Source organism: Platichthys flesus, chromosome 1 (genome assembly GCF_949316205.1).
Source record: "Platichthys flesus chromosome 1, fPlaFle2.1, whole genome shotgun sequence".
NCBI classification, from domain to species: Eukaryota; Metazoa; Chordata; class Actinopteri; order Pleuronectiformes; family Pleuronectidae; genus Platichthys; species Platichthys flesus.
Genome location: NC_084945.1, coordinates 30425374 through 30497462, shown reverse-complemented (window position 1 = coordinate 30497462; position 72089 = coordinate 30425374). Strand labels below are relative to the sequence as shown.

General features: G+C 40.0%; 4 protein-coding genes across 4 annotated transcripts; all 4 read left to right on the top strand.

Annotated features, from left to right (window-relative positions):
* Positions 1 to 6171: 6171 nt before the first annotated feature.
* On the top strand, positions 6172 to 8790 carry fgf3 (fibroblast growth factor 3). The gene is made up of 3 exons (XM_062394164.1): positions 6172 to 6415; positions 7363 to 7466; positions 7752 to 8790. Exons 1-3 carry the CDS (start codon positions 6172 to 6174, stop codon positions 8115 to 8117), a joined length of 714 nt encoding a protein of 237 aa, XP_062250148.1. The 3' UTR covers positions 8118 to 8790.
* A 4926-nt stretch (positions 8791 to 13716) lies between these two features.
* fgf4 (fibroblast growth factor 4) lies at positions 13717 to 17608 on the top strand. Its single transcript, XM_062394151.1, has 3 exons — positions 13717 to 14104; positions 15429 to 15532; positions 17432 to 17608. The coding sequence occupies exons 1-3, from the start codon at positions 13717 to 13719 to the stop codon at positions 17606 to 17608; spliced, it is 669 nt and encodes a 222-aa protein (XP_062250135.1).
* A 20373-nt stretch (positions 17609 to 37981) lies between these two features.
* Positions 37982 to 43865, top strand: fgf19 (fibroblast growth factor 19). Its single transcript, XM_062391191.1, has 3 exons — positions 37982 to 38261; positions 38394 to 38497; positions 41881 to 43865. The coding sequence occupies exons 1-3, from the start codon at positions 38051 to 38053 to the stop codon at positions 42199 to 42201; spliced, it is 636 nt and encodes a 211-aa protein (XP_062247175.1). The 5' UTR covers positions 37982 to 38050; the 3' UTR covers positions 42202 to 43865.
* A 2157-nt stretch (positions 43866 to 46022) lies between these two features.
* Positions 46023 to 70952, top strand: plekho2 (pleckstrin homology domain containing, family O member 2). The gene is made up of 7 exons (XM_062391179.1): positions 46023 to 46320; positions 58981 to 59109; positions 59254 to 59376; positions 66922 to 67026; positions 67145 to 67243; positions 67702 to 68013; positions 68112 to 70952. The coding sequence occupies exons 1-7, from the start codon at positions 46312 to 46314 to the stop codon at positions 69411 to 69413; spliced, it is 2079 nt and encodes a 692-aa protein (XP_062247163.1). The 5' UTR covers positions 46023 to 46311; the 3' UTR covers positions 69414 to 70952.
* The last annotated feature ends 1137 nt before the right edge of the window (positions 70953 to 72089 follow it).

Genomic DNA, 72089 nt, shown 5'->3' with positions numbered 1-72089 from the left:
AAAAATGATATAAATTATTGTGTCCTCAGTTTGTCTCATAGGGCTTTAACATGGTGAGACATCCTCTTACCCTCAGCAAGAGTAAGGAAAAACTACTAAAAACACTTTTAACAGGGTAAAAATACATAGAAACCTCAGAGAGAGCCACATGGATCCCTCTCCAAGGAAGGACAGACGAGCAATAGATGTCAAGTGTAGGAAACATCATCAAGATTAAAGTTGTTAGCAGCATTGACGAGGGTAAACATTAAGGGTAGCTTCAATACTATATATCAAGCAGTCCTGCTGTGATAAGGCACAGGGACTCTGGGGAATGGGTCAAGTCAGAAACATGTATTGATGTGATATGAATTACTTTGATGTGATAAGGATGGAGAAGAGGAAGGAGAAGCTGGAAAGAGAAGCTCTGTGTCATAAATTCCCTCTGCACCATCAAGTGTTTTTGCCTTGTAATCAATGATGCAATGATACAGGCCAAACTTGCGGGTACATTGAGGCTCAAGGTAAATCTGACTGGCTACTGGTTTGTATAGTAGTACGATGAAAACCATATGGCCCACTCAGTAGATCAGACATCAATACTTCTATACATTTCTAAACTAAACGCCTCCTATTTTAGAACACAAGACAAGTTAAGTTCTGCTAATTAATGCATAGCGCCAGTTGATGTTATCAACCTTCTAGACCTATAGCAGCATACCTAAGAGCAGGTCTAAGACTGGCCAGCTCTAACTATAAGCTTTATTAAAAAGGAAGGTTTTAAGCCTCCTCTTAAACCTACAAATTGTGTCTGCCTCCTGAACTGAAAGTGGTAGAGTATTCCACAGGAGTGGGGCTTGATGGCTGAAAGCTCTGGCTCCTACTCTACTTTTAGAGACTTTAGGGACGACAAAGAACAGAGTGCTCTAGTGGGTTGATAGGGTACTAACAGCTCTTTAAGGTAAAATGGCGCCTGTGGCAGGGTTGCATGTCACAGGGCTCTCCAACACACGTGATCCAAACATAAACTTTAACACGAACAAAGTCACTCGCTTTTCAGCCGAGTCCGGCTCCTCTCAGGTCTCTAGTCTCTGAGACGCTGAGTCGCCATGAGGCAGCGAAGTGTGAGGACCAATCAGCTAACAGCTCTCACCTGCGCTGATTGGTCCTCTGTGGTGCTCTTCCAGCCCCCTCACCTCAACATGCCCCCATCACAAATTTCAGGCCGGGGATTTACCCAGCCTGCCCTACTCCCCACGGAACCAGGAGAGGGAGCCAGCCCACCCCCCGAGACCGGGAAGGTTGGTGACGCTGCCCTGGCGTCCTGGCTACCGGACCAAGGCCTGTACACAGGGGCTGCAGGTGTCGGCCTCTCTGCCACCAGGGGACACGGGACAGGTGCTGCAGGCGGCGGACGCGACGGGGGACACGGGACTGGGGCTGAAGGCAGCGGCCTCTCCGCCGACAGGGGACACAGGACAGGGGCTGCAGGCAACGAGGGACAGAGGACAGGTGCTGCAGGCATCGGCCTCTCTGCCGACAGGTGACATGGGACAGGGGCTGCAGGGGACGGTGGCTTCACCGCCCTCCTTGGTGCCGGAACAGGGTGTCTGGGGACAGGAACCGGAGGAGCCGCGCCCTCCACCAGCCTCAGCGCTGCGCAATGGCGCGGAATCGGCGGGGCGCCGGCCGCTGGCTTCTCCGGAGCGGGGCAGGGATGAGGATCGCCAAATCGGGGCTGCGCTCATGGTGTGACAGGTTGGACGCTCCGCCAGCATTACCTCCTGCGCCACACGCGAAATTGGGGCCGCACTCACCTTCTCCTTTGGCGCGATTTGGCAGGATGGAGAAGGAGCGGGTCCCGCCTGGGCCAGCTGACATCCCGCCAGCATCGCCTCCCTCTCCACCTGCCTGAGGATCGCCTACAGCTCCCGTCTGTAGGCTGCTCCCTCCTACCGGTACGCGGCCACCACGTCCTCTATCCTCCGCACCAGCTCCCACTTTGCCTTCTGGTCCTCGTTTCTAATTGTGTAGAGCCCCACGTTGGGCTCCTGTGTGACAGTGGTGCCTGCCACAGGGCTCTCCAACACACAGCCAGAGACGGAATTTGTCTTTCCAAACATATTTATTTAACACCACACAAACATAAACAAAACATAAACTTTAACATGAACAAAGTTATTATTCAGGGCCTTGAAGGTGAACTGGAGAATTTTAAATTCTATTCTGGATTTAACCGGAAGCCATTGTAGCAATGCTAATCCTGGAGAAATGTGCTCTCTTTTCTTGGTTCTCGTCAGGACACGTGCTGCGGCATTTTGGACAAGCTGTAGAGTCTTTACGACTTACTGCTGGAGCCTGATAGTAATGAATTACAATAGTCCAGTCTTGATGTAACAAAGGCGTGGACTAGTTTTTCTGCACCTTTGAGCGAAAGTTGAAAAAGGCTGTCCTAGAAATTTGTTTTAGGTGTGAATTAAAGGACAAATCAAAATCATAGACATCAAAGATCACTCCCAAGTTCCTGACTGTTTCATTGGAAGCAAGGGCAATGTCGTGTAGCGCAGCTATATCATTAGATAATGTATCTCTAAGGTGTTTATGGCCAAGTATTATAACCTCTGTTTTATCTAAGTTTAATAAGAGAAAATTGCGGGTGCTGTGATTGGCTCTGAGCCCAGACTGAAAGTCTACACATATATTATTTTCCTGGAGAAACTCACTCACTTTTGGATTTGGTATTTTTTAATAAAAAATAATTGATGCTTATCCTTAGGTCTAACATTAAAGACCAATAAAGGTCTTAACACCAATGTGACCAGACATATATCCTTGTAACCATTGGGGCGGCTGTGACTGAGGGGTAGAGTGGTTGTTCTCCTACCTGAAGGTCGGTAGTTCGATCCCCAGTCTGACCCATCTGCATGCCGAGGTGTCCTACGGCAAGATGCTGAACCCTGTATGGCCCCCCCTAGAATAACAAAGTGCTGTGAATAGATGCATGTAAAACTTACTGTAAAGCGCTTTGAGTGGTCTTCAAGACTAGAAAAGCGCTATATAAATATAAAACCATTTACACAGCTGATTGGCTACAACTTTTTCTAAGATTTTAGACATGAAGCGGAGATTAGATATTGGTCTGTAATTGGCTAAAACCTCCGGCTCTAGGGTGGGTTTTATGAGAAGGGGTTTGATTACAGCTATTTTAAAAGACTATGGTACATAACCTGATGATAATGAAAGATTGATTGTATTAAGTGACGAACCATCAATTAGGGGAAGAATTTCTTTAAGTAATTTTGTCGGATACGGATCTAAGATACAATTTGTTGGTTTAGAACCTGAAATTATTTTGGTAAACTGATCACGGGTGATCAGAGAGAAACTGTCATAATAATGGATAGGATTCTCAGCTGTTTCTGAGATTCTGTTGTTGGTAGGGTATTGGTGCCAATTGAGGGCAGGAGATGGTTGATTTTATTTCTAATAAGTTAGAATTTTATTATTGAAAAAGGTCATAAAGATATTTCTATTTAGGGATCGAGGAATACTGGCTTCAGTGGAGGTGTGACTCTCTGTCAGCCTGGCTACAGTGCTGAAGACAAACCTGGAGTTGTGGTTGTTTTCTTCTATTAGTTTTGAATTGTAGGCAGCTCTTGCTTTGTGGAGAGCCTTTTTATATTCTTTAACACTATTCTTTTCAACACAGTTGCTGGAGCGACACTTCCTTTCTAGTTTTCTTGATAATTGTTTTAACTAATTTGTCTGGAAGATATACCACGGAGCTAATTTACTATGTTTGACATTTTTCTTTTTTCGAGGCGCTATTGAGTATAATGTTAATCGTAATGAGTCTGCAGAGCTATAGACGAGATGATCGATTTCAATAGCTAAGGTTTTCAATAGAAAACCATTAATAGGCTATATAACTACTCATTTTGACCCTGGCTGCTTGTTAATTAATGGATCATAATGCTGCTACCAGGGGTGCTGTTCTCTCGATTTCAGGATCTATTTATTTAAAAAAAAAAATCCTATGGTAACTTTTAGATTTGCTATTTTTTAATGAAGAATAATTTATGCATCTCCCCGAGAATGTTTGAGATTAGGTCTAACATTAAAAACACGTAAAGCTCTTCACACCAATGTGACCACATATATCCTTGTAGCCCGGAAATTTAAAATGCTTTTCTACCGTATCCACAAACTGTTGACACTGTGGTGACTATAAGTTTTGTAAAGAACAAGCAGAGCAGCAAAGTCTGTGTAATGTAGGATTTGTTGGTCTTAGCCCAGCAGAAATAAGACATCTGTTAGACCATGAAAATACATTTGAAGATGAAACCCACTGCTGAAAATATAGTTTGGACATTTCTGCTAATTTTTATGTTGGGTGCATAATGTGAGTGAATTATAGAGTTTAGTATGAATTGGGGTATAGTGTACTAATTTGTGTGTGTGTATGCATGTGTGTGTGTGTGTGTGTGTGTGTGTGTCTAAATCGTTTGCCCTGCTTATTGCTAGGATGCTATGTGGGCGGCATGGAGGGAACATAATTAAAATAGTTTCTGAGAGAAACAGCACACCGCATCTGAGGTTCCACCCTCTTCCAGCATTTAACCACATCAAGAGTGTCTCACTTAGAAATGGCCACCAGAACAACCTCAGATACACACGACCCGGCTGATTTTTTGGTGCTTTTTTTCTTTTTTTTAGGGTTTATGAGGCGCAATGTGCACACATTTGTCATTAAAAGAGCAGCCTTTTTCTCATAATCGAATTAAATAAACTGACAATGGCAAAAAGCTGGTTGATGTATGGCAGGGGAAGAAAAATTAACCATTGACTCTCTGGGGGATTCTCAGCAGAGGCCTCCATAGCAGCAGTGAAACAGCGGCAAAGGGCAGAAAGATTTGTAGATGATGGTGCTAATTACCAGAATGCAAACCATAATGTGACCAACATGGAAGCAATTTAGGCAGTAGTCATTTAGCCTGCTGCTCTTCCGCCCACCGGCTGCTGCTTAGCCAGAGCCCTGGCCTTAGGATGGGAAAAGTCTGGGATAATCCATTGCTCGGGTGAAAAATATAGAATAATGCATTGAAGAGGGGTTCTGTGTCGAAAGGAGCACATGGAGAGAGCACTGAGACTGATCATTTTTTTAATTTATGTTCTTAATCTTAGTTCAACAGAAATGAAGTATAGAACAAGCAGTCAGTGCTTACAGTTCAGAGGGAGGAAGCAGTTGTAAATATTTTAGAAAAAAAGATGGCTGTGAAAAGACCTGTGCATCTGAGTGTATGACTGCGCTAAGGCAAGAAACCCTGAATCAAGGCAAATTACAGATTAAACATACATGATTTACTGACCTTTCTGATGTTAGTTGTTCTGGGTACCCTTGACAAGCACCTATTTGTTTGGGGTGAAGCTATGCCTATTTATCCATTATCTATTATGTGGACTACCCAAAAGTTAAAAGTCTTAAGTAATTTTTTTATTACTTCAGTATGCTCAAATAATCAATACATCTGAATGAGAAAGTTTGGTGTAAGCAGCCAGACTAAACCATCCAGTTGGAGAGAGTTTGGTGGAAAGGTGCCAGATTATTAAACATAAATATGAGAATCAACAGTGAAATTAGGTTGGTCTAAAAAAAAATATGTTTTGGTTGTGGTAGGTTGATTATGTATGACAACATCAAACACTTTATTTCTCACCTGTTATACACGCTAACTCAGTCTCAGTCCGGCTGTATAGAATACTTTGGCAAGTCTAATTGCTCTTTCAGCAGAAGCGATCAAGGGAGAGAGCTGTTCCACACTCAGCCACTGTGTAATTTCATCCACGCCGCCGTCTCTCGCTTAATAGAGGGATGATACCTTTGCCTCCCCCTTTCCTTTGTATCAGTTGGTCGGAGTTCAGCCTATTGTCGCCACAAGCTTCTTTTATATCTGCGCTCTGATGTGCTGCGACTCTCAGTCAGATCCACAGGAGGGACTTCTAGCATCAGCAGAGCCTTGGAGCGGATCCCACCGCGGGGACGGCTGTGCTGTCTGCGGTATCTCTTGGACTCGTATGTGCTCAGTGCTGGAGTTCTCCAGCTTTTAGGCCCTGACACTTTGATGGGACCCCGGGAGCTGGGCAGGACTTCTCCGTTTTTTGCCACAGTCGTCTCTCCCCGGCCATGCCACAATGCTGATTATACATCTGCTGGTGTTGCTGAGCCTGTTGGATCCCGTTAGTCCCCGGGGCCGTTGCGACCGTGGCCAGGCTTGCGACCCCCGACAACGGAGGGACGCTGGGGGCCGCGGTGGAGTATATGAACACCTCGGAGGAGCGCCGCGAAGAAGGAAACTCTACTGCGCCACTAAATATCATTTACAAATCCATTCTCATGGGAAGATAGATGGCTCATTGGAGGAAATGAATCCATTAAGTGAGTATTGACACATTTTTCACATACAAGCTGTCATTGATTAATATGAAGTAATTCATTTTATATGACACAAGCTCATGTGTTTTGTAAATAATCAGTGCCTCTGTAAAAAATATAGAAGTTGATAGGAAGTTTTTGAATGTAAATTGATGGCATGAAAAATAAGTTTCACCTCAGGTACTTGTACCTGTAGGATATACTTGTAGGATACACTTCTTTAGCCTCTATTAAAATGTACAGTATTCAGCACATTTTTGTGTCCTAAATTCTAATCTGATTGATAAAAAAATCGTATCGACTTTCACCGTCACTTACTCAGTGATGTGGACCTTTTCTTGTCGGGACCAGTAGTCTTCAGAAGGACCAAAACTCAGTTCTAATCAAGCAAAACGTAATCTGTGACTTCTGCGAGGGATAGGTGTGAAATGTGGTTGGGTGACATTCATCTTATGACATTGAGTGCATGGTCACGGTTAAAGTTAGTAGTGTTTGGCTTTCTGCAGAATGGAAGTTAATGTAGCTGCGCAAATGTGTGTGTGTGTGTGTGACAGCGAGACATGCAGTTTGATCTCTATTCAATAGAGATTAAACTGCATGTCTATTGGAAGTATCGGCAAGCATTAACCGTCGGGGCAAATGCGCTCTCCTGACGGATGTTTATCTAATTAGAGAACATTAGAGCTTTTCTCTAAAAGCCATTGTTTAATCAAACACTGATTAAATACCAATAAACTCACAAGTTAGGTGCTATGAGGTGGCCCATAGAAGCAGAAATTAATCCATTTAAACGTTCATTTATTTTAGGGATTTAGGCTTATATGTTATTTCCCCCTCGAAGACGGATTGCTGAATCTATAGAGATAAATGGAAATATATGATCATATTGACTCTAACAGCAAACACACTAAACTGTTGTCTCATCTAACAGTTGTCTGTTTCTTTTTCAGGCATCATGGAAATTACAGCGGTGGATGTGGGAGTTGTGGCCATAAAAGGGCTCTTCTCTGGCAGATATTTGGCCATGAATGATAAAGGGCGACTGTATGCATCGGTGGGTACAAATTTAATTTCATCATCTTATGTATCACCATGTCTTCAACACAAACAGCTCCTGGCTTAGAGGGAGAGAAAGATATAGGGCAGAAAGATTTATATGAACTGACTGAATTTCTGCTGGAAATGCTGTTACTTTGTGTATAATATGCAGTCACACAGAGTCCATACAGAGCTGCGTAGAGTACTCAGTGTCTTTAAGAATTTGCCCTGTAAATCAAAAACATTCTGCAAGCTGTATGAAAAATGTGGCTCACTGTTTCTCTCCTTCTCATATCCCCAGGAAGTATTTAACAAAGATTGTGAGTTTGTGGAGCGGATCCATGAGTTGGGGTACAACACCTATGCCTCTCGCCTCCACTCAACCGAACAGCCACTGCCAACAGGGGGCATTAGCAACAAGCGAAGAGCAAGCGCCAAACGCCAGTGGTATGTTTCTATTAACGGCAAAGGCAGGCCGCGGAGGGGCTTTAAAACGCGAAGCACAGACAAAGCCTCACTATTTCTGCCTCGGGTTCTGGGCAACAAGGATCATGAGATGGTGAGACGGTTAAGAGACAGTCAGAGCGCACACCACCACACGCATCACCTCAGCAGCCGTGGTGAATGCCGAAGACGCCGGCATCGTGCCAGGAAAGGCCGGGGCTGACTGAGCAGACATTCAGAGGAGGGAGCTGACCCTGTAGTCCTGATAGTCTTCAGAACCCTGACATTGTTACACAGTGTAGCTTGATTTCAATGGAGGATGTGGAAAAACAGTCTTGATGCTGCCTTCTGGATTAGCAGAAATAATTTTCATTGATGCACAGAGAAAGAAATCCATAGAAGATGAAGAAAAGACCTGAAGTGTCGCCACCTGAAGTGGGCATGCACTTCATGCATGCACACACAAACACACACACTGTACAAACAGGCACGCACGCACACACACACACACACACACACACATACACACACACAAACTGTGTAATCTTCTATTTACTGATGTCTGATTTCTTCAAAAATGCTACTGTCGTAGTAGTTGCTTCTGTAGACAAGTGCATTAGTATAGATAGATCACTTCTAGTTTTACAAAAAGTTCAAATTTAGAACAAGAGAACAATTTATTTTCATTTTTTCACAGAGCTACAGACCTTTGGACAGGGATTATTGTAAATGCAGTATACAGGGATTCTGTAGGTTTTCATTTTACTGAAATGATTAACAGAATATAATATTTTGCTACACTAAAGTGCTAACGAAAATGATGGATATTGAACAGCGGATGTAATAAATCAAAGCACTTTTTGTCAGATTTTCATTAAGACACAAATGTAAAATCAGAATGGGATGTGATATAGTGGAATATTTTTACAATGTGATAGTCTACTGTCTGCAAACTGAAAGAAGTACTTTGTATATTTTACTAATGATATGAATATTTTACTAATGATATGAGTATTTATTTGGTGCCTGTGTTGTAAGTTATTGATAAGATTATTTCTGCATTTTGCCTATTGCTAATGTTTCATAGTTATCACTTATCACCTGCTTCCAACATAAATGAATATTGACACAAGAAAATAAGTGGCCAATTTGTCCTCTTTAAATTTTTAATTTTCCTTCCTAGATATCTGATTGTTTTCCCTTTAAAATGCAAAGTGTTTTGGTTTCCTCAAGGGGTAAATGCAAGTGTATGAACCAGATGTGAAGACAGTTAGACAGCTGTGCCTGTATTTGTCTGTAACTTCCTGAGGATCTCTGTGTCATTATGAAGTTCAATGTTTCCATTCTGCGATTGATAGCTAAATCTTACCAGCAAAAGTATACAAATCACATCATTGAGGATTTACAGAGAGTAGTTTTCTGTGCCATAGTCCTGCTCTGGAGGGTGGAACAGTAGGTTAGCTTAGTTTTATTACAACATGCAGCCCACCCCTCCCAACTATCTACATGTGACATTACCTCTCTCTCTCTCTGTGCTGCTCATTTGTGAAAGTGCCCACCTGTTGCTGCAATACAGCTGAGCAGAAACTGCAAAAACGCAAAATTCATTACAAGAAGCATTCTTTTGGATGTTCAGGTTTTGCTTAGCCTCACTCTCATCTATAGGTAGCTGCTATAAAGCCTTGTCATTCTATACCTGCGGGCTGGGGAGGCTTCCTGGCTTGGACAATTGCTCCTCCCAAGGGGGGCCTGGGAAGCAATGCCGCCTGAGACTATTGGGCTTTTTTTTAAACACTGAGCAAAAGCCGCAGTCAATAAACAAGACAAGTCCTCTTGTAAGCAGAAACTGTGTCATACAAAATGTAACACCTTGTTATGAAGGCAAAACTCTAATATTACTCAACAGGAATGCAGGACTTTAGAGGGGCTAGGGCCTTTTTTCACCCTCTGTCTGCTTTATCTAATAACATTTATCATCCCAACGTCTTACTACATGTCCTTTCTATCAATGACATCCCACTGAAGGCTTCGTCAAACTTAGGCTTGGCAGCTGAGCAATAAATACAACATTCCTCTGCAATATCAATTGTGCTGATGGAATAAGGAACACTTACAGAGCTTTTTCTTGTGAATTCCTTCTTTAAAACATAACATTACATCACATGTCATTTGGCAGACGCTTTTATACAAAGCGACCTACAATTAGTGCATTCAACATCTATGAGGGGCCATTTTTAGGGATTCAGTATCTAGCCCAAGGAAACTTCGGCATGCAGATGGGGAAGAGTGAGGATCTATTAAATCATGGCTACACAGTTGAAAAAAAAGTGTAAAGAAATTTACTGAACCAGCTTTGTTTGTATTAGTAATGTGGTGGGTTGACAGCGACATTCAGGAGTAGAACTGAACACTATAAAGTGGAATGGTATTTTAAACTCTGAACTTAGCTCATACCAGGTGACCACAGCACATGACGTTTCACTTGTAAACATTGACCCCTGGAGGCCGATAGCTGTCTCCCTTTCAGACACCAGGAGACTTGTTACTATGGTGAATGTGCCTTTTAATTTTCATTGAGCTCAGTCAAGACCTGCCAACAAACACAGTAACAATCCAATTTGATTTACAAAAAAGAATGCGCAGTCATGTTTCAGTCCACATTCATAAATGTGTCATCTTCTCACCAATGGAATGAACATATTTTGTTAAAAAATGAAGTTGAAGAATATCAATAAATAAAATGATCGTATATGTACATGTAAAATGAGTAGAATATATTGTCTGAAAAGACAAATTCACCAGTACAAATCAATTAGTGCATCCAGTATGGGAGAAGTTCAGTCACAGCTGTCTAGCTGGCCAGCATCCAACTTTACCGTGCCAACAATATCATAGGAAATATTCCTCCCCTGTTTGGATAAACAGGTCACGACACCTGATATACAAACTCACAAACAGGTCGGACACCTTTTCACATGTTACAGATGGATTGTTTGACACTAAAAGAGGTCGATATTGGAACATAATAATATTTAACTGTGATTATATTATATGCTAGGTGAGTCTAAACAAAATCGACATAAGGTCTTCATCAACTCAACCCTCTGAAAAATTGTCCAACTTGTATGTATTTCTTTTTTTATATAAAAAAACTATAAAAATATAAAGTTACACCATGTAAACTGTTACTGGTTAGTGCTTTTTGATTACAATTATATTTTTTAAGCCCAATCATTGCTTTCTGGTAACGAATTATAAGAATATGCATTATGTAGGATTGGAAATGATGATAAATTGATAAAGCAACCAATACTTGTGTTTTATGATTCGACATTTTAGGCTCAGAATTGCAGCTGTCGCCCAGTGAAATCTTATGCCGGGTTCAAACCGGACGCAGAAGCGACATGGAATGACGGGGAAGCGCAGAGCCAAGCCTTAATAGCCTATTTTAAGTCTATTTTGAATCTATTCTTTCCACTCGCCGCAAGCTTATCAAGCCAGGAAACACACTGAAAAATTATTTTAGAGGATATTGGTCCCATATTTCATATTATATAAATTATCAAATATGCATCCCATACTTTGTATAACACTTTGTTTGTCCTGGAGTTTAAATTTTACCTATTTTCACAAGCAGTCATAAAGATAAACAGAGAGGGGGACGCTGTTGCAGTTAATGTTTGAGCGACAAGTAAGTAAGTATATACAGCCAAAGTATGTGATATTATCAGTAATGCGCAGCACTTTGGCTTCGCTACCGCGTCCGGTCTGAACAGCCAAGCGCCGGCGCGCAAGGGATTAGCGCTTATGCGTCGCTTCGGCGTAGCATCCACATCTGGTGTGAACCTGGCATACCTCTTTCACTCAGCATAATTCATTGCGAACATGAAACCTAAAACTTCAATCACTTCAGTACAACAAAACCAAAATCTAAATATGAACACAACATAAAAATGTCAGCATAACTGAAGAGACACAGCTTTATACTTTTTTATTTAAAAGTGGTAAGAGGAGATTACAGAACCATGGACAGCGCCAGCCAAGGGCCTGCTGGTCTGTGTGGCTTGCAAAAAATAAATGATCTGTTTTTTAAAAGCGCTTTTCTAGTCTTGATTACATTTCAAAGCACTTTATGGTACCGTTTTTTGTCATTCACTCATACACACACATTAATACAGTGCATCTATGTTTAGCAATTTCTCTTTGAGAAGAGGCAGTTTGTGGTCCGTATCTTGGCCGGATTCAAAATTCATCAACTGTCATGCAGGCCTTCATAAAGATGTAAAGGTATGTCAGCAATTTTACTTTTGGAATGTGATTCCCGACCTGAAGGTCTGGTGGCCAAACATTGTGGTGGAGATCAAGTTGTCCATCAATTATTCTGGAGAGGTCTCCTGAGGGTTCCGCCGTCTTTCAGTTGTTCCTGAGTTAAGCTTTCTACCAGCCCACTGGTTGTTCAGAATGCCATCAATGCCTTGAGGTTTCCTGAGACTCCATTGATTTAATGATACTTTGATGCTGAACTTTCTGATCCTGATAGCCTGGTAGACTACTAGTTTCTATTTTGGCTCATAGATTATGAGTGTCTTATGGGCCCCCAGACTGGGTCTTATTGGTTAGCTGGTATGTCATACTCAACACCACAGGACTGTCTCTGAGAAGTATGCATTCATGTAGCCATTTTGCAGCAAACAAAGAAACAATGTTTTTGTACATTGAGGGTCAGCCAAATGTAAAACTGAGAAAACATTTAATGCGTAGTTAGTGAGGAGCAGGACAGAGCCTCCCTAGAGATCTCTGGGACTCTGTTGCACGGCTGATAGACAGTGAAGACCCTTAGTCCTCAAACATATATAATGAAATACTTAGCATAGGGGGTAAATATTAGTACTAATTTGGATTTGGATATCAAATGCAATCTACCACAGCATAATAAAGACTGTCCTGGATGACACATCAAAGACCCACTGCCATGACACCAGTAAGTTATTATCATTCAACCAAAGCATATCCACAAAAATTCAGAGAAGAGGAAGAAAGTTTTGTTGTTTTAAACACATTTGTTTGATATTGGCCTTACTTTGATGAAGACAAACTATGGTATGCAGGTATCTGCAATATTATTTAATATTTAGAATATGTTACATAAACAGAAGAGCCACACTTTTAGAACTGAAAGGGGAAACCAGATCAAATAATGAAAATGTTCAAATAAAACAAACTTGTATTGTAAAGTGAAGACTTCAAATAAAGCTCCTCCAACTTTTTTTCAGTCATAGCTCTTTAAAGTTTACGCCAAAAATGATAACATTTGATCATGCTGGAAACTCTCTATTTAGTCTTACTGTTGTTTTCTTTAAGGGCCTGGGATATGATTTGACAGCTTTTTTCATTCGGTTGAATTCTGTGTTTTTTCCTGTTATTGTTAATTTATAGAACTGTCTCCTGTCTCGACATCAGGGTCTGTAAACTAGGCCGTTTCCTATTTTACATCCTCCCATACATATAGTATGATATTCTGCTGCTGATAATGAAAACCTCACACAATGAAGTTTTTTTTCAGTATAACAACGCCTTCATTCATTTATTTTCTACAAACTTCTGCTTTGCTCTCAGATAAGACCGCTATTATTTGGTTTGAATGAAGCCCCCAGCTCTGTTTGCTGCGCCTGAATGTGAAAAATGTCGTTTGTAAGTTTATTCTAAGTGTGGAACTGTGATGTCATGTCTGTGCAGGTATAAATATAGAGGCATGGCTGAACAGCGCTCATGCAGATCAATGTCGCTCCGACGCTGAAGCCAGTGCGCATGTCGGTCTGGGAATGAGTGCAAATTACAAACCATCCTCTCTGCTGCACTGCTTCTTCTTTTTATTCTCGCTTCATTGGAGAGGCAAACGCCGGGCGGCTGTTTTCAGAGCCAGACCCAAGATGGGCTCTTTGGCGGCTCTACGGACTGTCCTGGTCCTGGTGACTGGACTGGCGGGATGCGCCCCCAGCCTGAACCGAACAGCGGACCGCTGGGAGGCCCTCTACTCCCGGTCTTTGGCACGGATCCCGGGAGAGAAGCGGGAGGAGATCAGCCGGGACAGCGACTACCTCTTGGGCATTAAAAGGTTGCGGCGCCTCTATTGCAACGTGGGGATTGGCTTTCACATTCAGGTGTTATTGGACGGTAGAATAACGGGGATACATAATGAGAATGGTTACAGTAAGTTGGGTCAATTATTTATTGATAAGAAACTGATAATTGGTTTATCCACCTTTGGCAGTTATTGGTTTTAGAGCGAAGAAACTCACTGTTAATTTGGTTAGTTTGTTGGAAAAGCTAATACCAATTCGATAATTTATTTTTAATGAGTTTTGAAGAAATGAAATGTCTTCAGGAGCTAAATTAGTTCAGTGACATTGTTCTGATCTGGTTTCCTGTTAGTAACTGAACGTTTAAACTCTCAGAGATCATAGGCTTCTTAAGGAGATGATGCTCATCCTTGTCAGTGAACAGCTCACTTATTGATCCATGCTAAGGTGCGAACATCTGGAATTCATCAAGAGGGCCACATGAGCACATACTCTATGTACTGGTCCTTTCTGCCTTGTGTGTAAGCAGAGCTCGCTGTGATACAGGCCAGCGCTCAGCCAGCACCTAAGGTTAGGACAAAGAGCATGGACCCATCTGTTAGGATAGATTAACCCCATCGGTCCGGCACAGGCAAAGTAATAGTCACATGCGCAGACATGAAGATAACAAACAGTTATTCGGCTTACATGTCAAATCTAATCCCTGTCATGCCCTGTTTGTGAATTGTGGTCCTATCAAAGTGACTCAATGTGAGCTGTGGAACTTACATTTTATTTTTATTTTTTTTGCGGCCTGTGTAGGCTACTATTTTGAGACAAGGCATACAAATTCAGGGAGATACATTACAGAACGTCTCTGCAAGGAATTCACGCCACTGTAAAGCATTTTCACATTAGAGCAGGAACAAAGAATACCTAGTGAAGGCCAAGTGAGAATAGCCTATAGGGTTCAGTCAACAGTCAAATATTTCTGCAATAATATAATTTAGCTTAAATCCACAGAACTACTACAGGATATAATTGTTATTTGGTCAGCTGATTGAAGAATTTGCTTCTTTGACTTCAAAATCAACAAATGTTAAAAACACAAAAAATAACTAAACTGATTTTCATACTTTTTTTTTAAGATTTGAATCCCAGTGTGGAGGTTCGCACAATATTCTTGATTAAGCCTAGTTTGATCAGGATTTCTTCTACTTTCATGTAAAAAAAATTCTAGTTTGAATCAGCACTTTGATACTAGGTGTAGACATAATTAGTTTCACAAATGAATTAGCCTGACACATATTTAGACAGGTGATTTGTTATTGCCAGAATCTCAGATAAAGAAGGAATTATTTTGCTTTCTGTTGAGCTCCAAACTGTCCAGCTCGTCATCTACGACACAGAGCAATGTCAGAGTCACTGAGAATCAGATCCAGCATATTTCTGTGTGTGGTCTGTTTCTCCTGAAGGTCTTCTGCAGATCTCACCAGTTGAGAGGGGAGTTGTAACTCTGCTGGGTGTACTCAGTGAATTATTTGTGGCCATGAACCGACAAGGAAAACTCTATGGATCTGTGAGTGTATAAAGACTGTCACATCACTGTATCAAACACCCATAAACAAACACACACACACACACAACTTTTTTTTAGAAAACCAAAACTTTTACTTGCAATTTCACCAATTTTGCTCTGTTTCACAGATCCAACAAAAAGTGTCAGTTGATTTAATTTCTATAACAATTTTTTTGCTGGTGTGTCCCTTGGTAACACTTAAAAACTTTGAATAAGAGAGTAAATGTGGAGCAGCATCAGAAGCACTAAGCAGGATCTCTGGACCTGAAGATCAGTAAGGAGACTTAACACAGGGAACACTTTACATAAATACTGCATATTAAAACACATAAACTCCAGTTCATATACAATACAGCATATAATTACCCCTAAAATAATAAATGAAATAATAAAGTGTGCACATAAGAGTCCCTGACAAAAGTCCTTGACTCCAGTCTTTAAGTGTCAAATTGGTGGAATGATCGTTGGATCCCAATCTGTATTTGTACAGTGTCTGTCCTACCAGACCATTGAGCGAAGACGAAAATGGAATGCCTCTCAAAGATCTAAATGTTGGCTTGCCATCCAGTTAACTTGAATCTTGATTATTCGGTGCATATCCTCTCTGGCACCGCTCTGAAGATTCGACTCTTACCTAAAAACCTGACTGCTGAATGGTTAGAATCCCTGTATCTTCTAACAGGTCAGCAGAGTTACACAACCATGAAAGATTTCAGGTAACAAAATCTGAGCGAAGCAGGTGGTATAATTGTAGGGTGGGCAGCTAGATCGCAGACAGGTAAAAAAAACTCACCAGAATAGATTGCCCAGGGAGGACATCCCTCCCCCTTCTGGCTGGGTAGTGTCACAGCAGTTCGCTCAGTTAGCCCAGTACAGTGTCATTCAAGGATACAATCTCACTCTATAGCACTTTCACAATATACAATATTGCAGCCTCAAGAATTTATTTTCTTTGCTGTTCTAGCATGGCAAAGAATGCCATGCTTTTGACATACATGGTGTCAAAATTCCAAAATATAAAACCGACCCAATTGTTCACACAGTGTTGTCAATATGAACTATAGTCTTGGTCTTGAGAGACTTCACTTAATGTTATTCAAGTCACTCTTAATTTCTACTTAAAAATAAATTTACCAATTTCTCTAACAAAACTTTCTCACAATTTTTGAAAATCGAGGTGGGGTTCAAGCCCAGGTTTCAGAAAATGCACAAAAATAACTGATCAGTAACTGATGAAACAGATAAACAAAGTCACATTTTTTTAACAATAATGAAAACTGATAAAATGAACTACACAAATAAACCAACATATTTCAAAAGGCAAAAATGCCAGTAATGTTCCATGGAACTGCATGAAAACCATCAACTCTGAAACACACATTTCTCCATGTGTAAACCTAAATGAAAAAAAGTTATTCCTCTATAAAGTAGTAGCAGTTAAGGTTTATACTAATTCATTTTTTTACTCTGATAACTGATGTTGCTATTGGTTGCTATCAAGTTATTTACACATTATTTAAGCTTGTACTCCTTCAGACATTTTAGTCATTCTCTAGTTTGAACTTAGGTAGATGACTCTCAAAGTTGGTTAATAACTAAAATCAGTGGGAAAAAGGCCATTAATTGTTAGTCCTCTCAGTGAGAGAAAAGAGCACAGTCAGAGAACATGATGTCCAACTGCACACACATCATTTGCCCGGTTCATACAATCTCTGACAGAAACAACTGCTGTACAATAGTCCTGCACTGAGAAATAAAGTTATTGTTTGATAATTATCACATTGAACAATAAAGACTTAACATTTCCCCAAAAAATGTCCCCAGAATCTTTGTCTTCTCTTTGCCTTGAAACAATTAACATTTTAAATAATCCCTATATCTGCCTCTTTCCTCTTCCAGTTACACTACAACAATGAGTGCAAGTTCAGAGAAAAACTCCTCGCCAACAACTACAACGCCTACGAGTCGGTGGCCTACGCAGGAATGTACATCGGCCTGAGTAAGAACGGCAATACAAAAAGAGGAAACCGAGTGTCCCCCGCCATGACGGTGACACATTTCTTACCAAGAATATAATCATAAATAGACTTCACCTCAATGTGGAGGCAGCAGGAGGGAGGGAACTCCAAACTTTCACTCCAAGCTTTATGCAAGTGTATGATATTTGATCTTTTTATTTGTATATATTCCTTTTTCTAATTTATGTTTAACAACAGTTTTGTATTTTTAGGAGGAGTTCTAATTTTACTGTGGGGGATCAGACTTATTTGTAATTTTTTTTTTAATTTATCAGATATTTGCTGTTACTAAATGAAATCATATTTCAGAATTTTGTTTTTTTCCGCACTGATGTCAATATGCAACATTGCACGGGAAACTTTTACCACTTAACTATGTTTTTTTTATTTGCAACCAAACAGGACCTGTTGAGTCTCAGCCTTCAAAGAAATTAAGTTACAAATCTGGTGTCAATGATTGCCGCAGGTCTTTTGTATGGCACTGGATCCTAATGGAGACCCTATCATCTTTCTGACAGAGAGAGAGAGAGAAGGAGCGATAAAAAGGGAGAGACAATGTGTGTCAGTGTGCTTGTCTGTGTGTGTGTGTGTGTGTGTGTGTGTATGTATGTGTGTTTTTTGGGGGTTGTTGAAGAAACCCCACCACCTCCGCTAGTCTATTTATAGCTTTGCCAAGGCTGGTGAACTCTGAACTTTTCTTCCGTCAATCTCAGTCAGATCTATAAGACTGCCAATAGAGAGAGGCATCCTCCTTGACTTTATGTAAGGGGGAAGTTTGGGGATTTTAAAAGCAATTTCAAAGCGCTCAAATGCAAGCGAGAAACCATAGCCCCGACTGAGGAATGGAAATATTCTTTATGTCAGGTTATTTCTGATTGTTCCGTAGTTATGGAAGTGGAAGAAATCAGTCTACCATCAATTACTCAGGATATGGTTACGTACGTAGATTGCAGAGATATGTCCTTTATTGCTGAGTTGTTGTGCCATAGTTTGTCTCCACATGACATTATTATTTCTAGTCATCTTTGCCTTCACATAAAGTAATATGATTGAAATTTTGATAGAATAAGTGAAAAATATTAATCTTACAAATGGAAAGTTGAATATATATAATCAATAAAGCAGCCCAGACTATCATCTATGCTGCTGTTCTGCAAAAGTTACATAGTCTTTGATTTAAAAACACAAAGTCTGGTTGTCAATGTGAGGTGTGACAGAAAACAACAGTTCAGCAAAAAATGGCACAATATTTCCATAAAAAAGTTAAAAAACATTTTAACAACAGTAAGTTTAAGTGGGGTGCAATCGATATATTTATCTAAAATTGTTAACAGGGCCCGGCTATCAGTTTCTCCCTGGTTTTAAGTCTGTTTGCTAAGCTAGTATAACTGCCACTAGTACATGAGAGTCAAATCTGTTTTAATTGATTAACACAATTATTTCCCAAAATATTGTCCGGCCCCTTCGTTCATATTAGTTGAATCATGGTCTTACTTGAGTTTTTAAAGGAATTTCTGAGGCTTAGTGCATTTACCCTCCACTCGTTTCTATGTTCTGTAGTGATAAACAACAACAAAGGATAAAATAAGCTCACATTTATATTGTTGTGAGGATAGAAACTTTGATGCAGTTCCTGTACGACCAATTTCCACTTCCTCTTTGTTATTCTTCTCTTTTAATAAACCATCATTTATTTTCAGATATTACTTCAACCCCCTACAGCACAAAAATCCTTCCCCTACACTAGCTCAGTTTACATATTCCAAGATCCCCTTTTTCTTGTATCTGTTTCCTTTCTGTCTTTCTGAGTCCCTGCAGTTGACGGCAGCTCAGCTCTGGTGGCCATATTGTCCTAGTTGCCCCTTGTCACGTTCCAGCTATCTTTACCCTGTGACTTACTTTTAGAAAGTATAATCATGGGAGAAATATTTACGGACAGCTGTACTATATGCTAGGGCCAGTAACCCTATATTTTTCTTTATATATTTTGTAAATATAACCTCTAAGTAACTGAAGGTGCTGGTATTTCTTTTGGAGCCAGGGGTAGGGTGGTAAGGGGTGACAGTTTTAAACCAACAGAGCTGTTGGAAGGTTCTGTCTCAAAGCATGAAGTGCATTTGATTGGTTCACTTTGGTTCAATCAGTGAACAGGTAAACCAATCCTCCACAACAAAGGTAAAAAAAGTACTGGTGAGAAATAGATGACTATATTTAACCTCTTTCTTCTTTTTTCTTTGCTATGCTCTCACGTTGCCTTATTCAGTCTTCATCTTAGAGGTTTGAAATCTCAGTTTCAACATTCCACATACAATTGCATACATTGTAAATAGCCCAACTTTTTGGGACAGATTTATCTTGTCTCTGCTGAGAAACAGTACACAAATTGGTAAAGCAAATACCATGCAAACCTTTGCTGTGGTTGCTTAAGGATATAATTCCTGCAAGAGTATAGATGTAAAGAATGATCTGAACTCTGCAGGTTCAGTAATGTAAAAAAAAAATTAAGACTTTCAGATCAGGTGCTTAAGCAACTGTCTGCTGGCCCTCAAAAACCTATTTTTACAATGCATTTAAAGGGGACATATTATGCCAATTTTACCACAGTTGATATGGTTCCTTGGGGTCTTAATGAAATGTCTGTAACATATTTTGGTCAAAATACCACAAGGATTATTTAAAACAGCACCGTTTTACCCTGTCTAAAACAGTCCTCCTCAGATTGACCTGTTTTGAGTTATTTATTTAGTTACCAAGCAAGACCAGGGAGGGTCAGAAGTCTGTCACTGGTGTAGCAGTGACAGACATGTGTACACATGTGTGTATTACTCACACACATTATGGATGAAGAGGTAAACAGTCGGTTGACTGTCATAGCTGACCACATGGTCTTTAGCAGTCTCACCGAATGTCCATAAAAAGTGTTTGAGGGCTTGTTGTTTTTTGTGACCCATCTGCCATGGAACTTATCATGATTCAATCTGTGCATACAGGCAGCTTGATGGCATGTGTAACCACTTATGCCATATGCCTATAAACAAGACCTGAAGCATTTTACGTTTAGTTTTCCTGGATTTTATGCTAGTAACTACAATTCATTTGTGTTTACATCTGAGTATGAGGTGTCCCACAATTCAGTCAACTCATGAAACCTTTACCATGTAGGTTCAGTTAAAGTATGTAAAGTATGTCAAGTTTGTCAGCTGTTGCATTTGTTGTGTCTCCATTCTAAGGTTATGTCAATTGTTGGTATGAGTTCAGAGGTTGGTCAGATCATGGACATTTTAGACTGGATATATACTTATAACTGTTTCACAGGTTTGCACTGATGACCATATGTTGTATGTTATTCTTCACATACATGCTGTGTACTAAGTGTGTACAACTCATGTTAATGGAGTGTTCCCCTAAAGCAGTCTACGCCGTTGACGTCGGCTGTATCCTTCAACTGCTGCTTACACTGTGTCAGGCAAACCGAAAGAGACATTCTGGTCTTCCTATTCCGTCACTAGCTTGTCCCTCCGTTACAGCCATTGCCTAGAAACAAAGCTACGGACAAAAACATCATTAAATATGTTTAACTTTGGTGTGCTGTTAGTTGTTTGGTTGAGTACTTACATTTAGATTAAATTCTCCTGGGGTTTTCGCCTTGCTTTTTGCCACCATTATCTCTTTGAAAAACAGTTTGATACTGAAGCGCAATGAATCATGGGATATGTTGGGCCAGTAAGGATCCATCCGGTGGAGCCTCTGATGCCTAGGGGTGAAAGGACACGTTGTCGCCCGCATTTGGATGACAGCTATGCAGCTGTGGTGTAATCGGTCTACAAATGCAGCGGACAAAGAATGTGGCCCCTAAATTGAGACACGGCTTGTAGGTCACATACTATCTCTATATATTGCCCCTACCATGGATGTGTGTACTGCATCTTGCAAAAGCTCAGTGTTTATTTTCGTGGACATGCACAACTCACAACACACCAAATAGATGCAGGATGTTTCGGTGATAATCATACAACAGCTCATATTGAGTACCTCAGAAACAAGGATTTTAAGATTTAAGATACATTTATTAATCCCACACACATGCACAGACACACTCATGCAAATGGGGGGTAATTTGTCCTCTGCTTTTGACCCATCTGATAAACACAGCAGGACACACAGAGCAGTGGGCAGCCATACACAGCAACCGGGGAGCAGATGTTGGGGGAGTAAGGTGCCTTGCTCAGGAACACTTAGACAGTGGGTAGGGAGAGTCCTCTTGGACTTTTTTGGACAGATCCAGTTGTTGTCCATCCAGGTATGTTTTTTTTTTGGTTGTCACTCCGTGGAATCGAACCAGAGACCATCCAGTCTGATTTTCTGCCCAGATTCCAATTTTTTTGCCACTGGTCCACCGCCTACAACTCTTCCACTTTTGTAGTGCTTCTACACGTTAATTTGGGTATCTAGCATATCTACCGTCCCAAAAACTCTGGAAAAAAAACCTGAGGAGGGCTGTTTTAGACAGGGTAAAAAGGGTACTGTTTTAAGTGATCTTTGTGGTATTTTGACCAAAATATGTTTCAGACATTTCATTAAGACCCCAAGGAACCATATCAACTGTGGTAAAATGGGCATACGATAGGTCCTTTAATGTCTGCATGGCTTGATCCTTTTAAACTTAAAACCTTTGCAGCAGAATTTGGTTTGTTTCAGGCAGTATGTACTTTACTTTATCTGCTTTCAGGACAAAATAACATCAGCTTATTATTGAAGAAATGGATTCCAGTCAGTTGTTCAAACTATCTATTACTCGTATACAAACTGTTAAGTCTTTATATATTTCTTTATAGTTCTGCTGCCTCAACGTCTGTGTTTGGGGAAAGGTTTTTCTATTGTGAAGTGATGATATGTACTTGTATATTGTATAGCGTATGATTCTGAGTCCTGTGGGCTTAAGATAATTTTGTATCAACTACTTTTATCAGTTGTCCTGTAGTTTTATACAGGGCCTAATAAAATGTCACTTTGTATGTGCTATGCACATGGCTAAACTCTAAATACATGGAAGTTGACAATAAAATAAGCCCTCTTAAATGTATGGTGTGTCTTGTGTGTCAGTATTTCTGTGATAACAATTTATTTTATCATACAGTGCTTTTCAATAGAAAATGTGTCGATGTGACACTACATTATTTCAATTGTCCATGATAGAAAGCGAAATGTCAGATTTTGGGCATTATAGATAAACATTGAATTAAACAGCAATGCAAATAAACACATAAACTGTGAGTGTACTCATATTATTTTAACGTAATAAAGAATGTGACCAGTGCTAATCAACATGCATATCAACCTGCGCATATATTTATATAGTAAATGGTCTGTATTTATATAACACTTTTCTAGTCCTGATGACCACTGATCAGCACTTTTTCTAAAAGAGGCAATTTGAGGATCAGTATTTTATCCAAGGACCCTTCGGCATGTGGACTGGGGAAGACAAGGATCAAAATGCTGACCTTCTGGTTAGAGGCACAGCCGCCCTATTTGTACACATATTACTTTATTTTGAATTGAAGATTAGATCCCATATTTTCAACAGACAACTAATCTGTTAGGATGAATTTAGGTTGCGATGTGTATTGAAAAGTCTCTCAAACCATTCCTGATCTACAAAATTGTTGGTGCCCTCTCGTTAAAGAAAGAAAAACCCACAATGGTCACTGAAATAACTTGAAACTGACAAAAGTTGTACTGAAAATTAACTAATGAAAATCAGACATTGCTTTTGAATTGTAGTTAAACAGAATAATTAAAAAAAAAACTAACTAATGAAAATGGCCTTGACAAAAATGATGGTACCCTTAACTTAATATTTTGTTGCACAATCTTCTGAGGCAATCACTGCAATCAAGCGATTTCTGTAACTCTCCATGAGACTTCTGCACCTGTCAACAGGCCCACTCCTCGTAAGCAAACTGCTCCAGCTGTCTTAGGTTTGAAGGGTGTCTTCTCCAGACTGCATGTTTCAGCTCCTTCCACAGATGTTCAATAGGATTTAATTAGGGCTCATAGAAGGCCACTTCAGAATAGTCCAATTCTGACCTTGGAGTTCACCTCTAATCTCTTTGGAAGTTGTTCTGTGCTCTTTGGTTACCATTCTTATTATCCGTCTCTTTATTTGACATCAATTTTCCTAATGCGGCCAAGTCCAGGGAGGTTGGCTACAGTCCTGTGGACCCTAAACTTCTGAATAATATGTACAACTGTAGTCACATGAACATCAATCTGCTTGTAGATGGTTTTATAGCCTTTACCTTTAACATGCTTGTCTAGAATTATCTTTCTAATCTCCTGAGACAACTCTCTCCTTAGCTTTCTGTGGTCCATGTTCAAGTGTTATTCACACCATGATACCTAACAGCACAGTGACTTCTTTTCACCCTTTAAATAGGCAGACTGACTGACAACAAGTTTGAGGACACTTGCGATGCTAATTAGAGGACACATCTTAGTTTAACATGTCCCTATGGTCAAATTATTTTCTATTTTTTCTAGGGGTACCTTTATCTTTGACCAGGCCATTTTCATTAGTTTGTTTTTTGAAATGATTCTGTTGAACCACAATTCATGAACTATGTCTGATTTTCATCATTTAATTTTCAGTACAGTTTATTCATTATTACTTTTGTCAGTTTGAAATTATTTCAGTGACCATTGTGGTTTTTTCTTTTTCCCGGATTTTCTGTAACGGAAGGGTACCAACAATTTTGTCCACGTCTGTATACTGCTTACCTTTGAAGATTAAGATTAAGATGCATTTATTAGTCCCAAACACATGCACAGACATGCACAGGCACACTCATGCAGGTAGGGAAATTTAACCTCTGTTTTTGACCCATCTGGTGCAGAACACACAGAGCAGTGAGCGACCATGTACGGCGCCCGGGGAGCAGATGTTGGGGGAGTAAGGTGCCTTGCTCAGTGACGAACCAGACACCTTTCTGCCCATAGTCCAAGTTTCTGCCACTAGACCATCACCTCTGATTTCAAGATCATAAGACACAATCATAGCATAATAAAGCCTGCATGGCCGATTTCTCTTAAGTAAACAATTTTGGTGTCCAATTAATGCAAGCTGCATCTCTTTGGCCTTTAAGTACTTTGCCTTGATTTAATAGCAGAGATGTGAAACCTGATATTAATGATTATACAGTAAATTATACCATGAGACAGGAAGATAATTTCCACAACCTTAAAGGGCCAGTAAACCAAATCTAAACTTGAAGAGCAGTCATCTCAGCCAGTGAAACCATATAATGTCCTCTGTGTGTCTGGGGGATAAAGATTAAATCTACGGCATGTAGTTTAAAAGATGGGCACATTTGACATACTGGGGAAGGTATAATTATAGTCTCAGTTGAGTTGTATTTTTTGTGAAAGTATTGTGTCTACTCAATCTTCTCCACTCGAAAGCTACTCCAATATAAAATGTTGCTACCTGGGAATGAAAAAAGAATACTTTATATCACCCAGTGCTGCCTCCAATATGACGATTCTCTGTGGCCATTGCCATCAGGGAAGGCAATGTTGGTCAAGCAGGTGGTTGGTCACTTAACAACACGTAAACAAATTTAAGGAACAATATAAATAAGAAGTATACAGAAGAGGGGCATTCCAGAGCCAGGGAAGATGTAGGACGTGTTTTACTGTAGCTCTGCTTGAATGTGTTGATATATGACTTTATTAACTTCTTATGTTAGTCCACTGTTAATTTCTGTTACAAGTTTGGACTGCTTTTACTATATTACACTGTGTTGGGGCCAAAGCAAGATAAATGGTGCGTTCTCAGGCAAAAATGTGTCTGCCTGGCCTGGTCGCAGTAGGCCGCCACTTGAGTTCCCAGAGAGTGAGTCCCCGACTGATATGCCAGGCTGCATTAAGGTCATGATAAATAATCTATGGGCCGAGATTCTCACGAAATACAAATCCATAATATGGTTAAGAAAGAAGTGACAAACTCCCTGAGGAAAAAATTACCGCACAAAGCAGGACTATTTCAGACGATCATGACGACCAGCTAACTGGCTTACAAGCTAATATTACTGTGCTTTCTGCTATGGTCTTCTAGCAAAAAATTTGAAGATTTGGAAGCATGTCCAGATGGCATAACGTTCGTCTGGTGGGTCTGCCTGAGGGATCCGAAGGTCCCCGACCTGCTGAATTTATGGCCGTACTTTTGCAGGACTCACACTGCGCTGGAGAGGCTCCCCCCTTGCTATATAATGGGAACATTTTCAAGTTTTCCCGGGTTTCACGCCGAACGGTGACCAAACAGAAGGCAGCCTTCATCAACGTGAAGAAGGAGCTTCATTTCTGTGCTAACGTCCAATTCGGTATCTGATACCAGGCTACAATGCACATCACCATGTCCAGGGGCCAAACTCATTGGTTTGAGGATCCGGACCCGGTACTTTTATTCGTGAACAAAAAACTTAAAAGAACTACGGTCCTAGAGAAGGACTGACTCCTGTGCCTGCTGGATCCCGCTAGGCACTAACGCATGCGCAGAATGACGCACTCCATATACCCATACCCACCACCACCCACTCACTCAGAGCAACACACACAGTGAGCAAGACATTTTTTTTTAAACTGTGACACAGAGTTTCTTTCTCGTCGACATCTGCTAAATGATCAGAGCATGCTGCAGTTGGTTTGTACCGAGCCCGACTTTCTGTGTCTTCCTCCGCTCTCCTGCTGACCTGCTCTCATTTTTATTAATAGTAATAGTATTAAGCATCGGCTACACTGGCTTCCAGTTAAGTCTAGAATAGAATTTAAAATTCTCCTCCTCACCTTCAAGGCCCTTAATAATATAGCGCCTTTTTACCTTAAAGAGCTGTAAGTACCTTATAAACTCACTAGAACACTCCGCTCCCAGAATTCAGGCCTACTTGACGTCCCTAAGAGTGAAGTGGCGTCTGGTCTGGATGGTGGATCGTGGTCCTACTGGTTGCTGACCATGGAGTGTGATTACAGCGGGACTGCTTGGTATGTCATGTTGGGGTTGTCCTTCGGGATGTTTACCCTCGTCAATGCTGCTAAAAACGTTAATCTGGATGATGTTTTCCTACACGATGCATCTATTACACTTCTGTCCGTCCTGGGAGAGGAATCATTTACATGTGGCTCTCTCTGAGGTTTCTACGTATTTTTACCCTGTTAAAAGGGTTTTTAGTAGTTTTTCCTTACTCTTGCTGAGGGTTAAGGACAGAGGATGTCACACCCTGTTAAAGCCCTATGAGACGAATTGTAATTTTTGCGTGACACTCAGTCAGGACTCGATGTTAAAATGAGCGGAGCGAGTCAGATTCATGATCCGACATCATCGATTAATAATTAAACACTTGATTGTAAATATGTCATCTAAATCATCCCAATAAGACTTAAGATTGAACTGCCAACCTCCTGGTTATGGGACGATTACTCTACCCCTCAGCCACAGCAGCCATCGCAAACATGAACTGGTTCATTTTCATCTGAATGAACTAAGCTTTGAACTGGCACAACACTTTTCATTGTTGCTGGATATGTCTGAATATTATCTTTTTTTGGGAGGAGGCCTCAATTGTCGGTCGCCACTCAACAATCAACCTTCCTTCCTCTTTCTGCTGTACGCAAAATTGATAGTCTTATAATGGAGTTTGTTTAGAATATGAAGACTCCTAGATTGCTACGTCGGAATTGACAGAGGCCCAATGCACTGGGTAGAATGGCGCTACCTAACATTTTGTTCCATTATTGGGCAAAAAATATTCCAAACTTGAACTGTACGCTTCGATATGAGGATAGTGAGGCCCCTCCATCATGGTTGGATATGGAGGCAAACTCCGCTCATCCGGTAACATTGAAAGCGTTATTGCACACCCTTTCTTTCTTTCATCTCTCATTAAACTAAATATATGATGCAGCCTCTTGTCTTAAAATTTGGGTTCAATTTAGACACCATTTCGGCTTACGGGCATTGTGGCAAATCATATCTTTCCTCCATCATTATTGGATAGTGCCTTTTCTATCTAGGTTAGTTGAGGTATAAAAACTGTGAGGGACCTATATTTGGATACTGTTTTTACATCTTTTCAAAAACTAGTTAGGTTGTTTGTTAGCTAGGTAGTTTTCTGTCCCTAAAGAACAATTTTCCGGTACCACCAAATTCGCAATTCTATCTGCAGTTTCATTTCCAAATTGCCCTGCAATCCTTAACCTTTGCCCACTTATGGAACCTCTGCCGTCACTTGAGGGGGCGATCTCTATTATTTATTAAAATATACACAACCTCTGTTCAGGCCACTCTATTATCCTCAAAAGTACTTGGGAGACAGATTTGGGTGAGATAATTCTGAGTAATGTTTGGGGGGAGATCTTACATTGGGTAAACAGATCATCTATTTGCCCTAAACACAGTTTCACTCACTACACCAAATTTCGGCTTGCAAAATGTTAGAAACAGTGTTTTCCATGAGAGATCGATGTCGTCAAACTCCAGCAAGTTATACACATGTTTTGGAAATAATTAAATGAAAAACTTACCATAACCAAAACTGTAGTTTCAGCCTATGGAATTTCCCTCTCAAGCAACAAATATTGGCATCTTGACTGGACGGCATACAGGCAGTCTGGGGTTCAAGTCGAACATATCTCATACACCTTTCAGGCCCACAGCCCCAAACTGGCCTACCAGCAATAATATTTGGCCTGCCTACTCATTTTAATAATCAGATGATTTCTATTTCGCCATAACGGAACGAAACAGATATTCACGGGTGCTGCACATGCAGATCTCCATCATGGCAGAATCACTTGCTAATAATGTCTGTTTCAACTAATTAACTAATGATGTCTGTAGATCTGGCTCGATATGGAGCTTTTTCACATCACACAGATTACTGGATTAAAGGTTCAGTGTGTAGGATTTAGGTGAAAGGGATCTGTTGGCAGAAATCTAATATAAAATAATCCTAGTGATGTTTTCACTTGTGGGTTTCATCTAAACTATAGGAATTGTTGTTTTCTTTACGCTACAATGGGCCCTTCATATTTAGATACTTTATATTAGAGAGTTTTTACAGTAGTCCAAACTGGACAAACTAAAAAACTTTTGAGTTGTAATATCAAATGAAGGCTGCCACAGGTTATTTTTCAAGTTTGGAAGAGGAAGGTGAGCCTAGTTTGAACATCACTGGGCTTATTTTACATTCAATTTCTGCCAATATATAATTTTCAGCTAAATCTTACACATTGGGCCTTTAAAAAATGCGAGTACAATGGTAGAATCCGTCCATAAAGCAGCTTTTAGAAATTCACTTAACTCTGCTGTTCCTACGTTTAAACCCCTGGAGGAGGTGCAAGTGTGAACACAAATGTCCAAGTGAGACATATAAGGACATTCGTTTGTCATGAAGCGAGCAGTGTGCTGAACAGAAAAGTTGAAATTAGAAGAGAGAAAAAATAATATGTGTCGGAGGTGGGAGCCACAAAAAGGAACACTCACTGTAGCGTGTCCTCCAGAACCATGTTGGTCGGCAAAAAATGTATCAGGGCTGCAATAACTGAGGCAGTGAATGCTGTGTACTGCACAGTGCTGAGCACAAAACTATTGGACATTTATCTGAGATGCATCACAACGCGGACGTGGAATCCGCTGCTTCAGGATCAGGACAGACGCACGTTCTTTGTCCGGTCATCCTGTGTCTCTGTCGAAGTACAATCTCAACTTGTATAGTTGAAGCTTTTAATTATGACAATAAAAGATGAGGATGAAAGGGTGTAAATTTCATTGTTATTTAATACATTTGGTCAATGTGTAACAGGTACTGAGGTTGGTAACACAGCAACAAAGTATATTATGTAAAAAATACAGTGTGAATGCAGCAGCAGTGAAGACACTGCAATCAGTTCATCATCGAGACTGCATCTTAGTCAAATTCAACACAATTTCAAAGACAAACACTTCTCTGAGTGTCAGTCTTTGTTTCAGTTTATAACTATGTTTAAAGTGCATTCAACATTCATTCAATTCAAGATTCAAGATTTTTATTATCAAATGCACAACAATAACATTAAGCAGTTGCTGGCAGTGAAATGCTTGAGTCACAGGCTCTCTTCTAGCAATGCTCAAGTAATTACAACCTCAAAAATAAAATAGAATTAGTATAAAATAGAATATCAAAATTTAAATTAGAAAATAGTATATATATCTAAATATATATATAAACAGCTGAAGAGAAAAAATAAAACAACAATAGTATAATTTGTGCAATGGTGCAAATATGCAAATATGTCACGCTGCTAGTTTGGTGGAGTTATTGCAGTTCAGAGGAGTTTAAAAGTCTTATGGCCTGGGGCCAGTGCGGGCCCTGGATGCTGCGGTACCGTCGGCCAGATGGCAGCAGGCAAAAATGTTTATGGCTGGGGTGAAAGGGGTCTTTAATAATCCGGCTGCTCTTCTTCCTGCACCGCTGGGTGTAGAGGTTCTCTATGGATGGTAGCGCCGTCCTGGTGATGTGCTGGGCAGACTTCGCCACCCTCTGTAAAGCCTTGTAGTTCAGGGCGGTGCAGCTGCCATAACAGGCAGTGATGCAGCCAGTCAGGATGATCTCTATGGTGCACCTGTAGAAATTGCAGAGAATCCTGGAGTCCATGTGGAGCCTCCGCAGCCTGCGGAGGAAGAAGAGTCGCTGCCTGGCCTAACTGGTTCAAACAGAATTGAGTCATATGAAACGTGTGTTTTATATGGTAAAAAAATTTGGTTTTGATAAATAAACGTATAGTTTTTACAAGGTTGTTTCATTTTGCAAAGGATCTGAGATGTTCTGCTCATTGGGTGTTTGGTTGTGCTGATTGTGTGTAGTGTTTTGAAACACCGGGCCCTGTTTTCAAAATCGTGCTTAAGCAATCGAGAAAAACTGTAATGTGAAAAAGAGGTAGAAGAGGAAGGAGAAGCTTCATGTGCCAGATGTCTGTCACAGCTCCTCTGTGCCCCCTAGTGTTTTCCCCTTCCCTTGTTTTGTCTTCCCTCCACAGGTGTGTGCCATACAGTGGCAAAGCTAGAACATTTTCAGTGGTGTGGCCAGGATGGAATCTGTGATAATTTTGGGGTGGCATAACACTCACTATTACATGGACATAAAAATGTATTTGGGTAGAAAATTCCAGGCTACATAAAGGCAAATCTTACAATGTAAATATACACACAAATTGAGTGCAATATACACACCATCTTCCAATTAACCGATTATTTATTGTAAAAACAATTATATTCATAATTGTTATAAACTTTGTGTGTAGCGTTGCGTTGATTGATTGTAGCTGATGGTTTTATTTATATTTGGTGTAGGGCCTGCCACCAATAGAATTGCACAAAATTCCGGCTGTGTGATGATAACAAAGGCATTCTTTGTATTCTAACATACAAGTGTTTAGGAAAACATGCAATATGCTATAACATTGCTGAATATCGCAATGACGATATGTCTTACGATCAATAACAGAATCTGAATTATTTTTATTGCCATGTATATTTGCACATACAGGAAATTGCCTTGGTGTGGTTGGTGCACTGTACAAACACCAATATAAAAACAATAATATAGAACAACAATATATACAGTAAGAGAGTTATGGGCACATGCGGTTCTAAGAAATCTGAAAGACTCCACTGTTTTAACTGGGGAGTTGCATATGGTGAGTGGGGCGGTTTGGGCTGGGCTCCTCCTGAAGTCTGCTACCATCTCTACAGTTTTTAAAGCATCTTTTCTCGGATCCTCCCCTCCAATCCACTCTTTTGACCGCACATCGCAGCTCCCACCTGTCATGAAAACTACTTTTTTCAAATTCCAACCATCGTTTAGCCATTTTTTTGGGAGAGGAATAGCGTTCGCGGGTCGCGATTGACGTGCTGACACATGGGCAGTGCATTTTGGGATTTGTCATTCACTCTTGACCCGCCCACTCATCAGCCAATGAGAGCCTTCCATCTCACACAACCCCCCCAGCCATTGTTCTAGAACTGTCACGTGCCCCTTCCCGACCTGTTCACTGACCCTCAGGAATTCTCAATACTCATTTTGTATTGAGAACTTGCAAAACACTGCCGGTGGGCCAGCTCTAATAGTAAATAGATTTGATCATGCGGGCCATATATAATTCATCCGCGGGCCACTGCTTCCTGTCGGTCAGGAAGTTAGTGATCCACCTGCAGGTGGGCTCAGGCATGCTCAGCTGTGTCAGCTTGTCCCGAAGAAGAGAAGGGGAGATTGTGTTGAATGCGGAGCTGAAGTCATCAAACAGGATCATGGCATAGGTGCCGGGGGAGTCGAGGTGCTGGTGGATGAAGTGGAGTCCCATGTTGACTGCATCGTCTACGGACCTGTTGGCTCCGTAGGCAAACTGCAGTGGGTCGAGGAGGTGGTTTGTTATGGTCTTGAGGTGGGTCAGCACTAGGCGCTCGAAGGTCTTCATTATTACAGTGGTCAGGGAGACTGGTCTGTAATCATTAAGGCCTGTGATCCTGCTCCCGGCTTTTCATACACACAGTCTACGATGGCAACTCAATAAAATAAAGTGACACACAGTGGGTCATAATGCTCATGTTATCGTTTGTTAGCGCAGCAGTTCCCCGGTCTTGTCTCCGAACTGCGTTGCTAATTCAACAGCTTGAAACTATGCGGAGGCAGCTAGCTTCCCCCCCAGCTTCTACACACACAGTCAGCAGCGACTCCCGATACTAACTACTACCAAGTATTTGCCTCTAACCTGTCGGTGTTTGAGAAACAGTGTCATGATGGCGTGGAATTAAAGTCGTGACAGCATGTTTTTTCAGAGTTACCACTGCAGTTAGCATGGTGGCTGAGACGCTAGCGCAGTGATGAAAGTTCGTTATAACCGTATGTGACCGTACACACATGCCGTCAGGGCTCTTACCAGCCACCGTCAGCCGAACAACTCCGCTGGCTTAACACACTTGTCACATTAATCGTAGAATCTTAGTTGTGTTTGGGTTTATTGTGATATAGGAAATGAAAGAGGAAGTTTGAGGTCCGGAAATGATGTTGTTTCGAAATACTCTCGTTAGCGGACCAATCATAGCCAATGGCTATCCGTAGGCTCTCCACCATGCTGACGTGTAGTTAGAAAAATCTGAGCTGCACGAAAAGCTCTCCGTTGAGCCCGGAGAGGGCGTTCCACGGCAAAGAAGGCGGTCCTATCTGTCCGTGTACTTCAAAACGGAGAGGATAAATTGGCCTTAAGTGTGGAGGGGGAGACAGCGTCTGGTCCAGCTGCCTTGCAGGGGTTCAGTCTTTTCAGTAGTTTGTTGACATCTCTCTCCTGAATTGAGAGAGGTGTGAAGGGGGGAAAGGGCAGTCTGGAGCCATTTTGTGTGTGTGTGTGTGTGGGGGGGGGGGTGCTAGTGTCTTTGTCCAGGCTGGTAAGAAGAGGTGTGATAGCTGTTGGGGTGGGGGGTTAAGAGTGTGGGGAAGGGTTAAGGCCTAATCATAGTCGGGTTGCATGCACGCACGCATGCAGGCGAGACACGCAACATGCCCCTTTCGTGCCCTCTGATGGCTTGCGTCCGCCAATTTTTCTAACTACACGACAAAACAACGTGAGCCTCACGCAATCGCAAGGCTTGTGATTGGTCTGCTTACTACATCCCGTCCGGAGTCTAGTTTCCGGTTTCATGCCCCACAATACGTGGAAATCACAGAAGATTTAGAAGAACGAATATGGACCAAATAGATGAGCACTTTGCGTGAGAGGATCGGGTCGCGGACCGCGCGTAACAGCTGAAAGCCGGTCAGCTGTGCGGCGGAGTCCGGTGTAGCTTCGGTCAGCCACGAGTCCGTGAAACACAAGACAGAAGAAAGGGAAAAGTCTCTATTTGTCTGGATGAGAAGGCGCAGTTCCTCCATCTTATTGCAAGGCGAACGAACATTGGAGGGGGCCGAGGACCGCAGCACCTTTGATCAGTAAATCAACTAAATCCACGGAAGATGTGAGGAAGTTGGGACATAAATCGGATGGTGTTGTGTCCCTGATGGTAAGAAGCTCGTCCATCGTGAAAGTAATCCGAGTATGGTCGCAGTAAACAGAATTAATTACGCACCCACACGCCGAAGCAGACGTTCGTGGCGCCATCTTTTTCTCTGTGAGCCAAACCGAGATCGACACCATCTCCTCTAGCTCCATGTACATTTACTAAGTTTAAATGGTTATTTTTACTCAGGCTAAGTTTATACTCATGTCCGATCATACTGTGTGTGTGTGTGTGTGTGTGTGTGTGTGTGTGTGTGTGTGAGAGAGATAGAGCAAGTAAGAGAGACAGAGAGAGAGGAGTGTAGTAACCATAGAGAACCGCATGTTAGGGATCCCTCTCCCAGAACGGATAGAATTGCAATAGAAGCCGACTGCAATTGTTGGTCTTTACACATATGAGGAAGACAGGGCATACAGAAAACTGACACAGGACTTTGTAGAATCTGCCGACAGAACTGCCTCCAGATTAACGCGGGGGAAACTATATAAAACAAATGACACTCCCCAAACACCAGTGAACATACTGACAATGAACAAAGAGATTGGTTGTTCAGCTGAACAATTAATTGGATTGAACTGAAAATGCCACTACATTTCATACAAAGTGCTAGAGCAGACAGTATCAGCTCAAGAGACTGAGGTCATTTGGAGTAAAGGTAGCGCTCTTGAAGACATTTTTTGGCAGCATCGGACATCTTCTTTGGAGTGGTTTTCTTGGGAAGCAGCATTTCAACTGCTGACAGGAAGAGACTTGACACTCTGATAAGAAAAGCCAGCTCGGTTCTTTGATACCCCCTTCAACCAGTGGGGGTGGTGGGACAGAGGAGGATGATGGAGAAGCTGTCTTCTCTAATGGACAACCAGTCCCAACCATTCAGGACACCATCACAGCACTGTGCAGCCCATAGCAACAGACTGATCTGACGAGCTATATCCATATTGGCCCATTGATTTTTGGGTGATTCAGCTATATGATGATGCATTTTGAGTCAACTCACTCATCTATGTAGTTTATTTTGTAAACATCACATGGATCAGTTACTTCGCAACTGACAGTGAAGGCCAGAGTCCTCCATATTTTTTTAATCAGGGGGAAATTTGGAAACATTTCTGTATAAATATTACAGTTTGCTAATATAACAAATATTACCATATCAATTACTTCACTGCATGCGTTCATAATTTATAAGGTTATAGCATTTAAATGTGCTCAACATGGTTGACTTCGTTTTCAACAAACATGCCTGCCGCTGGAGAGCTCAGATGTGTAGATGCTGCCATTGAGTCTGTTTTGAAGACATCGACAGCGCATTCATTTTGAAAGAGGAACAGATAACGTGGAGGCGACACCAAAGCATCGCGCTAATCCCTATCTCGCCGGCGCTTGGCTGTTCACACCGGACACTGAAGCGACGCTGATCCGCCGGTCAGCGCTAATAATATCACCCGTTGATCCAGTAGATTAAAAGCATATACTTACTTGTTGCTCCAACATTAAGCAACAGCGTCCCAACATGTGTCCTCCTTGGTGTTGTCTTTATACAACATGTTCCGAGGATCATACACACTGTACTTCTCCACTTCAATTATTAATTTAATGTCATCCATGTTGAAGAACTTCGCTGTTTGCTCCGTTAAATGTCGGGTGTCGGGGGTAAATTACGTATTCTCCACTCAAGCCTATGTGGAGAATACGTAGCCCCCTCTCTCTCTCTTTTTATCTGTATCACTGCTTGTGTGGCTGTAGTGGATGGGCAGAGGGGGACATTTAATAGTGTCATTGGTCAAATTAAAACTCCAGGACAACAGAAGGGGACTTCAAAGTATGGGATGCATATTTGATCATTTATATCATATAAGATATGTCATCAATATCGTTTAAAATCGTTTTTCAGTGTGTTTCCTGGTGCGATACGCTCGCGTCAAGTGCAAAAAATAGACTCGACAACCAAAACGATCGCTGCACAGCTTTGTGCCGGTCACACCGGAGGCTGAAGCACCGCGAGGCAGCCTTGGCGCAGCGCGGTGCTTCAGCCTCCGGTGTGACCGGCACAAAGTTTTAACATGGGAGTGGATGGGAGCCAGCTGTTATTTAAGGCTTGGCGCTGCGCTGAAGCGTCCGGTGTGAACCCGGCGTTAGTAAATAACTCACAATGCGTTGCTTAGCATACGTCACATACTACGTTGCTCTGATTGGTTGTAGGTCTATCCAATTGAGCGAAGAGGAATTTTATTTCCTGGTCAGTTGAAACACGCCCCATAATCACAGCCCAATGGAACGGTCTCAGACTCACATTCTGACTAGAATTGTGAGTCTGACAACGTCAGGCTAGGGGGCTGGAGCCTCTCACTTGGAAATTTGCATTCTCACATACAGCCCTAGTGGACAACTTGCACAAATCATGGCATGACTGAAAGAAGCATGAATTACAATAGAGTTATCAGACCAATGTCCTGTTCATATGTCCTAAAGAAAGCTTTAGAGAACCAATTAATTTGAATTAATTTAAGCAAAACTTCTTTCACTTTGTAAGGAAGAAAGTAAGAGGCAACAACCACACTTTTATACATTTTAATGCATGGTGCCTTTAAAGTAATACTATAAGTTAATTTTGCTGATCTGCTTTTATGATTTTACAGAACTTATAATGTGAGTTTTTATACAAATCTGAAAAGGGTTTTATATTGTAAGATATCCTATAACTTAAAGTAAAACATAAAAATGACAAAAAAAGTAATGTCTTGCTCTAGGGACCTTGTATGTCACTTGGTATCATATTGAAATAAACTAAGATTTGGGTCATAGCATAAATAATCTATAAATAAATAAACTCAATTAACCAAAAGAGTACCATATACATGTATGTCACAATATGTAAATGTTGGTACAAGGGGGCAATATGCTAAGTAAAATAATAATTTGGAAATCTGTTTGGAAATATATACAATAGGTTTTTTAAATCTACTATGGGCTTTTGTTCTAATATTTCATGACGCAAGTTAAACTACAGTGCAATAGCTGTGGAGACAGATTGGGTAAAGGGAGGTGTAACAGCATCAATTAGCAAAAATAATTAATTAATTAATTAATAAACAAATAAATGTCAAAAGTGCCGTAATGCTGTAAGACAATCTCCCTCAAGAAATCTTAAATTTTGCACATTTAAACCTTTACCAAAAGACAATTCTTTAAAATGTGGGCTTGAGTTGCATTTTGGTGAATAGTGATGTTTGCACTCCATTACAGTTTAACTTGTATGTAAATGCAAGTCAGAGCAGCGGAAGCAGAGGCCAGAACGTGATAAGAGCGGAAAGAAGACTGTCATTTTAGTGTGCAGTGACCCAGTCTCACAGCTCCACTTGGAATCAGACCAAACTGTAGACTTTACCCTATCTACAAATAAAAATCGTGCAATTTGACCGAGTACATTTGGTAGGACTTTATGTAACAAAATTATGCAACATGATCATCAATTTGAGACACCGGCAGTCTACTGGCACTGTATCCCAAACTAAGCTTAAATTAACGTACAAAAACCAAAACAATAATACTACTAGGGGCTCACCTACGTCTAAAACAACCCCTACCACTTTGTACTAACAAGTGTGCTACAACGTAAGCTATTACTCTGGCTTCCTCTAATGCTACTGCATTGTTTATTTAATGTTATTCTGACAATAATCTATGAATGTGAAATTATTAGCAGACAGTGTGTGTAATACAATATGTCCAGAAATCTTTCTTTGGTTTAAGTACCAAAACTATAATATAGTGATAAAGCATTACAAATAAAAGTGTTGCATTCAACATGTTATTGTAGTAGAAGTATCTCAATATTATTATTATCATTAGTATACTTTAAGTATTAAAATAAAAGTTCTCAATGTGAGACTATTGCATAGTAATGTTGAGTTTTTAGCATTGATTATTAAAGTATTAACTTGTATATATTGTACAACTCAATAGGCACACCACCTGCACAACACAGTAGTGGTTTGAGTTGGGGGCCCTCAGACAGCAAAGTCAATGCATGATAAAATCTCTGATGTATGAGAAATATAATGGAAAGCAAATACATTGAAAGCAATGTATCTATTTATCTATCTATATAAATATATCTATATATATATAAACTAGTAATATTCTACCATTACCAAGTCATATTTCTTTAAAGAGTCTTAGCCAGGATTTCATATTTAATTGTCACATTAGCGACCCCTGTTAGGGCTTGTCTGGGCCAAGTGGAGAGCTATGATTCAGTTGGATGTCATGTAGGGGTGTGTTGTGGTCTTCTGGGAGGGTTATCTGCAACTGATAAGGGCCCCGTTTAAAAGGCAGGGTTAGGATTAGACTTCTTTACTTCACTCTGCCAGCTGGAGGGAGCAGAAACAGTGCATACAGAGAATTTGATTCATCATGATTCTGCTTGTGGTCACTGTATCAGTTGCCAATGTGTTTCTTGCTGCTGGAGTGGTTTGTTTACCCCTATTGGACCAGGAACCCCACATCAACCAAGGCTGGGACCAGGTGGTACGACTCAGGCACCTTTTCGCTGCCAGGCCAGGACTTCACCTGCTGATCAGTGGGGATGGACAGATCCATGGCTCTGCAGACCAATCTCTGTACAGTAAGTAAGGCACTAAACACACATACATCAATAGCTGGAAACTTTTGTTGTTGGTAAATCATACTGATGATTGCAGTAGAACTGAAGTGGGTTTGGTGTGATTCTTAATTCTGATGAGGATTTGAAATGCAGGTCTGCTGGAGATCCGTACAGTGGATCCAGGCTGTGTTGCCATCAGAGGAGTAGCAACTGCAAGATTTCTCTGCATAGAAGGCAACGGACGACTGTTCTCATCAGTAAGGATGTATATGATAATGTGACAATCTGCTACCAAATTAAGTCTACATCTGTTGTTAATTGATAACTGAAGTTCCAAAGATTGTGATTATTCTAAACGTAATTCACTAATCAATCAATTTCTGTATTTTTAGATCTAAGTAATTAATTATGTCTCATTACCACTGCCGAACAGTATTTTTCTGATTGTAAGGTTTGCAACCCTCTTACAAACTTAAAGGGGAAATATTATGAAAATTCCACTTTTGTAGTGCTTCATCTGGCATGTCAATCGACCCCAAAACTCTGAAAAAAAGCAACTTTCGCGATTTGTTATGGTTCCTCTATGTCAGAAACGTCATGCTTGAGTGACTGCAAATTACCTTCCTTATCAGTCTCTCTTTCATGGCCTTGCCCCCCCCCCCCCCCCCCCCTATCTCATTCCCCCCACCCCCCTACACTCATTATAGATACGATATTTGCCATAGCACTTCACTTCGTTTTTATAAACCTCGGATACACCTGGAATAGCTAGCTAGCAGCAAGAAGCAAATTAAGAACTCAAGATGCGCTGTGGTCGGCAGCACAGATCTGCAGATCTGTACATAACGTCCCAGCCTCAGAAGACACTAGCTTTTAAAGGAACAGGCACTCAAAACAGGTCAATCTGAGAAGGGGTGTTTTAGACAAGGTAAAAAGTGTGCTGTTTTAAATTGTCCTTGTGGTATTTTGACCAAAATATGCTAAAGACATTTCATTCAGAACCAAAAGAACCATATTGACTTGTGGTAAAATGGGCAATATGTCCCCTTTAATGTAACATGTACTGTGAGTAAACAATCAGATAAACCAATGCCTTCAAACTCAAATAACCTAGTCAATACATTTATAATAAATTTAAGAAAAGATTATAATTTTTTATTTAAGATTAAACAACAATCTAAACCAATTTCAGTTTGAACAAATTCAATGGAATACATAATCATCTGAGTATATACAGATTATTATACAAATTGTATACATGCTTTAATAACACGATTAATAAATGGCTTACAGTAAATATAACTACAATTTCCTTCTGTAATAGTTTTATTCAAAAAATAAATAGAACTTAACTGGGCTTAATTTTTAAATCCACATGCAGAGTTCACTAGGAATAAAAGTAAACTGCTGATGCTAACAGTAAATCTACCAAATGATCTACCCATGTACAGTCTATGGTTCTAGAGAACTGTATCTGTTCACTGGAGCAGCTCCCTGGCTATGGATTAAACAACTACATTGGTATTTGTTGCACTGCAGGTAAGGAGCTATTCGGCAAAATTTAGTCTAGAAAACCACTGGAGACAAACTCACTGACACATACTGAACAAATAACTACTGGAAATATAGTCATGCTCAACCGTGCATCTTGAGCCTCACACAATGTGTCCAGATAGGGAAACATTTTTTTATTGCTGTAATGTATTCGCTCAATCTTCAGCAAATACATTTGCTCTCCTCAGGGCTTCAGCTGAATTGTCAACTCTTTTCAAAACTTTTTCTTCCTCAATGTCCTCATTATCACAAATACATTGATATTTCAATTTTATTCAGTGCTTGAAGCTCACAATTCAACTTCTTTTATCACTTAACAGTATGGGAACAATTATTATTATAAGTTATGATTTGATAAAAATGTGAAGATAGGTTTTTGTAGACCCTGCTGAAATGAGTCATTCTGCTGTTGGTAGTCAGCTTCAGTGTTCCCGAAAACACTGCATGCCAATCAGTCATTCATTCAAACAGTCGACTGGTTCATCAACCTTTGTCCGGTGTGGTGCAGGGTAAGATGTGTTTGCAAAGTGAAAAACCTGAATGAAAAGCTCCAGCTGCAGCAACAACAACCTTGGCCTCTGGCTGGCTCTCTTTCCCAAAAGTAAACAACCATCGAAGAACGTGCATCACCATTCATGTATGTTTTTTCTGTTGCTGTCGATCAAATCAGGTTTAAAAAACACTGTTAATGCAAACTGTGTCCCAAAATCACGGCAAGCACTCAAAATAAATTAGTTTGATGAGACAAATGTCGAAAATGACCGGCTAGAGGGGCCTGGGGAAAAATTCCCTTTATAGGAAAAATAGTGGGTAAGACTCCTGTGCCGGAATATAAAATGGCTTTAGCTGTATTGTATTGTAATTCAATTTTACAGCTTCATCTAATGATTGATTGATGAATATGTTCGCTATCTAAAACCAAATTATAATGAGTTGACATTTATTTGGCAGAAAAAGGTAAAATACTAAGCAGCTTTAATCAAAATAGTTACACATTAATTTTTTATTAAGTAACTAATTGCTTCACAAATGGTCAATTTATTTGTATTTGTATTTATTTGGGCCAAGTGCAGTTGGAGTGCAGACAGGGGGAGCAGGAGATCGAACCACAAACCTTTAGTTAGTGGATGGCTATCTTCTATGTTTAATGTTGGAGTAAATAGAGGTTCACACATCAAGTTGGGGGAACACAAACAGCATTCTAAGAGTTTACCTTAGGAAAACTCAGTACCTTTCAAAGTTAATATTAGCCATACCAGAATAAACTGCAGATCGGTAACTCCTGAATGTACTAAGGTTGGTAAGAAAATATTTGAGTTATTTCCAGTGACTTAATAAGTTTTAGCTTATTGTTTTAAGGATTCTTGAAAAAAAGACACATGATTTGATACTCTGCAAAACAAGGCAATCTAATTTTACTTAAGTGTTAAGTTTTCAATATCTCCAGATGGAATGGAGTAATAGGACCAGGCATAACAAAATGAATAGAAGAGGAAGGTTTAATTCCATTTGCAATTTTAGATTGAATTTTAAATGTTGAGGAAAGGAGTTGAAATGTCAAGAATAAAGTCACATTAAATGGAGGAGATATATAGAGAATACACAAATTATTCAGAATGATTTGGAAATCCCAAGATTAAAGTTAAATTTATGAAGAATATATAAAAATACTAAGCTTACCATGTATGACTGCCTAAACAAAATAACTTGTTTGGATGAATTGTTGACATTGTTATTCTTTCTATTTCTTGCATAAACATGGTGTGGTAATTGGTATAAGGATAAAGTAGAGATTGTGCTGCTGTTCTGAAACTCACATCTCTTTGTCGCTTGACCTTTCAGCTTTCTTCTTAAAGTGCAAAAAATATCTTCCTCTGAATTAGTGTGGCCTATTCAGAAAAAATATGAACTTTATTATTGACAATTTGACTGTATGCTTGACTTTTCCAATGTATTCTCTGCATTCTGACTATTTTTATGCAATAGAAAATGTTTGTATTTAGTATTTTACAAAACCTTCCATCTCAATAACTCATCTATTTGTAGGAGGATACCGTATGAATGTATGCCTCTCTGTCTTTTCCAGCACACCTACAGCAGAGACAACTGCACCTTTAGAGAGCAGATCTTACCAGACGGATACAACATCTACATCTCTGACAAACACGGAGCTCTGCTCAGTCTAGGAAACCAGCGGCAAAGCCTGCAGGGTCGAGACAGAGGGGTCCCGACATTGGCTCAGTTCCTTCCTCGGATAAGCATTCTGGAACAGGCCTCAGCCCCAGGACGGGACATTCCTGACCAACAAGGGCTGAGAGTAGCACAAACAGAAGAACATTTGGACTCTATGGACTCATTTGGAAAGCTCTCTCAGATCATTCACAGTCCCAGCTTCCACAAGAGATGAGACAGTAGCTCTGAGACATCTCTAAACACATGTGTCTTGGGGTGTTTTGCTTTTGTCTGAGGCTGAGCACGCCTCCTGGCATGTTGCCGAACCTGGGATTGACTGCTTGTCCAGCAGCCTGCACCTGGAAAAGTTGCTGTGAAGTCTCCAGCACTGTCCTGTCAAATAAGACCAAGCGCAGTGTCCTACAGAGTGGAGAATATCACAAATATTCAATATCACATTTCTGCCTTTGATTTTCAGTTACAACCTTTGTTTAAAAGTTCTAAAACAACACAACCATACAGGAGGTTTTATCCCTATCCACTAACACAACCAATAGGAGTACTGCTTGAACTAGATATCCAACTGTTAAAAATCTCTGTTGGGAAGAAAAATACCTTTTATATTATGACAATCCTGTAGTAATGGCTGCGAATTGGATGGTTATAAGGAAAGATAATGGTTTGGGTCAGCATCATTTTTTTGTTAGGGTTAGAGGACCTTTGTTGTCAAGGACAGAGGATGTCACACATTGTTAAGACCTACAAGGAAAAGTGTGATATATGAATATGGATTATACAAATAAAATAAAATCTGATTGATTGATGGTTAAAATTATAAACACAAGGTTATGAACAATAGTCATCTTTTAAACATTTAAAAAAAGGCAAAAGAACAGGGGTCGTTTATGTTTAAGTTAGGAAGATCCAGTTCTTCTTCTATCTCTGTCACTTTATAACGTGACTGGACATCCTCCTTGGTTCATAATCACTAGACCACTAGAGGTCACTGTCACACAAATGTAAACATGTTTTGGGGATAGATGGATATATATATCCATCTATCTATCTGAAAAGAGTCAAACTGAAGGGAAGTGCTACATAAAGGGTGCAACTAAATCTTATCATACATCAAATATTCCTTCTGTCATTACAAATAGTCTTTCTGGTTAGAACAATCCAAACTCATTCTCAAAATGTTGTTTTTATTCCGAAAGAGTCTCAGTCTCAATTGTTTTAGTGAAGAGTGGCAGGGAATAGTCAGGATGATAGTCAACACCTGACAAAAGTTTTTTTTTTTTTACGAGTTATATGTATTGTATGTTATAAATTATTTAAATATTCAACAGTATGAATCTTTCATTTTGAATGCACCTGTGGAATTTTTCGAAAAATTACAAAGCATTCAAAGAGGGTCACTGTGGGATATCATTGTTCTCCGTCAAATGAGGTCCTGCTGTTGTCCTTGCCATCAATCTTTTGCTCCAACCCATTTCGCTCTGCCATCGCCAATGTAATCCAAAATGGTTCTGCTTTCATCCCTGCCTTTGCTGAAGTTCTCTAGATATAGCATCCTAATAATTTGTTCATTCTGCATTTTTCATTTTTTCATTTATCATTAATATTATATTTCCTACTTACTACTCACTTCTACATTCTGCCGAATTCCTGTTAATTCCTTCCTGCGAGTAACCCCCTGTACAGTCTCCTCAATTCCATTGTTCTCTGCCAGGTTACCATTATTATCCTGGTGTACATTTTCTCTTGCATTCCTTCTATTGTTGCTCTCTTGTTTAAAGGGATAGTTAACAGAAAAAGGAAAATTCCCTTATAACCTACTCACCACTATGCCGATGGAGAGGTTGGGTGAAGTGTTTGAGTCCAATAAAAGCCATACTGCTCTTGTGGTGTCAACCAAGTGTCTGAAAACCCCAACATTCATATTTTACCTCAAATTTACACCGTGTTTTAAGACTAAAATGCACTACCGGAAGTAGCGATGGTAAAGGACAAAGCGATTCAAACGCAAATCACAATTTGTCTCATAGACCTCTCTGCACAAGGTGCGACATCCTCCGCTCTTAACCCTCAACAGGAGTAAGTAAGAACTACCAAAAAAAACATATGAGGGGGGGGGGGGGGCGGAGCCACATGTGAGGGATCCCTGTCCCAGGACCAAAATGAGTGTCCAATAGATGTCACGTGTAATGGAGGAAATCAAAAATATTTGAGTATTAAGGCTAAAACATGGTGTGAATGCAATGTTAAAAGTCGAAAATGAATGTCGGGGCTTGTCATGTTGTAGTTTTTCAGTTGTTTTTTTACAACTGAAGAAGCGGTCCCATTTACTTCAATCGTATCGGTTTTGGCTGCAACCCTGTTTACCCCTGAGGCTCCTAAATTGTTTGGTGGACTCAAACACTTCACCTTTCTGGTTTCCTGGCGGCTCTCTTTCTGAGTCCTTACTTGCCATCAGTTCCACAACAGAACCTGTTGATCAGTTTGCCCCACCTCTGGGCAAGAGCATAAATATACACGAAGAAAGGCACTTATGCAACTTATCAATTCAATGCACATATTCACATTTGTATCAATTCATATTTACAAGAATCTGTTTAATGCACAATATTTAGCTTCTCAGTTCAACAATATGGTTTGCACAGGAGCTGCTACTGCAGCACAATGTTTTTACTTAAAGGATTTGACCTGAATATGGCCATAAATGTGACCGTGGCATGGGGCCAAAGTTTGATGAAACGCCATCAAAACACAAGCTTCTGTATCTTGGACATATTTGGTCCAATCAAGTCCAAACTAGACATGTAAGACAAGAATCGCGCCCTGAAGAAATATATAAAGAAATCGTGACTTAAAATCACAGCGCTCCCTGGTGGCAGCAGGAAATGTCTTGTTTTTGGTAGGTCTTACACTTGGATGTATTTCTTCTCATCCACTTTGCGAAACCATGTCAAACTGTGTCAAATTGGTCTCAAGACATTGATAATGTAGGCCTAAGATTACTCTGACTTTCCATCATGCAGATTATTAATGCCATGGTATCAAAGTTCAACAAACGAAATTGCTATTTCTTCGGTGTTCAAGGTTCAACCTCACTCAAACTACATGTGTGTATCAACAGCCCCCCCTGAAGATATTCAGATGATTTTGAGGAATGGGCGTGCCGAAATAACTGACTAGCGCCCCCTAAAGGGCAGCCCTGGCACTACGATTGGTCTACATCTACAAAAATCGAGGGTTCACACCGGACGCGGAAGCGACGGCGAATTATATTACCGCTAATCCCTAGCGGGCCGGCGCTTGTCTGTTCACACCGGACGCTGAAGCGACGCTGAAGCGCCGGGAGGCGCTCGTAATATCACTGCTCCAACATTGAGCAACAGCGTCCAAACATTTGTCTTTTTTAGTGTTGTCTTTATACAACATGTTCCGAGGATCATACAACTCACTGTACTTCTGCACTTCAATTCTTAATTTAATATCATCCATGTTGAAGATCTTCTCCGCTGTTTGCTCCGTTAAATGTCGGTTTTCGAGGGTTAATTACGTGATCTGGGGCGGTGTGGCCTAGTGGTTAGAGTGGTGGCTCTCCAACAAGAAGGTTGCCAGTTCAAACCCCTCTCTCACCCATCTGCCTTGGCGCAGCGCTTCAGCGTCCGGTGTGACCAGCACAACGGTTTAACATGGGAGTGGATGGGAGCCAGCTGTTTTTTAAGGCTTGGCGCTGCACTTACGCCACGCTTAGGCGTCGCTTCCGCGTCCGGTGTGAACCCGGCGTAAATGAGCGAAGGGAACAAGAGAGAGCCTACCAGCTAGCACTAAAAGCTTCATCAGTCAGTGAAAGCTTCCAAGAAGGCGACGTGAAAAGCATGGTGAGGTACACCGTGAAGATCCAGAAACATGCCCTGTATTGGGTATCTAATGAAAAGTGAAGCTGAGAGAAGGCTGCAGCTGAGCTCCTATCAATCCTATCAGTCTCAATCGATCGTGTGTGTGTGTGTGCGTGCGTGCGTGTGTGTGTGTGTGTGTGTGCGTGCGTGCGCGCGACTGTGTTGCTCCTCCTCGGCTGACTTTTCGATTGAAGAGTGTAAAGACACATCAACCGGAAAGCAAACTTTTTTCTTCGACTTTTTTTCTCTGCGGCCAAAGAGGAAAAAGAGACGACACTTGTTTTCATAAGGCCCACACAGTTCCTCATTTCGGTCATTTGCGTCTGCTGTTCGAAATGTGTCAGCTGCCGGGAGAAGCGACAACTTTCTGCCGAGGGTAAAGCGACGTCGACGGATTTCAGGCCAGTCATAACTCACATAACGGATTTTGGCCCTCTATCATGGAAGATGTGAGTAGTGGCTTTAACCACACTGTGTTACTACTCTGCTTGGCAATGTACGGCGGTTTGCATTATGTCGGTGATGTCAGCTCTTAGATATGACATGTTTTACTGAGAGGGACAGCGAGCGTCTCAGGGAATGATGTTATAAAGTAAAATACTTTCCAACTCGACAGAGTAAGGCTCGTACCTAAGAATGTTTTTGCCTTTATTTTGGGGTTTTAAAGCGGTACCAGGTGGTCTGCTGCAATCTTCTAAAGTCAACACGATGTGGCAAAAATTGCACCTGCCCACCTGTCAATCCGTTTCATCAACTTGTTGGTCGAGTTCCATGACAAAAACTGGCCGCTAGTAAAAGCGAGTTCTTCTTTTACAATGTGCCAGTTTATTGTAGGGCAACGCAGGGATATTAACAGAACCTTTATATAATAGTTCATATCTGCTTTGGGGAATCAGTTATCGAATACATGTCTACATATTCTGTTTGTAAATAATCAATTGAATTGTGATGCAATATTGTCGTTGGTGTAGGCTTATAACAGATGCCTCATCAGATTACAGGCTATTGCCATGATATTTGTTTGATTTGTACATCTGTTTACAGAAACACATGGCATTTGATGCCAACATCTTTATAAAAGACTGTCAACTGACAGAACGTGCACTGATGATACGTATCGGCTGCATATTTCGATTTAAGTTTGTCATTTCAAGGAAGTAAACTTATGAGAAAAAGGAAGTGAGAGACCTACTTTGTCACCTACAGTATGCAGGGAACACACCACTCCCTTCCAGCATAACACTGGTCAAAAACATTAATTATCTTGGCGCCCTGACACTCTATCCAGAATCTGTTCATTAATGTAGCATTTATTTTTCTTGTATAAAGCTTATCTACTTTTTAATGACTAACTGTACATTCCAGACTAAATAGATTCATAAACCCTGCAACAGCCCACATTTGAACTGTAACATGACTTTCCCCTAATTCTAGATTGATAGATAGATATATAGATAGATAACCTTTATTTAGACAGGGTATAACCAATTGAGAGCAGAGCTTTCGTTTACAATGGTGCCCTGCATTTCCATAAACAAGTACAAATTACAATACGGAGGAGTAAAATGTCTGAGAAAAGTGATAAGATACTAAGATAGTGATTTTTGCTGTCCTTGATGTCATTGGGGAGCTTGTTCCACCGTTTAGGAGACAGGACAGCAATGCATTCTGGATGAGTGAGGAGTGTGGTATCTGAATGCAGTTTTCCCCAGTTCCGTGTTTATGTAGGGTTTGTCAAGGGTAATATGTTGTTGAGAACGAGTGTGGTGATCCATATTTCTAACTTTTAAAATGGATGATAAATAAAATGGTAGCTTATTAAGCATATCTTTGTAAATAAAAACAAGACTGTGTTGTTTCCTACGTGTGGCAAATGAAGGCCACGCTACTTTCTGTTACAAGGTACAATGATTGGTCTGATAACTGTCACCCATTATAAACCTTAGCAAACTGTGATATTAAGCATCCAGTGGCTTGAGTGCCTGTGTAGCACCATTCATTTAAATCACATCTGTGTAGTCAAGTGCTGACAAAAATGTTGCCTGCACAATCTGCAATCCATTTGTGAAAGTAAAGCACTGCCTGTTTTTATAAAATAAACCCAATTTATCTTTCAGGTTCTTCCCATAGCTCCATTATGTGAGTTTTAAAAGATTTGTCGTCCAGCCAGATACCCAGATATTTCTAATTTTAAACTCTTTTAATTTCAATCCAAGTTTGTGTACTGATATTAAAACTCAGGGGGTTTGAATTGGGATCTGTTCAATAGCATGCAATTGGTCTTATCTGTCTTCCATACTCTAGGAATAATCCCTGACACAATAGTTGGGTTAAAATGTGGGTTAAAGAAAATGTTGGTGCAGCCAGTAGTTTGCTTTGGATCAATCGAGGCCAAGGCATCAAATACATCAATGACAGAGAATTGTCTTAGAGAAAAACAGGAATGGAGCATAACCTAGTGATGTCACTAATGAACAAATCATGTGGAAAAGCCTGCTCAACAAAGTGTTTGAAATCCCTCTTTACAATAACAAGTGGTGGAATCTTTTCTGCTTAGACTTTCCTTTAATTATGGTGTGATAAATTTAAATCATAAAGACAAAGAAAACCTTCCAAAACATAACTTGGGGTTATTTTGTTATCACAATATCACAGTGATTTTGAACAGGGACAGTGACAATATGAAACAAGTTGCAGTGTTTGAATAAAACTCAAATGATGTCAAGTTTGGCTGGGAATTCCCAGAGTGAGTGAGAAACTATTGAAAAGGATAATACAAGTGTGTAAACATTGCTAACTGGAGTCTGTTAGGCAATGTGTGCTTCATTGATGAAATACAGAAATTAAATTTCATTTAGCAATGTACACTACATGACTGCTAAATTAATTGTATTTAGTATTTTTTTCTGCAATTTGGGCAAAGACTAAAATCGCAAGTGAACTAAAAATCACTAGTATTACCACAACAACAGGTGGCATGAGAGTAGACACATAACCAACGCTGTGTGGGCTTTTTGAAAAAGTCTGTATAGTTTGTATTTCCTGACTCAAAAGATGAGTAGAATTCAGAATTTGAACGACTTAGTTTGTATGGATATTGTACTCTAAATTCTTAAGCCATATTGAAGGGCTGATGTTCTCCAACCAGCTGTCTTTTCCTCTTCCAAACATGCTGCACATTTTGTATCTTTCACCCCAACGAAATGGTGCTGATCATTTGTCCCTGCTGTATGAGTCATCCTGGTATCCCACTAATGTAAAGTGCATAGTGTGACAAGTCTGCCTTTCCCATTTATCAAAAATGAAACAGACAACCACATTATGTGTCAGGCTGATATCCAGGCCCCTGCCACACAATGCATCTGTGTGTGTCAGAATTTCTGGGAACATTCCTTAATGACGCAAATACAAGTTCTCAATAGTGAATGCATGTATGTGTTGCAGTGACAAAAAGTCTTAAAAAATTGAAAGTTGAGAAAAAATTCTCTAGAAGATGTAACATTTTTGTTGGTACTAAACAAGGGCTTTATTTGGAATGAAATAAAAATCGTAAAGTAACATTTGCTTGCTTCAATCTTTGATACCTCTTTATATTTTCAATCTTTATCCATCTTTATACTGGGACATGTCACCATCTGTGTGTCACTCATCCTTGGGGTTCTCTCTTACACCTGAAACAAAGACCTGCCAAGTATGACACAAGTGTCCCACATACGAGTGAACATTAGTGTGTTGGTCCTGCAGTTGGTCCTGCAATCAGCTGCAATCTTGGTGCATTGCTGTTGTTGAGGCAGCGGAAAGCGATAGTCTGACTTCTTTGAGATCAATGGTGCAGTTCTTCAATTTTATTTTGGTCTAATCGAGATAGAAATATGTACCTCCAGATTCAAGATTCTAATTGATGTGAATTTTTATTGTATTTCAATACACATTTATCAGTTGCCTCAGTTTGCAGGCTGGCTTCCTCTCCTGGCTGATGGGGATGGGAGAGGAGGGGGAACGTAGGTAAGGATGTATGACTCCCTGGCCTGAATTTAACTGTGGGGGTATGTGCAGGTAGCTGGGAGAGCACCTTCTCCTACACCGGAGAATCAATCAGCGCAGGTGAGCGCTGTTAGCTGATTGATCCTCAGGAATAAAAGCAAGCAGTGGAGCTGCCTCAGGGGACAAGACACCCAGGACCGAGCACACAGGATAACACAGGAGAGACACTAGTGCTGAGCTAGCCCCTTTAAGTTGGTTTATATATGTTAGCTCGCGTGTGTGGTCTTTAAATAAATATGGTAAAACCTGAATGGTTCGTCTCTGGCTGCTGTGGTGAGAGCCCCATGGCATGGTCTGCTGCTACAGTAATGGTTTTGGATGTGGTGGCAACAGACAGTTGCTCCTTTTCCTTCCTGACTGACTCATCTCTAGATTTGTGTCCATGTCACTACTGGTAGAATGAGAAGGTACCTGCAGCCCAATCGGGATGTACAGGTAGTCCAGCTCTCCAGGATAGCACATCCATCTGTGGGGTTGCAAAAAGGTTTGCTGTGTCTCCCAGCGCAATCTCAAGGGCATGGAGGAGATACCAGGACACCAGCTGTTACACATGGAGAGCTACACATGAACTTCTGCTCCCAGGACGCTTTGAGACTATTCAAAGTTTTATAGAATCTATTTGGTGGTAGTTGAGATGAGGCTCTTAGAATTTTCCTTAGAATTTTCTGTCATGAATGCTTTTTACCTTTTCTAGATATTTGAAAATAGAGAATTTTTATTGGGGGGGAGGGTGAATTCCACAATCGGGGGATTAAAACAACAATTACGCTCAAGAGTTCAGAATGTATTCAGTTTCCACTGTTAGTGGAATCTTCATGTCTCAAGGCCTTTGCACGATATTTTGCATAGTATGAATATTTTTCAAACCTGTATGAGGTCAATGCAAGCTTTCAAATTAGCAGAAGAATTAAATTTTTTGGACCTAGGTAGATGTTCCATCATGTAAACATTGAATCAATTAGAATGCACGCTGTTGACAATGACACATTTTGAAGCAGTAGAAGTAGTAGAGCTTCCTCTTTTATCAAGTTTATCCGTTGATCTATTAAATAACTTTGTCTTTAGCTATTGCTCACAGATATTACATTATAATTATTTATTTATTTATTATAAATGATATGGTGTAGTCAACTTGAAGCTAGGACCAAGCAAAAGGTGACCCAGCTCCTGTCAAAGAATATGCAGAGCTGGGACTGTTTACACAAACTGAGTATAGAAAAAACTATTATCTTGGTTTCAGGTGTTGCAGCAGTTCTTCAAACCTTACAGTTTCCTCTTTCGTGTTCCAATGTTTTTCATATTTTTTTATTTTTATTAAGTAAAGGCAGCGCCAGATTATCATCGCATAGATTTTGATCACATCTTCCTTTTCCCAAGGCACAATATTTCTTTTCCTAATAATGTATTTACAAAATATGTGTTGCTTAATGTAAACAGCTGGGTTGGTGGAAATTCACCTCATGATGATTTGCTATTTTGTGCTGTTTATTTGCATTGTCGTTGATGTGCAAAGGCTTTCATTATGAGAATCTTCATTCTGACAGATTGTCATGGTATTAAAATAAAGCACTTAATTCTTGTCAATTTCTTTACCCTATTGTTAGCAGACACATCAGAGCTTTCAGTTCCGCTTGTTATGTGTCATGTGATATGTTGAACAGAGGACATTCTGTCTCAGGTTTATACAAGTAAGAAGGATGGTGTAAAGCATGGGGCTGGATTGAGAAGGCTCACGTGGTGAATAATGATTCACTTCCTCAGGAATTTCAATGCACTGGCGTCTAATGAATAAGCCTGTATAATTCGGATTGCACAGTGTGGATAACCTTTATCATATCAGTAGCACATTTTTCTGTCACTGGCAGCAACACTAAAATGGCAGCATATTCTCAAATCTTTAAACTTGACAATTTTTAGGGTTAGAAATTCATCATTACAGCTTTAATTTGATGGCATCTTGTGTTTAAACACACTTTCAACCAGTCCCACTGTTTTCTCTCTGTTCAAGAAGTAAGGAGTGAGTTTGGATGAAGTGTGAGCTCCAGTGAAGCTTGTGCTGAGTTCAAGCTGGGCAGGTCAGTGTGAAAATGTATGAATACCTGATGCTCAATGACCTAAAACTTAATAAGAAACACATGTCTGACTGCAGAGGTGTGTCTCTTTTTTTATTTTATAACTCTTTCTGTTTGTCTTTGCAAAACATTTGTATCTAACAAAGTTTGGTTAAAGGTTGGGTTAGGTTTACGCTTCAACACAGAGCAAACTTCCTGTGTGAGTTTAAAATTGGATCCTCAAAACTTACTACATGATACACACTGCCGCTCTGTTCAAGCTTGTGGTCATCCCTGCTCTATACCGAAGTCTTTCAACAAGCATTTTTTCCATTCTCACCCATATAACAGGCATGCATAGGCCACTCTGTACCTAAGGGTGTTTTTCTGGACTGCACAGTGATGCTGCTTTGTCTTTCGGTTGAGAATTTGGCTTCACTATCACTCTATCATAAAGTAGTTTGTTATTTATATCCGTCTCTCTCTCTCTGGAATACCATCCCTCCTTGTTAGGCATTTCTTTCTTCACAGCTTCACTGCTGTTTTCAAAGTTGAGGCACAATAATTGCAGTTACAGTGAAAGTGGAAACCAGTGTGTGATATTCTTATTTTTACCACGGCAGATGGTCCAATATCTTCCCGCCCCTTGTAATATTTTGCCATTGTAATGAAATGTCTCTGGTCTTCCAACTTGTGCCAAGCAGCATAAACTGAGCTTTCTTTAAAGCCACAAAAAAAGCCACAAATTTATCAGTTTTATTGTTACATAACATTTGCTGCACATTGAAACAAAAGGTATACCAACATTGAGACATCACAGTCAAATTGAAAAGAAATGTGTAAAGATAAATACGATGGAGCCATCTCAAGCTCGGGGAAGCTTAGTACACTCCTGATCAAAATCTTAAGACCAGTTAAAAAAGGTTCTAAGTAGAGTTTCAAAATCTAAAAAGAAGAAATGGGAACAAGAGCCAAAAAGTTGTGAGCAGGCAATTTATTGAAAACAACAATTTAACTCAAATAGGCTGTTCATCAGCTGATCTAAAGTTTAAGACCACAGCCTTTAAAAGCCAAAATCTGTGCAAAAATTTGGATTCCATGTCATTTCCTGTCAAGTAATCACACTGTGAAGATCTCTTGATGGCAAAGGCAAAAAAGCTCACCGTCTTTGAACGTGGTTGGATTGTTGAACTGCATAAACAAGGCCTCTCATAATCCGAGTATCCGAATGGCTGTCCGTCAAGACACAGGACGATCCTCGTCCCAAATTAAGGCCATTACTGGTGCTGACTGCAGCCCAATAACCATTAGACAGCATCTGCGAAGGAAGGGCTTCAAAAACAAGAAACGTCTTCAAAGCCCACGTCTCCTTCAACGCCACAAAATTGCCCGTTTAGACTTTGCAAGGGAGCACCAAACATGGGACATTCAAAGGTGGAAGAAAGTTGTATTCTCTGACGAGAAAAAATCTAACCTTGATGGTCCTGATGGCTTCCAACGTTACTGGCATGACAAGGAGATGCCACCTGAGATGTTTTCTACGCGGCACAGTGGAGGGGGCGCCATCATGATCTGTGGTGCTTTTTCCTTCAATGGAACAATGGAGCTCCAGGTTGTGCAGGGGCGTCAAACAGCAGCTGGCTATGTGGAGATGTTCTAGCGGGCATCCCTCATGACTGAGGGCCCTCGTCTGTGTGGTAACAACTGGGTTTTTCAGCAGGACAACGCTCCAATTCACAATGCCCGTCTGACCAAGACTTTTTTCCAGGAGAATAACATCACTCTTTTGGACCATCCTGCGTGTTCCCCTGATCTTAATCCAATTGAGAACATTTGGGGATGGATGGCAAGGGAAGTTTACAAAAATGGACTACAGTTCCAGACAGTGGATGCCCTTCGTGAGGCCATCTTCACCACTTGGCGCAACATTCGCACTAGCCTTTTGGAAACACTTGCATCAAGCATGCCAAAACGAATTTTTGAAGTGATCAACAATAATGGTGGAGCTTTTTTTTGAGTTGTGGTCTTAAATTTTGGATCAGCTGATGAACAGCCTACTTCAGTTAAATTGTTGTTTTCAATAAATTGCCTGCTCACAACTTTTGGGATCTTGTTCCCATTTCTTCTTTTTGCATTTTGCCCCTGATGCTCTGATGGGTTCTAAAAACTACTCTGAAGGGATGAGGGTGATAAATGACAACAATATTTGTTTTCGTACTCTGTTCCCTGCAAGGCCGCCGATTAGTTTTGAGGATGGTGTGAAATATACATTAAAGCAACAATAGATATCTCAGAGAGAAAATTTGCCTGTGATCAAGCTACCAGGTTCATTAAGGGATAAGCTACAAGGCTCAACTTACCATATTGTGTTGGAAAAGGCTGAATGTGAAAATGCACTCTATTTCAAATCATATGGAAAGACTGCAGGCTGTCATTAGCTCATCGCCCTCGGACACGATTAAAAATCGAAAGAGGTGGACAAATAACAAGCATATAGAAATAACCCACAAGACAAATGTAATTTCTGAAATAATCTCTACTGAATATGTGGGGGTTACCGCTGAAAAGTTTTGAACCCTCTGGGCTAAAAATTTCAACTGGTAAATTATCTTTATTTATATAGCACTTTTCTAGTCTTGATGAACACCCAAAGCGCTTTACAGTAAAGTTTTTGCCATTCACACATGTGCAGCACAATTTATTATATAATTTACATAGCCATTATTGGGGTTCAGTATCTTGTGCAAGGACATATTGGCATTTAGACTGGGATCAAACTGCCTTCTGGTTAGAACCCTTTGGATAAAGAACGACCGCTCTACCCCCTGAGCCACAGCCACCCCTAAATGCCTAAAAACACATATACAATTCAACAGCACCATGCAGAGACTACTAGTAGTGATAGAGATACGTATCATGTAGGCAGCTAATGTGCAGAGCAGAGCACAGATAGTGGTTAGGAGGCTGTTGTGTGAGGTGAGATGACATTTGTAAGAGGCAGAAATGAAAATGTCTGATAAGAAGTGAGAGCTGCTGACGGTAAAAGGCCCCAGCCCAACTTCTCTAACAACTAACTATTTTTGCGCTGACACCACAGTTTAAACAAGGTCTTGGAATTTAACTCATATCACATGTTTACATTTGATTTTAGACCTGGACAAAAATTCTTAGCAACTAATGCTTAAAATTTTTGAAATAATTCATCATATGTTGAGCTTCTAATTACTGTCAAATCTGCATTGGAGATATGACACACATTTATACAATTTTCTATTTAATTTATTTGCATAGAACTACATCACAAAAAACATTCCCTCAGGTCACTTGAAATAGTAAGATCAAGTCCTTACAATATAGACAAATAGCAAGTAGTTGGCTACATAATATGTGGAATCAAAACAGCTCTGACCAGTTTGACAGATTCATTTTATTATTGAACAACTAAAGTGCTTTCGGTCAATCCAAAATGTTAATAAACCTCAAACGTGAATATTTAAGAAAATAAATGTGAGGTTTTGGCTTTATTAAGAGAATATCTATGTGTGCACAATTATTGGGCAAATATTAGTGTGCAGAATTATTATGCAACTAAAAGAAAAATTAAAATCTTCCCATCGCACTTGTTTATTTCCATCTGTTAAAGTGAGAATAATAAACAAACAACTCAAAATTTACAAATATTTCTGAGATAAAAAAAATAAAATCGGTGCGCAATATAGCCACCCTTCTTTTTAGCCACCCTTCTTTTTGATATAAGTAATAATTGATTCTGTCCGTTTTTTATTGACGATCAACTTTTTGTAAAGCAGCAACCACAGCCTCCCAGACACCATTCAGAGAGGTGTACTGTTTTCCTTTACCGTAAATCTCCTGTTTAAGAAGGGCCCACCAGTTCTCAATAGGGTTTAGATCAGGTGAGGAAGGGGGCCATGTCATTATTCTTTCCTCTTTAAGGCCTTTACTGGCTAGCCATGCAGCCGAGTACTTTGATGCATGCAATGGAGCATTGTCCTGCATAAAAATCATGGTCTTCTTGAAAAATGCAGACTTTTTCCTTTACCACTGCTTGAAAAAAGTGTCTTCTAAAAACTGGCAGTAGGTTCTGGTATTGATTTTGAGTCCATCTTCAACCTGAAAAGCTCCAACTAGCTCATCTTTAATAATACCAGCCCATACCAGTACCCCACCTTCACCTTGCTGGCATCTGAGTTGAAGTGGAGCTCTTTGCCCGTTACTGATCCAGCCACGGGCCCATCCATCTGGTCTGTCAAGAGTCACTCTCATCTCATCATTCCGTAAAACATGTGAAAAGTCTGACTTCAGATATTTCTTGTTCAGTGGTGGTCGAGGTTCAGCCTTCCTTACCTTGGCCATATCTCTGAGCACTGAACACCTTGTACACTTCTGGGCACTCCAGGTAGGTTGCAGTTGTGGAATTTGACAGTGCTGGAGAATAATGGGTTCCTGGTAGCTTGACGTTTGATTCTTCTTAAACCTTTGGCAGTTAATTTGCGTCTTTTTTTTCTCAACACGTTTCCTGCGACCCTGTTGACTAATTGAAACAAAACATTTGATGGTTTTGTGATCACGCCCCTATATCTTAGCAATTTCAAGAGTGCTGCATCCCTCTGAAAGACTTTTTACAATTTGTGACTTTTCAGAGTCAGTTAAATCTCTTTTTTGCCCATTTTGCCTGAGGTAAAGAAGCTGCCTAATAATTATGCCAGCTTGATACAGGGTGTTGATCTCCTTAGGCCACACCCTCCCTCATTACACAAATACACATCAACTGATTTGCTTAAATCCAATAGGCATTAACGTTTATACAGCTTGGAGTTGGAAAATATGCATACAAATTATGATATGGTCAAAATACTCACTTGCCTACACTTGCATACTAATGAACGCAAATGTCCATGTGAGAGCCTTCCAAGTTTCTGCGGACTTTCTCAAGTCTAGGTGTGGTCTTTGGCAATAACCTGAGCTTGGCACCCCATATTAAGAAGGTTGTTCAATCGTGTTTTTATAATTCAAGATACATAGCCAAGATTAAATCTTTTATCCCTCACACTGACCAGGAAAAAAATCATTCTCGCCCTCTTCCTTTGTAGTGGTCTTACTCAGAAATAATTCCATTGTATACAACTATTCCAGAAGGCTGCCGCTTGGCTTTTGACACAATCCCAAAAATCAAACCACATCAACCCTTTTAGCCTCCTAGTTTGTTTTAGGATGGATTTTAAAATTATTCGAATAACTTTTAAAACCAGACATGGGCTGGCCCCTCACTATATTTCAGATCTTTGTCTCCCTACGCACAGTCTGTGATCCTCTGTTAAAGCATTAGTAACCATTCCAAAATTCTCAGCTGAAAATCTAAGTATATATATCCTTTGCTGTGAGGGCCCTAACACTATGGAACATTTCGGGCGGCTGTGGCTGAGGGGTAGAGTGGTCGTCCTCCAACCTGAAGGTCGGCAGTTCGATCCCCAGTCTGACCCATCTGCATAACGAAGTGTCCTTGGGCAAGATGCTGAACCCTGAATGGCCCCCCATAGAATAACAACGTGCTGCAATTAGATGCACTGTATGAATGTGTGTGTGAATGGGTGAATATAAAACTGTACTGTAAAGAGCTTTTAGTGGTCATCAAGACTAGAAAAGCACTAAATACAAAACCATTTACCATTTAACAATCTGCCCTAAGAAATTAGACTAAAAGAATTGGTTACCTGTTTTATCTAACTTCTTATGACACATCTCTATAAAAATCTTTTGTGGTATGTAGGAATTTTATTATTTGTATCTTTATGATTTTTATTTCTGTATTCTGAATTTTTTATTGTTTTTGTCAAGCACTTTGTTACTTGTATTGAACGGAGCTATACAAATAAAGTCGTTATTACTATTATTAATATTAAAACCTTCTAACCACTGCTATTTATTGTGTTACAACTTATGTTTAGTAGTTGACTGATGCTCCTGTACCCTCTCCATCTTTATGAAGTCTCATATCTTGTTTGTGACTCGTTCAGGCTATTCATCACCATGTGCATTTTACAAAACTCTAAAAGGTTTAAATTAAGGAAGCTTGTTTAACGCATGTAATCAGTTCAGTCAGACAACTCACGTTCGATCATGTAATATATTTATTACAACAGATTTAGTGTTTGGCGTCTAGGCTCCAACTTAATCACTCCCCCATATGATTACACAGGATGATGATGATGATGATGATGATGATGATGATGATGGGAGTGATGAGCAAATACTTGTAACCCCCCGTTGGAGCCTACAGGTGGATGCTGGGGTGGTGGAGGGGCTGAAGCAACAGGTAGCAATACTGTAGTAGCAGTGCGAGCAAGAGGGGTTGATGGGAAATATCTCTCTGGTTAAATTGACCACCTGATAAGGTGGTTGTGTATTATAGATGGTTGTGGAGATTGAGGTATGTCACATGATATATGTCACATGATGTATGTAACATGATGTATGTAACATGATTGGCGCAGCGCAGCTCGAGTTGCCTGCCAGAACTAGCTCGCCGGCATTGCCACATTTAAAAATTTTGTAAAATTTTTTGCAAGGTCACAATTAAACTGAACTTTGGTATATTGAGCTTGTTCTTTGAGACCCAATTCTTTCATTTACTCAATCTTACTCAATCTCAAAATTTGATTTGATCAAGTACCCCTTCCGATCAATTTAAAAATACTACAATTTACGTAAAATTATGCAATTTTAAATAATTTGATACATACAGTGATATGAGTCAATCATACTCAGTCAGAGATACCTTTCATGTTATATTATTTAGATCAAACTTACAAATCATATGTCAAAGTCATATATGGATAAAAAAAAATAATGTTATCCTTGTATGTTATAAATTATCAAATCAATATCCTCCATCTAATATACTGTGCAATACAAATCAGTAACAATAACAATAAAACAATGTACACTCTGCTGGTCACTACTACTGTGTGATTTGCTTTCTCTATGTCATTATAGGGTGTGAAAGAGCCAACGTTCCTGGATCTGGCAGGTTGGGTGAAGAAGGCTCCTGGCAGACTGTTGGCAAGCTATAAGGACCGCTATATTCATGTGGAAAAGACAGAGATTGTAGTGTATGAAAATGAGGTACACTTTTAGGTCTACCACTCTCACTTTTCTGCTGCCTAGTTCATGTAACTATTTTACTATCATTTTATATTGTGTTTCAATAAGCTCTCAAAATATGGGTCAAACTGTCACAATCGCATGCACCCACACTTTGTGTTGCAGGACCTCCAGAAGTGCGTGGAGAGAATTGACCTGGAAAACTATGACAGATGTCATGAACTAAAGAGCCCCTTCAAGAAGAGGCACAGACTGATACTGATTCGATCAATCAAGTCTAGAAATAAGGTGAGATGAGAGGTGCTTTAGAGTAGAACATGTCAAGTTATCAGATAGAATTAGACCATATTTAAATACAACAGCTCAAACTTGTTAAAAAGAGCAATTATGTTGGGGTGTTGTTTGAATTTTAGGATTCCTATTCTGATTTAAATTCTGCTTGTCGATTCAAAGCTTCGATTCCAATATTGTAAAAAAATGGGTGAAGTGTTAAGATAGCAAAAACATTGTACTTTTGAGAAGCAAAGACATTATCCTGCATGAAAAACTGAAGGAGCTGAAAAAATAACCTTTAAAATTAAGATTTTACCCATGTTGTATTTATTTGAACATAAATGCTACCATTTGATTCTAATTTGGAACTAGTTACTAGTATGGAAACAGTTGACGTACACACTTGTACACTGGAAAACCGGATACCCTCTCCCCCAAGGGCAGAAGAGGTCTGAAGAAGAGTTCGCCTTGGCTGTAAGATGGTTTACCCCTTAAACTCCAAAAGTTTTTTGAAGTATCACTATCAAACACTTCACCCACCCCTCTATCGGAGATAAGAATTTAGAAGAAAAGGGACAAATGTCAGGGGCAATAAACAAACCACATGAATAACATGAAGGAAGAGCTAAAAAATTGTCGTGGAGGTTTGATGCTGACCGTAAAAGAAGAAATTGCATAAATTATGGATTTAAACAACGCTCCATCGAGACTAAAGAAGGCATCTCGAAGTTAAGAGAGAGGACAAATATTGAAGCACTGAGCCAATTTTTGAAAAATTGGAATATTTGGAAAATAAATATAGACAGAATAATATATAAGGATCCACCAGGAGGAAGCTTAAGTACAAGATATGGTCAACTTCCTAAGGTATCTGAGAAACTGGAGATCCCAGCAGAGCAAATTAATATTGTTGCAGGGCATCGATCAAAGCAGAGAAAACCTACACATAGCAGGACATCAACAGGCTCTATTGTCATTCAATTTCTTACTTGGGACGCATGGGACAAGAAAGCAATACTGTATGAGGGAAATAGGAAGACTTTTCATCTCAATGATAAAAAAAGAGAATTTAATATGCCACAATAGGAAAAGAGCTGTGAGAAACGTTAGAAATCCCATCTCATCTACCCAGGAAAGCTACTTTTTGGAGACGATCGTACACAGATCTATCATTCAGCCAAGGAGGCAGCCACAGCACTTCATGCTTAAGGCGGCATCAGGGGAGTTTCACACCTGCTGGGTAAAAGACTGCTGCAGACCTACTGAGGGAGCTGGGATGTTTAGCTTGATTTATAGCTCAAAATGGTATCTGGGACAGAACCTATCCCAAATGCGCACAAAAATCCAAACTGTATATACGTACACATACAAGCAAACACAAATAGCCTACATATAGCTGAATCCTTTTCTCTATGAAGTAGCAATAGTTAGTGAGTGAATGAAAAATAGTGATTCAATTACGGAACACAACTTTTCTTTCAGCCCCAGTTATTTATATATATCTCTCTCTCACTTTCTCGTTTTCCTTCTTTTTTTTTTTTTACTTTTGAAGACATGGTACTAAAAGAATTTTTTTTTCTTACAAAGTGTTGAAGAAGCTGAAAACTGTTAAAGGGTTATGCAATATTTAGTTAACTTTCTTATTTGAGTGAAAACCTGACAAGGAAGACTGTTTCACTATGGTTACAAATAATACATTTTATATAAAATGTATTTTTATTTATTTATGTATATATTTCTAACTTAAGGCTCTAAAGAAGAAAAATTATGAAAGATAGGTCACCTTAGTATTGGCGTGGGGTGGGTACAATTCATAGCAACGTACTCTATAATTAATCTTGTTCCTTTAGATAAGAGAAGCTGTTGCTACTATATCAATTGGGGTATAGCCCCAGATTCCTCTTTATGATAAGGGCATCTGCACTGACCAGGCAGTCTTATAGTGACTGCCACCTTCGGAAGTAAATGTTTTGTTTTGTTATGTTTTTTTTTTTGCTATCCACTTTTTCATATGACCAAAGACCACTTTGATGATGGGAAATATAAATGGAAAGCTAGATTACTTCACATTTTAACTCCCTCCAACAAATGAAAACATTAAAAATAATCTTATAATGTGTATGGTATTAATAATCCAATTAAGTGCAGAAAGTTACTACAACAACTATTTTACAGGATACACACATTATGAAATTTAGAACTTGAAGAGCTGAATTTTTTACAAATGACCAGGTATATTCCTCCATCCCTAAATAGCAATATCTTTATGACCTTTTTTAATGATAAAATTCAAACTATTAGAAATAAAATCAACCATCTCCTGCCCTCAATTGGCACTAATACCCTCCCAACAACAGAGATCTCAGAAACGGCTGAGAATCCTACCCATTACTTAGACAGCTTCTCTCTGATCACCCGTGATCAGTTTACCAAATTAATCTCAGGTTCTAAACCAACAACCTGTATCTTAGATCCCATTCCTACCAAATTACTTAAAGACATTCTGCCCCTAATTGATAGTTCGTTACTTAACATTATCAATCTGTCATTATCATCAGGTTATGTACCACAGTCTTTTAAAATAGCTGTCATCAAACCCCTACTCAAAAAACCCACCCTAGACCCAGAGGTTTTAGCCAATTACAGACCAATATCTAACCTCTCCTTCATTTCTAAAATCTTAGAAAAAGTGGTAGCCAATCAGCTGTGTGAGTTTCTCCAGGAAAATAATATATATGAAGACTTTCAATCGGGGTTTAGAGCCAATCACAGTACAGAGACAGCCTTGGCAAAAGTCACTAATGACCTTTTAATAGCCTCAGATCAGGGACTTGTGTCTGTCCTCGTTCTGTTAGATCTCAGTGCAGCATTCGACACAATTGACCATCAAATTTTATTACAAAGACTAAAACAGTTAATTAACATTAATGGAACCGCCCTTAACTGGTTTAAATCGTATTTTTCTGATCGCTCCCAATTTGTGCAAATTAATGATGAGTCATCTGTGCGCACCAAAGTTAATCATGGTGTTCCACAGGGCTCTGTGCTCGGCCCAATTTTATTCTCATTATATATGCTTCCACTAGGAAACATTATCAGGACACACTCGGTAAATTTCCACTGCTATGCGGATGACACCCAGTTATATTTGTCAATAAAACCTGAACAAAGTAATCAATTAACTAAACTTCGAACATGTCTCAAGGACATAAAAACCTGGATGACCCGCAATTTTCTCTTATTAAACTCAGACAAAACAGAGGTTATAATACTTGGCCCCAAACACCTTAGAGATGCATTATCTAATGATATAGCTGCGCTAGACGACATTGCCCTTGCTTCCAATGAAACAGTCAGGAACTTGGGAGTGATCTTCGATCCTGATTTATCCTTTAATAGTCACTTAAAACAAATTTCTAGGACCGCTTTTTTCCACTTGCGTAATATTTCAAAAATTAGACATGTCCTTTCACAAAAAGATGCAGAAAAACTAGTCCACGCCTTTGTTACATCGAGACTGGACTATTGTAATTCATTATTATCAGGCTCCAGCAGGAAGTCGTTAAAGACTCTACAGCTTGTCCAAAATGCTGCAGCACGTGTCCTGACGAGAACAAAGAGAAGAGAGCACATTTCTCCAATATTAGCATCGCTACACTGGCTTCCAGTTAAATCTAGAATAGAATTTAAAATTCTCCTCCTCACCTTCAAGGCCCTTAATAATATAGCGCCTTTATACCTTAAAGAGCTGTTAATACCTTATAAACCCACTAGAGCACTCCGCTCCCAGAATTCAAGCCTACTTGTCGTCCCTAAATTCTCTAAAAGTAGAGTAGGAGCCAGAGCTTTTAGCCATCAAGCCCCTCGGCTGTTGGAATAATCTACCACTTTCAGTTCAGGAGGCAGTCACCATCTGTTCGTTTAAAAGTAGGCTCAAAACCTTCCTTTTTGATAAAGCTTATAGTTAGAGCTAATTAGTGCGCCAGAACGTTACTTGTTCTATTTTATGACACATGACACACGGAGCTTCTCTTTCCAGCTTCTCCTTCCTCTTCTCCATCCCTATCCCCCTTCCCCGGAATCCCTTTGCTTTATCACCCGCAGATCCAGGGCCTCTGTGGCCGCACCATGGATTACGGTTTGTGGATCGCGCACCGGGGGTCGCGGTGTTGGATCCAGTGTGGCGGATTCTGAGTCATGTGGGCTGATCGTGGTGCTGGTGGCCCTGTGTCGCGTGGTGCTGGTGACCCTGTGTCGCGTTGGCATTGGGCACGGGCGGTGGACCAGGACCGCAGTGGTGGCTTGTGATGGGTCCTCCTGGTGGGCGGCGGTGGACGGTGACTGAGGACTGAAGTGGCGTCTGGTCTGGATGGTGGACCGTGGTCTAGATGGTTGCTGAGCATGGACTGTGCTTCATCAATGCTGCTAGAGACTTTGATTATTGATGATGTTCTCCTGCACGTGGCATCTATTGCACTTCTGTCCGTCCTGGGAGAGGGATCCCTCACATGTGGCTCTCTCTGAGGTTTCTACATATTTTTACCCTGTTAAAAGGGTTTTTTGTAGTTTTTCCTTACTCTTGCTGAGGGTTAAGGACAGAGGATGTCACACCCTGTTAAAGCCCTATGAGATGAATTGTAATTTGTGAATATGGGCTATACAAATAAAATTTGATTGATTGATTGATTGATATTAATCTTCATGTAAGTCACTTTCTTAATAAAAGTGACTTCATGTAAGTCACTTTCTTAATAAATTCATTTATTAACTTTTACAATCCTGCTGAAGAAGGACCTGATTAAATCAACAAGATAATTGAAATAATAGTCTCAGAAAGCGGTGGGATAACAATAACTAACCTTATTATGGATTATAGATACATAAAGTGACAGGCAACATAGTTCTGATCAAGCTGCTAAAATAATGAGAGGTAGAGCTAAGAAAATAAGGCTGAAGGATGTTTGGAGAACCCTCGACCCAAAAGAAAGGGACTATACTTTTTTCTCCAAAATAAATACTCAAGACTAGATTTAAGAATCGCTTATATAGGGTTACAGAATCCAATATAAATCCAAATACATTATTATATTATGCTTTGATATTAATGAAATTATACCTTTTAAGGAATGATAAAAAAAAAAAATAGCCTGGATGCCAGACGAACTTAGCCCCACCCACAACATTTGAGGTCGGGAAGTTCGGTCTGGAGTCGCTCCGTTGGGGAGAAATTATGCCCGACCGGGCCAATCACATTGTCAGGGCGGGCTTTATACAATGATGGACAGATGATCAACGGTAACGTAATCAACCACGTCATCAAAGTGCCCTTGGGTTGAATTCGTTTTCAACAAACATGCCTGCCGCTGGAGAGCTCAGATGTGTAGATGCTGCCATTGAGTCGGTTTTAGAAGACATAGACAGCGCATTCATTTTGAAAGAGGAACAGAGAACGTGGAGGCGACGCCAAAGAACTGCGCTAATCCCTATCGCGCCGGCACTGGGCTGTTCACACCGGACACTGAAGCGACGCTGAACCGCCGGGCAGCGCTAATAATATCACCCGTTGATCCAGTAGATTAAAAGCATATACTTACTTGTTGCTCCAACATTAAGCAACAGCGTCCCAACATTTGTCTTGCTTGGTGTTGTCTTTATACAACATGTTCCGAGGATCATACAACTCACTGTACTTCTCCACTTCAATTATTAATTTAATGTCATCCATGTTGAAGAACTTCGCTGTTTGCTCCGTTCAATGTCGGGTGTCGGGGGTAAATTACGTATTCTCCACTCAAGCCTATGTAGAGAATACGTAGTCCCCTCTCTCTCTCTCTTTGTATCTGTGAGTCTGACAACGTCAGGCTAAAAAAACAAAAGTTCAAATGAAAACACTTCAATTATCTCATTGTCTAAACCCACAACTTGTATCTTAGATAGATCCCAGCTCATCATAGCAAGGGGACAGCCTTGGCAAAGGTCATTAATGACCTTCTAATAGCTTCAGATCAGGGATTTGTGTCTGTCCTCGTTCTGTTAGATCTTAGTACAGCATTCAACACTTTCTCTAGGAAACATTATCTGGACACACTATGTAAATTTTAACTGCTATGTGGATGACACCCAGTTATACCTATCAATCAACCCTGAACAGTGTAATCAATTAACCAAACATTAAGCATGCTTAAGGATATCAATGTGATTTCCAAGATGTTGAGCCCAGAATTTCCCGATATAGAAGACAAAAAATTTGCTGACCCATATCACTGACTGTGTGTGAATGGGTGAATGGCAAACTGTACTGTAACTGAATCTTGGTCATCAAGACTAGAAAAAGCGTTTATAAATACAGACTATTTCGCATTTCTTCTATTCAATGTTGTAAATAGTGTTATTTTGTGGAATGCGTTCAGTTAAATGCGCAATCTATCGGTGAGAATCTTCATGTGAGATGGAACCCTCACATGTAGCTCTCTCTGAAGTTTCGAGGTTTTTGATGGTAGTTTTTAGGGTTTGAGGTACTGTTATCAAGGGTTAATGACAGAGTGTGTCGCATCTTGTTAAAGGTATAGTTCACCAAAAAAGGAAAATTCAGGGGTGGGTGAAGTGTCCACAAAAGACTTATGGAGATTCAGGCGTAAACAGCGTTGCAGCCAAATCAAATACAATTCTTCAAATGTAAAAAAATTATAGAATGAAACTTAATGCCTCCATACTGCTCCTGTGGTGTCATCAAAGTGTCTGTAAGCCCCAACATTCAAATTCTACTCGAAGTGGCATCATTAACGCAATGTTTTTATCCTAAATGTCCTATGATATCCTCCTCTGGAGCTGCGTTTTCTCGCGTTTATACCAGCAGACATTTAGGCTAAAAAGATGCCGTCAATCATCATATAGTGGTGAGTAGATAATGAGTGAATTCAATTTTTGGGTGACTATCCCTTTAAGCCTCTTAAGACAAATTGTGAAGCGTGTGAAGTGTGTGTGTGTGTGTGTGTGTGTGTGTGTGTGTGTGTGTGTGTGTGTGTGTGTGTGTGTGTGTGTGTGTGTGTGTGTGTGTGTGTGTGTGTGTGTGTGTGTGTGTGTGTGTTTTTCTATGATTCTTGTTGTTCTGGGTTTGTACACTCATGGTTGAATGCACTTAGTAAGTCGATTTGGATAAAAGCATCAGCTAAATGAATTGTAATGTTATATATTGTGTCTGTGTGTGTGAAAACTATATGTTAAATGGAGCTTTGGATTTCCACTTATTATCCGCTTCATTTTTGGGCCTCAACAGGGATTGGATCGTGATCAGCCTTACCTGATATCCTTCAATAGTTGTTGTACTAATTAAATTTTCCTATGCTACCCACTAATTATGGGAGCACTGATTTGTAATGTATGTATTACAGTGTACTTCCAAATTCTAACTAATAACAAAAATTTAAAGGGAAAAAAACATACAAAGTTGGAAAATGAAAGGGGTGTTTGGTAACTTCTCCCTAATATCTACTATGCATTTTACCTTCTGATCATCATCTGTGTTTTTTAAATGACTATACTCTGTTATGTGTCTGACAGGTCACTGATGTTAAGTTCCAGGCTCAAACAGCAGAAGAGAAGGAAGCTTGGATCAAATCCTTTACTGAAGGCATCAATCGAGCAAAGAACAAAGTCTTTGATGAGGTCAGTGTCCATGTAATTCATACAGAGACATAACTGTCTTTTAATTTCATTGACATCCTTCCTTTCTATACACACTTAGCTGTTACCATCTTAATGAATGCGTGTTATGTTTTCAAAGGTGAAGGTTGATGAAAGCAGTAATTTAGACCATGTTACTCGAACAAGGCCTAAAGGGAACCGTAACCGGCGGCCACCAACAAGGATACACATGAAAGAGGTTGGTGTGTGTTGTTACAACCAGATTTTTCTCTCTCAATATCTTTTCACTCCAACCACATTGGGAGGTCTGGGATGCATGACATCAAGCTGACGTCCCTTGACTCACTACAGTTTATCAATTAAACAATTAATCAAAAATATGTGGTTACATGAGACACACTCAGGACACATTTTAATGCCTGGTCTGAACAGAAGGACATAGCAATGTCCACCTGTGATCACATTTCTCAGGGCCACTGATTGTCAAAAAAGTCAAGCTGTCACAGTATGTGTGTGAGAAAGAATCTGCGTGTTGATTTAGTTATTTTTGTATTCTGTGGAATCGATTAAATTTAAAAGAGAAACTCAGTAAACTCATACCATGTTTTCTTCCTTGGCCTATTTTTGAGAGAATGACAATTAAAGATATATTGGCTTTAATAAGTGTCTCGCCTGAATCATCTTTTTGCCCTCTAGGTAGCTGTTATGTCGTCTGATGGTATCCTACATTTGGATCTTGATCTGGAGGATACTGTAATGCCTAGTGGGACCCATCATGCCAATACTGATAGTACTGAGACCCCTAAAGAAGCCATCACAGTCTTAATGCCGTTTTTGAATGTCACTGATGCTGAAGACAAACAGTCCGGGTCAAGTGCTGAGGAGATTAAACAAGAGGATAGTCCCAAGAAAAACATAATCAAACCTCCAATGCCTCCTACCAAAGACCTTAAACCCAGTTCAGTACCCGAGGAAGAACCTGATAAGGATGAGGCCTCAGAGAAAAGGGTCTGTATCATAAGATATTCTACTACTTACCTTACAGTACAGAATATTGTTGTATGTCTTTGTATAACTTCGTCTTTAACATCAAATCATGTTTTAAGGTTCTGAAGCCGCCTATGCCTCCATCTAAAGAGGCAAAGTCCTTTATCACACCTATTGAGGAGGCTACAGAGGAGAGCAACACTGAGAAGATGTCTGAAAAGAGTCCTGATGCCTGGAAAATAACAGATGCACCACCAACCCCACCCAACAAACCCAGCTCCGGAAGCCCCTTTAGCAGCCTCAAAGAACCATCAAAATCCAGACTAAACCCCCAACCTCCTACCCCCCCATCAAAAGAGAAGAAGCCCTCTCAACCTATTCCAGACCAAGAGGTTCAAGGCAAAGCAGATGGGAATAAGAAGAAGGATGAGGACACTAGAAAGGAGACAAAAGGAACAGCAATAGAAACAGATGAGGATGGTCATTCAATTTTCAAAGAAGCTCTGGAGAACATAAAAGGGGATTTAAGTCCTAGCACAGAAGAACAGGTTTCTGAAGAAGCATCAAGGGAGTATGTAATTCTCCATTCTCCGCTTTTAACCCACAAGAACATACCAGAGGAACCTGCTCAGTCTGACACACAAGATTCAAAAGAGAAGCCAACTGTAAGTCAGCCAACAACAGCCCCAGATACTTTCGACAGTTCTCTTCAAGCAGAAGAGTGTATAAGCAAGAATCAAGTGCCCTCAATTGTCTCTTCTGATGAACCATACACTGACAGTTTTAAGTTGAGTCCACTGCTCTGTCACTTACCTGGGGAGAAGAAAAGGAAGGCAGAGGAAAAATCAGTTGACAGCGGTCAGCACTCAGACAATGACAGTGAAGGCTCTGGAAGTGAAGACACACTGGCGGCTACCACAGCTTCGTTGAGAGGGAGCCAGTCTGGATTGGATGTGTTAGATGCCAGGGAGGATATCATTCAGATATCTGGACAACATTCATACAACATACAGGATATAGCCAAGCCTCAAGTTAAATCAAAGGTCTTTCCCTTTTCACACTCAAAGCCCACAATTCCTCTCAAACCCTCCACCAAGGTCAGGTCAGCTTCAATTGGAGATCTGCTGTCAGACTCTTTAATCTGTGTTCAGGTGAGACAACATACCATAGCTTTGGCTCCAAACAACTCATCTCCTACAGATGACGTCATGCAACTTGAGATTGAAGTGGCTCTGGAAATGGAAAAGACGGATGAGCTCCTGAGCAAAATGTCGCAGTTCAAGAACAAAGGTGATGGTGAGGGCAAGCCAGAGAATCTGCTGGCCGAGGCCATGGAGAAATTAAAGAAAGCTGACCATGTGCTCAGGGAGGTCAAAAAGCTGAAAATAGCGAAGAACTCAATCTACAGAAAGAGCTGGTGAATGACAGTCATAGCGGATTGACAGGGAATTTACCATTTTCTAAACCCCTCACATGGATAGTTATTGTTTCTCTTGTAGCCTAGCAAATTAAAATATGCACAGCAGCCCTGCTCAATTTAGAATTTCTTCACCTATAGTTTTTAATCTGGAAAGGCTAAGAAAAATCAAACAGACAAACATGAGATGTTTGCGAGGAACAGATTTAACAGTGTCTGGTCAAATTATAAGCTTCAATAATCAGCATGTACAGCTAACTAGGTTCCTAACGACTGTAGTGGAATGTTTTCATTTTGTGTGTTTACAGGTTAAAAAGGGTCCCATTCCTGACAAACTCATTTGATTTTTATTATTTCCCAGGTGTGTGGAGGTTAGTCTGGAGCTCTGTCCCTCAATTTATCAAATTAGGGAAATGTATCTCTCCCACATACCCTGCTAATTTTACCTGAGGTAGAATGAAATGTATTCAAATCCATCCTAAAAGCCTGTCCCTTGTAAGCATCGGACCCTAACCACAAGCTCTCTTGTCGTATTTGTGTGTGTGTTCTACCAAATGGCACGGCTTTTTCATCCTGAGATGTTTATTCGCTTTTAGTTTTTTCATTTTTGCGTCTGTTGTTTGTTAGAAGCATCATCAAACCCTCCAACTGTCGTGGTCCATCCAGCAGGGGATCTCCTGCAAACTTTCTGATGAATTTCATACTTGGGGGCCAGGCAGACAAAGTATATAGAAAGTGGATTGATACATAAACCTCTTCCAGATAAAATGATCTCCGGAGTTCAGTGCATCTGCAAGTTACAGATTCAAAATTGAATTCTGAAAACTAAATTTGAAACTGTTATCACTGTAAATTGCATATGTTCTATGTGAGTGGCAAGACTGCCTTTAGGAATGTTAGCTGAATGGCTCAGGGCTTAGTAAATGATTAATTAATGGACCTTTTTTATGGCTGTTTTAATGGTCATGGCACATGAAACAGTTTGCTCATTATTAACTAAGTGCAATTATTTCTAGCTTACCTTTCTGTGCAGCTGAGCAGAAGTGCTTAATTTTCGACTATTATTTATTTTTTCTATGTGAATATAAGACATTTACAATAATACTTACTTGAAAGGTAACATTAGAATTACGTAACGACAGTAACTTCATTTAGAACTAAAAAGTACTTAAACATTAAAACCAAATTACAAAACTGTTGATACTTTGAATAGGGCATTTATACTGTACATATTTTCACTACAGCACATGCTGTTTGTTGAGAAAGAAATGTACCAACGAAATCCTTTTTCTTTTTGTTTAATTATACTTTTCAATATATATTTTCATTCTAATGACATGATAACGCCAATGATTATGATCAAAGCACTGCATTCTACATAGACCATTACATCTTGTAAGATCTTGTAAGAGGTAATGGTCGTTTTAACTATTTTAGAATTAATGTCATGCCCTAAATGGCCAGAATATTTTTTAACGTTTGATATCATTTTGTACTCTTGGATATACTTTTCTGTCTCTTAAATAAAGAAAGGGAAACTATTTGTCCGAGTTTTATGTATTTAATTGCACCTTAAGAAAGGATCCCGAAGATTTTTTGATGAAAGAAAACATTTGTTCCACTATATTGTCTGTTATGTTTTACTGTGGGTTTGGTATCATTTATGCTTAGATTTGTTGTCTTTAAGAAAGATCTGTTTTTAGATGAAACCTGCTAACTTGTAGGTCAATCATCACCTTCCTGGTCCTACCTTATATAATCATTCAACTTCATTAGACTTCGAGTGGAATAGAGGAAGGTCAAAGTTAAAGACCACAGTAGATCTTAAATACCTAATTTACCAATCAGCACACATTAGCAGAATGCAACCATGATATGGGCAAAGTCATCCTAGAGCTATTTAGCGTGATTCACTCCAATTCATCAAGAACTATCTATTGATTTTCCTATAGCTAAATGACAGACTATTTTTACAAATAGGAGCCAGGCTTTTAGAAGACATTGATTGATATAATCTGGCAATTATTTATATACAGTGGCGATTTTAGCCTGAAATTTCTGGTGGGGCAATTTTGTATGATGTCATGTCACCGTCACAAAAATAGAGGTAGCTGATTATTATAAGCATAGGCCTAAATAGACCAGTAAGATATACTATGAGCTGCATTTTGAGTTCCAGCAGGGTGCAGAAATCCTATTTCAAATACATTTTACACGCTTTAGTGCTCACCACGACACAAAGATGTTGTCTATAATACAGCATTAAAGTAAAAAGATTGCAACAGACACCTAGCTTCACATCAATATAAACACCAATACTCTGAATAAAGAGCTTTAGGAGTTGTAATGCTTCTTTAAACAGCTGCTCTTAAAATGGAGATGTGACTTTAAATACTCACGTTTCAGTTGATCACAGTAAATCGGTTTCTGCAGAATAATAATCTGTGTAATGTAGTCAAGTCAAATGGGTTGGTGAGTGAAACAACTTTACATACCATTAGATATCCTACGTGGTGGAGCTAATTCTCCAAACACACTCATCCTCAACTCCATCAACTCTAACACTTTTCCCCGCTGGGTGGACCGGATCATGTCGGTTCATGTCGGGTCAATAACTCTGTACGGTCCCGTTAGCATCGCCTGCAGGCTAGCAGAGCTAAACTAACAAGCCATGTACAGG

Excerpts from the sequence above, each read along its gene's own strand:
- fgf3 (XM_062394164.1), top strand. The coding sequence starts at position 6,172 with ATGCTGATTATACATCTGCTGGTGTTGCTGAGCCTGTTGGATCCCGTT. Across the intron at positions 6,416-7,362 it reads GGAGGAAATGAATCCATTAA|GCATCATGGAAATTACAGCG; the intron begins GTGAGTATTGAC and ends TTTCTTTTTCAG. Across the intron at positions 7,467-7,751 it reads AAGGGCGACTGTATGCATCG|GAAGTATTTAACAAAGATTG; the intron begins GTGGGTACAAAT and ends TCATATCCCCAG.
- fgf4 (XM_062394151.1), top strand. The coding sequence starts at position 13,717 with ATGAGTGCAAATTACAAACCATCCTCTCTGCTGCACTGCTTCTTCTTT. Across the intron at positions 14,105-15,428 it reads ACATAATGAGAATGGTTACA|GTCTTCTGCAGATCTCACCA; the intron begins GTAAGTTGGGTC and ends TTTCTCCTGAAG. Across the intron at positions 15,533-17,431 it reads AAGGAAAACTCTATGGATCT|TTACACTACAACAATGAGTG; the intron begins GTGAGTGTATAA and ends TTCCTCTTCCAG.
- fgf19 (XM_062391191.1), top strand. The coding sequence starts at position 38,051 with ATGATTCTGCTTGTGGTCACTGTATCAGTTGCCAATGTGTTTCTTGCT. Across the intron at positions 38,262-38,393 it reads TGCAGACCAATCTCTGTACA|GTCTGCTGGAGATCCGTACA; the intron begins GTAAGTAAGGCA and ends TTTGAAATGCAG. Across the intron at positions 38,498-41,880 it reads ACGGACGACTGTTCTCATCA|CACACCTACAGCAGAGACAA; the intron begins GTAAGGATGTAT and ends TGTCTTTTCCAG.
- plekho2 (XM_062391179.1), top strand. Across the intron at positions 59,110-59,253 it reads TTGTAGTGTATGAAAATGAG|GACCTCCAGAAGTGCGTGGA; the intron begins GTACACTTTTAG and ends TTTGTGTTGCAG. Across the intron at positions 67,244-67,701 it reads CAAGGATACACATGAAAGAG|GTAGCTGTTATGTCGTCTGA; the intron begins GTTGGTGTGTGT and ends TTTGCCCTCTAG.